This window comes from Triticum dicoccoides, chromosome 5A, assembly GCF_002162155.2.
Source record: "Triticum dicoccoides isolate Atlit2015 ecotype Zavitan chromosome 5A, WEW_v2.0, whole genome shotgun sequence".
Classification (NCBI taxonomy): Eukaryota; Viridiplantae; Streptophyta; class Magnoliopsida; order Poales; family Poaceae; genus Triticum; species Triticum dicoccoides.
In genome coordinates, this window is record NC_041388.1 from 249,775,668 (window position 1) to 249,847,756 (window position 72,089).

A 72,089-nucleotide genomic window follows, 5' to 3' on the forward strand; every position below is an offset into this window, starting at 1 on the left:
TAGGAGATCCAATCTCCTAGGGGGGTGCGGCCAAGGGAGGAATCCCTCCTCCCCAAGGCACCTAGGGGGTGCCTTCCCCCTTTAGGACTCTTCCCCCCTTGAACCCTAGGCACATGGGCCTCTTGGGGCTGGTGCCCTTGGCCCAGGGCAGGTGGCCCCACCCGGTGGACCCCCGGGACCCTTCCGGTGGTCCCGGTACAATACCGATGACCCCGAAACTTGTCCCGATGGCCGAAATAGCACTTCCTATATATAATTCTTTACCTCCGGACCATTCCGGAACTCCTCGTGACGTCCGAGATCTCATCCGGGACTCCGAACAACATTCGGGTTACTGCATATACATATCCCTACAACCCTAGCGTCACCGAACCTTAAGTGTGTAGACCCTACGGGTTCGGGAGACATGTAGACATGACCGAGACGACTCTCCGGCCAATAACCAACAGTGGGATATGGATACCCATGTTGGCTCCCACATGCTCCTCGATGATCTCATCGGATGAACCATGATGTCGAGGATTCAATCAATCCCGTATACAATTCCCTTTGTCAATCGGTATGCTACTTGCCCGAGATTCGATCGTCGGTATCCCAATACCTCGTTCAATCTCGTTACCGGCAAGTCACTTTACTCGTACCGTAATGCATGATCCCATGACCAGATACTTGGTCACTTTGAGCTCATTATGATGATGCATTACCGAGTGGGCCCAGTGATACCTCTCTGTCATACGGAGTGACAAATCCCAGTCTTGATCCGTGTCAACCCAACAGACACTTTCAGAGATACCCGTAGTATACCTTTATAGTCACCCAGTTACGTTGTGACGTTTGGTACACCCAAAGCACTCCTACGGTATCCGGGAGTTACACAATCTCATGGTCTAAGGAAAGGATACTTGACATTGGAAAACTCTAGCAAACGAACTATACGATCTTGTGCTATGTTTAGGATTGGGTCTTGTCCATCACATCATTCTCCTAATGATGTGATCTCGTTATCAATGACATCCAATGTCCATAGTCAGGAAACCATGACTATCTGTTGATCAACAAGCTAGTCAACTAGAGGCTTACTAGGGACATGTTGGTGTCTATTATTCACACATGTATTACGATTTCCGGATAACACAATTATAGCATGAATAAAAGACAATTATCATGAACAAGGAAATATAATAATAATGCTTATATTATTGCCTCTAGGGCATATTTCCAACAAATATGTCATTCACATATACTTATCAGAAAGGCTGTAGTGCTCCCACTCACTTTCTTGTAAATACAGGTTTCAGCAAAAGTCTGTATAAAACCATATGCTTTGATCACCTTATCAAAGCGTATATTCCAACTCCGAGATGCTTGCACCAGTCCATAGATGGATCGCTGGAGCTTGCACACTTTGTTAGCACCTTTAGGATTGACAAAACCTTCTAGTTGCATCATTTACAACTCTTCTTTAAGAAATCCATTAAGGAATGTAGTTTTGACGTCCATTTGCCAGATTTCATAAAATGTGGCAATTGCTAACATGATTCGGACAGACTTAAGCATCGCTATGAATGATAAAATCTTATCGTAGTCAACACCTTGAACTTGTCGAAAACATTTTGCGACAATTCGAGCTTTGTAGATAGTAACACTACTACCAGCGTCCATCTTCCTCTTGAACATCCATTTATTCTCATTGGCTCGCCGATCATCGGGCAAGTCAATCAAAGTCCATACTTTGTTCTCATGCATGGATCCCATCTCAGATTTCATGGCCTCAAGCCATTTTGTAGAATCTGGGCTCGTCATCGCTTCCTCATAGTTCGTAGATTCGTCATGGTTTACTAACATGACTTCCAGAACAGGATTACCATACCAATCTGGTGCGGACCGTACTCTGGTTGACCTATGAGGTTCGGTAGTAACTTGATCTGAATTTCATGATCATCATCATTAGCTCCATCACTAATTGGTGTAGGAATCATTGGAACTGATTTCTGTGATGAACTACTTTCCAATTCGAGAGAAGGTACAATTACCTCAGCAAGTTCTACATTCCTCCCACTCACTTCTTTAGAGAGAAACTTCTTCTCTAGAAAGGATCCATTCTTAGCAACGAATATCTTGCCTTCGGATCTGTATAGAAGGTGTACCCAACAGTTTCCTTTGGGTATCCTATGAAGACGCATTTCTCCGATTTGGGTTCGAGCTTATCATGTTGAAATTTTTTCACATAAGCATCACAACCCCGAACTTGAAGAAACGATAGCTTAGGTTTCTTGCTAAACCACAGTTCATAAGGTGTTGTCAACAGATTTCGATGGTGCCCTATTTAACGTGAATGCAGCCGTCTCTAAAGCATAACCCCAAAACGATAGTGGTAAATCAGTAAGAGACATCATAGATCGCACCATATCTAATAAAGTGTGGTTACGACTTTCAGACACACCACTACGCTGTGGTGTTCTAGGTGGAGTGAGTTGCGAAACTATTCTGCATTGTTTCAAATGAAGACCAAACTCGTAACTCAAATATTCTCCTCCACGATCATATCGTAGAAGCTTTATTTTCTTGTTATGATGATTTTTCACTTCACTCTAAAATTCTTTGAACTTTTCAAATGTTTAAGATTTATGTTTCATCAAGTAGATATACCCATATTTGCTCAAATCATCTATGAAGGTCAGAAAATAACGATACCCGCCACGAGCATCAACACTCATCGGTCCGCATACATCAGTATGTATTATTTCCAACAAGTCTGTTGCTCGTTCTGTTGTTCCATAGAACGGAGTCTTAGTCATCTTTCCCATGAAGCATAGTTCGCAAGCATCAAGTGATTCATAATCAAGTAATTCCAAAAGCCCATCAGCATGGAGTTTCTTCATGCGCTTTACACCAATATGACCTAAACGGCAGTGCCACAAATAAGTTGCACTATAATTATTAAACTTATATCTTTTGGCTTCAATACTATGAACATGTGTATCACTACTATCAAGATTTAGTAAAAATATACCACTCATCAAGGGTGCATGACCATAAAAGATATTATTCATATAAATAGAACAACCATTATTCTCTGATTTAAATGAATAACCGTCTCAAACAAGATCGATATATAATGTTCATGCTTAACGCTGGCACCAAATAACAATTATTCATGTCTAAACTAATCCCAAAGGTAGATGTAGAGGTAGCGTGCCGACGGCGATCACATCGACTTTGGAACCATTTCCCACGCGCATCGTCACCTTGTCCTGAGCCAATCTTCGCTTAATCCATAGCCCCTGTTTCGAGTTGCAAATATTAGCAACAGAACCAATATCAAATACCCAGGCGCTACTGCGAGCATTAGTAAGGTACACATCAATAACATGTATATCAAATATACCTTTCACTTTGCCACATTCTTATCCGCCAAGTATTTGGGGGCAGTTCTGCTTCCAGTTACCATTTCCTGCAGTAGAAGCACTCAGTTTCAGGCTTGGGTCTAGCTTTGGGCTTCTTCATGGGAGTAGCAACTTGCATGCCATTGTTCTTCAACTTCCCTTTCTTTCCCTTGCCCTTTTACATGAAACTAGTGGTCTTGTCAACCATCAACACTTGATGTTTTTCTTGATTTCTACCTTCATCGATTTCAGCATCACAAAGAGCTCGGGGAATCGTTCTCGTCATCCCTTGCATATTATAGTTCATCACGAAGTTCCAGTAACTTCATGATAGTGACTAGAGAACTCTGTCAATCACTATCTTATCTCGAAGATTAACTCCCACTTGATTCAAGCGATTGTAGTACTCAGACATTCTGAGCACATGCTCACTGGTTGAGCTATTCTCCTCCATCTTGTAGGCAAAATACTTGTCAGAGGTCTCATACCTCTCGACTCGGGCATGAGTCTGAAATACCAAATTTACCGCTTGGAACATCTTATATGCTGTGTGACTTTCAAAACGTTTTTGAAGTCCCGGTTCTAAGCCGTAAAGCATGGTGCACTAAACTATCAAGTAGTCATCATACTGAGCTTGCCAAACATTCATAACGTCTACATCTGCTCTTGCAATAGGTCCGTCACCTAGCGGTGCATCAAGGACATAATTCTTCTCTACAGCAATGAGGATAATCCTCAGATGACGGACCCACTCCGCATCATTGCTACTATAATCTTTCAACATAGTTTTCTCTAGGAACATATCATAAATAAAACGGGGAAGCTATATGTGAGCAATTGATCTACAACATAGATATGAAAATACTATCAGGACTAAGTTCATGATAAATTTAAGTTCAATTAATCATATTACTTAAGAACTCCCACTTAGACAGACATCCCTCTAATCATCTAAGTGATCACATATTCCATATCAACTAAACCATGTCCGATCATCACGTGAGATGGAGTATTTTTCAATGGTGAACATCACTATGTTGATCATATCTACTATATGATTCACACTCGACCTTTCGGTCTTAGTGTTTCGAGGTCATATCTGCATATGCTAGGCTCATCAAGTTTAACCCGAGTATTATGTGTGTGTAAAACTGGCTTACACCCATTGTATGTGAACGTAGAGCTTATCACACCCGATCATCACGTGGTGTATCGGCACGACGAACTGTAGCAACGGTGCATACTCAGGGAGAACACTTATACCTTGAAATTTAGTGAGAGATCATCTTATAATGCTACCTCCGTACTAAGCAAAATAAGATGCATAAAGGATAAACATCACATGCAATCAATATAAGTGATATGATATGGCCATCATCATCTTGTGCCTTTGATCTCCATCTCCAAAGCCCCATTATGATCACCATCATCACCGGCTTGACACCTTGATCTTCATCGTAGCATCATTGTCGTCTCGCCAACTATTGCTTCTACGACTATCGCTATCGCTTAGTGATAAAGTAAAGCAATTACATGGCGATTGCATTTCATACAATAAAGCAACAACCATATGGCTCCTGCAAGTTGCCGATAACTGTGTTACAGAACATGATCATCTAATACAACAATTTATATAATCATGTCTTGACCATATCACATCACAACATGCCCTGCAAAAACAAGTTAGACGTCCTCTACTTTGTTGTTGCAAGTTTTACGTGGCTGCTACGGGCTTAGCAAGAACCGTTCTTACCTACGCATCAAACACCACAATGCGGTATTGTGATTGCTTTTTGATCTTTAGACAGAACCCTATTCATTGAACCCGATTCAACTAAAGTTGGAGAAACAGACACCCAGTAGCCACCTGTGTGCGAAGCACGTCGGTAGAACCAGTCTCGTGTAAGCGTACGCGTAATGTCGGTCTGAGCCGCTTCATCCAACAATACCACTGAATCAAGAATCAACTAGTGACGACAAGCAATATGTATATACCCATGCCCACAACTCCTTTGTGTTCTACTCGTGCATATAACATCTACGCATAGACCTGGCTCAGATGCCACTACTGGGAAACGCAGCATTTCAAAAAAATTCCTAAGATCACGCAAGATCTATCTAGGAGATGCATAGCAACGAGAAGGAAAGAGTATGTCTACGTACCCTCGTAGACCAAAAGAGGAAGCATTATGAAACACAGTTGCTGTAGTCGAACGTCTTCGCAATCCAACCGATCAAGTACCGAACGCACGACACCTCCGTGATCTGCACACGTTCAGCTCGGTGACGTCCCTCATACTCTTGATCTAGCTAAGGCCAAGGGAGAGTTGCATTAGCACGATGGCGTGATGACGATGATGATGAAGTTACCGGACCAGGGCTTCGCCTAAGCACTACAACGATATGATCGAGGTGGAATTCTGTGGAGGGGGGCACCGCACACGGCTAAACAATCAACTTGTGTGTGTATGGGGTGCCCCTCCCCCGTATATAAAGGAGGGGAGGAGGGGAGGGCCGGCCCTCGCTATGGTGCGCCCAAGGGGGAGTCCTACTCCCAGTAGGAGTAGTTTTCCCCCCTTTCCCTAGTTGGAGTAGGAGAAGAAGGAAGAGGGAAAGAGAGGGAAGGAAAGGGGGGCCAGCCCCCATCCAATTTATATTGGGCTTGGGGGGTGCCCTCCACCTGGCCGCCTCCTCCTCTCTCCCACTAAGCCCCAATAAGGCCCATTGACTCCCCGGGGGGTTCCGGTAACCCCCCGGTACTCCGGTAAATGCCTGAACTCATCTGAAACCATTCCAATGTCCAACCATAGCCTTCCAATATACCGACTTTATGTCTCCACCATTTCGAGACTCCTCGTCATGTCCGTGATCAAATCCGGGACTCCGAACTACTTTCGGTACATGAAAACACATAAACTCATAATACCGATTGTCATTGAACGTTAAGCGTGCGGACCCTACGGGTTCGAGAACTATGTAGACATGACCGAGACTCACTTTAGGTCAATAACCCATAGCGGAACATGGATGCTCATATTGGTTCCTACATATTCTACGAAGATTTTTATCGGTCAAACCGCATAACAATATACGTTGTTCCCTTTGTCATCGCTATGTTACTTTCCCGAGATTCGATCGTTGGTATCTTAATACCTATTTCAATCTCGTTACCGGAAAGTATCTTTACTCGTTCCGTAATGCATCATCCCGCAACTAACTCATTATTCACATTGTTCGCAAGGCTTATAGTGACGTGCATTACCGAGAGGGCCCAGAGATACCTCTCCGACAATCGGAGTGACAAATCCTAATCTCGATCTATGCCAAATCAACAAACACCATCGGAGACACCTATAGAGCATCTTTACAATCACCCGGTTACGTTGTGACGTTTGATAGGACAATAAGTGTTCCTTCGGTATTCGGGAGTTGCATAATCTCATAGTTATATCAACATGTATAAGTTATGGAGAAAGCAATAGCAATGAACTAAATGATCATTATGCTAAGCTAACGGATGGGTCTTGTCCATCACATCATTCTATAATGATGTGATCCCGTTTATCAAATGACAACACATGTCTATGGTTAGGAAACTTAACCATCTTTGATTAATAATCTAGTCAAGTAGAGGCATACTAGGGCACTGTGTTTGTCTATGTATTCACACATGTACTAAGTTTCCGGTTAATACAATTCTAGCATGAATAATAAACATTTATCATGATAAGGAAATATACATAAAAACTTTATTATTGCCTCTAGGGCATATTTCCTTCAGAAATCCGGTCCTTCGGCTCACCCATCGACCTCGAAGGCTCTGCCGCCCGCGGCCTCCAATACTGCGGGGGGTGCGGAGACATGCGGGGACGCGGATGCAGCTGCGATGTGGTCGGAGCAGGCGGCACCATCACCACTTCCCCCGTGGCCGACGCAGGAGCCGGAGGCATCGAAGGAGAGCAGCATCAGCAACACCCCGACGGTCGTGCTCCATAAGGTACGGGCGAAGGGGTTACACCATCTGTGCCCCTTTCCCCCACTGACGGGCACAGCCGCAGCAACGGCGCACGGACAAGGGTGAATCACCGCCCTCCCGCCGCTCCCATGATGGGTGCGGTCGCAGCACGCGCACCTCCCCAGGGACGAGTCGACCAAGCCGCTGCGCCCGACTGAGCCGCTAGCCCTCTAGCGCCATTGCCACACCACATCTAGGTGGTCGCCCCATAGCAGCTGCGGGGGCGCAGTGTGATAACCCACAAGTATAGGGGATTGCAACAGTTTTAGAAGGTAGAGTATTCAACCCAAATTTATTGATTTGACACAAGGGGAACCAAAGAATATTCTCAAGTATTAGCAGCTGAGTTGTCAATTCAACCACACCTGGAAACTTAATATGTGCAGCAAAGTGTTTAGTAGCAAAGTAATATGATAGTAGTGGTAATGGTAGCAAAAGTAATATTTTTGGTTTTATAGTGATTGTAACAGTAGCAACGAAAAAATAAATAAGCGAAGAACAATATAAGAAAAGCTCGTAGTCATTGGATCGGTGATGGAGAATCATGTCTGATGCGATCGACCATGCAACAATTATAACATAGGGTGACACAGAACTAGCTCCAGTTCATCAATGTAATGTAGGCATGTATTCCGAATATAGTCATACATGCTTATGGAAAAGAACTTGCATGACATCTTTTGTCCTACCCTCCCGTGGCAGCGGGGTCCTATTGGAAACTAAGGGATATTAAGGCCTCCTTTTAATAGAGTACCGAACCAAAGCATTAACACATAGTGAATACATGAACTCCTCAAACTACGGTCATCACCGTTAATTATCCCGATTATTGTCACTTCAGGGTTAACGGATCATAACACATAATAGATGACTATATACTTGCAAGATAGGATCAAGAACTCACATATATAAATGAAAACATAATAGGTTCAGATCTGAAATCATGGTACTCGGGCCCTAGTGATAAGCATTAAGCATAGCAAAGTCATAGCAACACAAACCTCAGAACATAGTGGATACTAGGGATCAAGCCCTAACAAAACTAACTCGATTACATGATAAATCTCATCCAACCCATCACCGTCCAGCAAGCCTACGATGGAATTACTCACGCACGACGGTGAGCATCATGAAATTGGTGATGGAGGAAGGTTGATGATGACGATGGTGACAGATTCCCCTCTTCGGAGCCCCGAATGAACTCCAGATCAGCCCTCCCGAGAGACTTTAGGGCTTGGTGGCGGCTCCGTATCGTAAGACGCGATGAATCCTTCTCTCTGATTTTTTTCTCCCCAAACACGAATATATGGAGTTGGAGATGAGGTCGGTGGAGCGTCAGGGAGCCCACGAGGCCCTCGTGGACAGGGTGTGGGCCCCCTGACGTGGATTCTTCTTCCAGTATTTTTTATATATTCCAAAAATAATCTCCATTCATTTTTAGGTCATTCCAAGAACTTTTATTTCTGCACAAAAATAACACCATGGCAATTCTGCTGAAAACAGCGTCAGTCCAGGTTAGTTCCATTCAAATCATGCAAGTTAGAGTCCAAAACAAGGGCAAAAGTGTTTGGAAAAGTAGATACGACGGAGACGTATCAACTCCCCAAGCTTAAACCTTTGCTTGTCCTCAAGCAATTCAGTTGATAAACTGAAAGTGATAAAGAAAAACTTTTACAAACTCTGTTTGCTCTTGTTGTTGTAAATATGTAAAGCCAACATTCAGGTTTTCAGCAAAGATTATGAACTAACCATATTCACAGTAACACTTAGGTCTCATGTTTACTCATATCAATGGCATAATCAACTAGCGAGCAATAATAATAAATCTCGGATGAGAACACTTTCTCAAAACAATCATAATATGATATAACAAGATGGTATCTCGCTAGCCCTTTCTGAGACCGCAAAACATAAATGCAGAGCACCTTTAAAGATCAAGGACTGACTAGACATTGTAATTCATGGTAAAAGAGATCCAGTCAAGTCATACTCAATGTAAACTAATAGTAATGGATGCAAATGACAACGGTGCTTTCCAACTGGTGCTTTTTAATAAGAGGATGATGACTCAACATAAAAGTAAATTGATAGTCCCTTCATAGAGGGAAGCAGGGATTTGTAGAGGTGCCAGAGCTCGGTTTCGAAATAGAGATGAATAATATTTTGAGCGGTATACTTTCATTGTCAACATAACAACCGAGAGATCTCGATATCTTCCATGCTACACACATTATTGGCGGTTCCCAAGCAGAATGGTAAAGTTTATACTCCCCCACCACCAACAAGCATCAACCCATGGCTTGTCCGAAACAACGGGTGCCTCCAACTAACAACAATCCTGGGGGAGTTTTGTTTGCAATTATTTTGATTTGATTCGAGCATGGGACTGGGCATCCCGGTGACCAGCCATTTTCTCATGAATGAGGAGCGGAGTCCACTCCTCTTGAGAATAACCCTCCTAGCATGGAAGATACATACAACCCTAGTTGATACATGAGCTATTCGAGCATACAAAACAGAATGTTTATTTGAAGGTTTAGAGTTTGGCACATACAAATTTACTTGGAACGGCAGGTAGATACCGTATATAGGTAGGTATGGTGGACTCATATGGAATAACTTTGGGGTTCATGGAATTGGATGCACAAGCAGTATTCCCGCTTAGTACAAGTGAAGGCTAGAAAAAGACTGGGAAGCGACCAGCTAGAGAGCGACAACAGTCATGAACATGCATTAAAATTAATCAACACCGAATGCAAGCATGAGTGGGATATAATTCACCATGAACATAAATATCATAGAGGCTATGTTGATTTTATTTCAACTACATGCGTGAACATGTGCCAAGCCAAGCCACTCGAATCGTTCAAAGGAGGATACCATCCCATCATACCACATCACAACCATTTTAATAGCATGTTGGCACGCAAGGTAAAACATTGTATACTCCTAGCTAATTAAGCATGGAATAAGCAATTACAATCTCTAATTGTCATTGCAAACATGTTTCTTTCATATTAGGCTGAATCAGGAACAATGAATTAATCATATTTACAAAAACAAGAGAGGTCGAGTTCATACCAACTTTTCTCATCTCAATCAGTTCATCATATGTCGTCATTATTACCTTTCACTTGCACAACCAAATAGTGTGGAAAATAATAATAGTGCACGTGCATTGGACTAAGCTAGAATCTGCAAGCATTCAATTCAAGAGAGAAGACAAGGTAATATGGGCTCTTTGTTAGATCAACAATAATGCATATGAGAGCAACTCAACATTTTCATTATGGTCTTCTTCTCTCGACCCCCAAAGGAAAGAAAAGAAGTAAAACTGTTTACACGAGAAAGCTCCCAACAAGCAAAAGAAGAACGAGAAATATTTTTGGGTTTTCTTTTAATTACTACTACTACAGGCATGAAAAGTAAACTAACTAAAAGCTACAACTAATTTTTTTTGTTTTTCTTAAGGTTTTTCAAACACACAAGAAGAAAGCGAGAGAATGAAAATAAACTAGTTTGGATGCATGGTACAATGAAAAAGTATGAGCACCGACAACTTGCATGAGGGTGTGAACATGAATGTAATGTCGGCGTGAGATACATACTCCCCCAAGCTTAGGCTTTTGGCCTAAGTTGATCTATTCCCATGGATCAAAGTTGTAGCTGGGGTCGTACTGAGATGCAACGGCAATTGCCTGATGAGCTGCAGCTTGGAGGCGAGCTGCCTCCGCCCTCCTCTTGTACTCGGTCGCCTCCTCCCTGGTTATAACATATCTCCCTTTTTCCTGAAAGTCAAAGAAAGCAGGAGTAGGGAGAGCGACGTGATAGGTGCGTCGTCTGTCGAAGATTAGTTGGTACTGGAGGAACTGATTGTTCCTCTCAACAAACTGATGACGAACCATGGCATTATAATCTAAATAAGCAGGAGGCAACTCAACATCATCTCCATGTATGGGTATCTCAAGAAAATCAGCTAAACAGGTTGCATAAATTCCACGAAAGAAATCTCCATCAATACTATTATTATGCAACCTACGTGCAACAATGGCCCCCAAGTTATATTGTCTATCTCCTAATACAACACTCTTGAGAACACTAAGATCAGGAACACACATGTGACATGCCTCATCCTTACCATTTATGCATCCACCTATGAAGAGAGAAAAATAATGTATTGCAGGAAAATGCATGCTCCCTATGGTAGCTTGCGTGATTTCCCTAGATTCCCCCATAGTTATACTAGCAAGGAAGTCTTTATATTCAGATTTGCGAGATTCACTAACATTACCCCACTATGGGAGTTTACAAGAAGTATTAAAATCTTCTAAGTCCATGGTATAAGATTTATCATAAAGATCAAATAGGATAGTTTGAGAATTGCGTGATGATATAAATTTAAACCTTCTCACAAATGAATCTGTTAAATAGAGGTACCGGCGGCACTTATCTGCCACGAAGCTCTCAAGATCGGCGTTACGCACATATGCTTCAAATTCCTCCTTGATTCCTGCTCGAACCATGAAGTCCTCTAACGGCCATTCACAAGGACGCACTTGAGCATCCCTTGGTAGTTCATTGTCCGGCTCGCGTATTGCGAGCCTGGGTCATTGCTTCCTTGAGGAACCACCTTGGTACATTTTCCTAAACATATTTCTTCCTCTGAAAAATTTCTGAAATTTTTAGTAACTTAAAATAAAAGTGAACCAACTCAACAAAATTGATAGCAACTACTACTACAAGTGTCTAGATGCTATATCATGCAATTAAACTAGTTTTGACCATATAAATTTGACATGCAAGCTCAAGAACAAGGTCACCAAAGAAGCAAAATTTTGCAATGAATAAAGCACTAGAACAAAACTAATTGGACCATTGGAGGAGTCACATACCAAAGAACAATCCCCCAAAGCAGTTTTGTTAATGGAGCTTTGAGCAAGGAGATCGAAAATGGCAGCAAGATGAGCAAGAACTCGGGTTTGAGCTGGCTAGTGATTTTTTGGGGAGGAAAAAGGAGTGTGTGGGTGAAAGGATAAGTGGAGGGGACCCACGTGGGGTCCACGAGCCAGGGGACGTGCCCAAGGGGTGGGCGCGCTCTCCACCATCGTGGGCACATGGCTGCCCCCCCTGCTGTGTTCTCAGTGCCAGATATTCTCAAATATTCTAGAAAAAATCATATTTAAATTTCAGGGTATTTGGAGAAATTTTATTTTCGGCGTGTTTTTTATTCCATAGATAATTCAGAAAACAGACAGAAAATTCTATTTTTGCTTTATTTAATATAAATAACAGAAATTAAAAAGAGGGTACAGAGAGTTGTGTTTTCTAACTTCATCCATCTCATGCTCATCAAAAGGAATCCACTAAGAAGGTTGATCAGGTCTTGTTAACAAACTCATTTCGAATAACATGAAACCGGAAAATTTTGAATAACACTAGGTTACCTCTACTGAGATATGCACATCCCCAACAATAAGAATATCATACTTCTTCTTGACAGTAGGAAGAGGAAATTCAAAACCTCCAATAGTAATTGTTGAAAATTTTCCAATAGAATTGATACTGTGGACTTGAGGTTGTTTCCTCGGAAAGTGTATCGTATGCTCATTACCATTAACATGAAAAGTGACATTGCCTTTGTTGCAATCAATAACAGCCCCTACAGTATTCAAAAAGGGTCTTCCAAGAATAATAGACATACTATCGTCCTCGGGAGTATCAAGAATAACAAATTTCGTTAAAATAGTAACGTGTGCAACCACACCAGGCACATCCTCACAAATACCGACATGTATAGCAGTTGATTTATCAGCCATTTGCAAAGATATTTCAGTAGGTGTCAACTTATTCAAATCAAGTCTACGATATAAAGAGAGAGGCATAACACTAACACCGGCTCCAAGATCACATAAATCAGTTTTAACATAGTTTCTCTTAATGGAGCATGGTATAGTCGATACTCTGGGATCTCCTAGTTTCTTTGGTATTCCACCATTAAAAGTATAATTAGCAAGCATGGTGGAAATTTCAGCTTATGATATCTTTCTTTTATTAGTAACAATTTCCTTCATGTACTTAGCATAAGGGTTCATTTTAAGCATATCAGTCAAACGCATACACAAAAAGATAGCTAATCATTTCAGCAAAGCATTCAAAATCCTCATCATCCTTTTTCTTGGATGGTTTAGGACGAAAAGGCATGGGTTTCTGAACCCATGGTTCTCTTTCCTTACCGTGCTTCCTAGCAACAAAGTCTCTCTTATCATAACCTTGATTCTTATATTGTGGGTTATCAAGATCAACAGCAGGTTCAATCTCTACATCATTATCATTGCTAGGTTGAGCATCAACATGAACATCATCATTAACATTATCACTAGGTTCATGTTCATTACGAGATTGTGTTTCAGCATCATAAATAGAAATATCATTGGGATTCTCAAGTATGTCAACAATAGGTTCACTAGAAGCATGCAAAGTCCTATTATTTTTTGTTTTTCTTCCTCTTAGAAGGAATAGGTGCATCTACATTAGTTCTCTGAGAATCTTGCTCAATTCTCTTAGGATGGCCTTCAGGATACAAAGGTCCCTGAGTCATTTTACCACCTCTAGTCATAACTCTAACAACATTATCATTTTTCTTATTATTTAATTCATTGAGAAAATCATTCTGAGCTTTAAGTACTTTTTCTACTTGAGTGGTAACCATAGAAGCATGCTTACTAATAAGTTTAAGTTCACCTTTAACACTAGCCATATAATCACTCAAGTGTTCAAGCATATCAGCATTGTGTTTCAATTGTCTACCAACATAAGCACTGAAATTTTCTTGTTTAACCATAAAGTCATCAAACTCATCCAAGCATTGGCTAGCAAACTTAGTGAATGGAATTTCCCATTTATCAAATCTATAGAGAGAATTTACCTTTACTACCTATGTCGGGTTATCAAGACCATGTATTTCTTCAATCGGTGGAAAATTCTTAAATCTTAAGCTTTAATACCTTTTTCTTTCATAGATTTCTTTGCCTCTTACATATCTTCAGGACTGAGAAATAGAATACCCCTTTTCTTTGGAGTTGGCTTAGGAGTTGGTTCAGGAAGTGTCCAATTATTTTCATTAGTCAACATATTATTCAATAGAAATTCAGCTTGATCAACAGTTCTTTCCCTGAAAATACAAGCAGCACAACTATCCAGGTAATCTCTGGAAGCATCGGTTAGTCCATTATAGAAGATATCAAGTATTTCATTTTTCTTAAGAGGATGATCAGGCAAAGCATTAAGTAATCGGAGAAGCCTCCCCAAGCTTGTGGGAGACTCTCTTCTTCAATTTGCACAAAATTATATATTTCCCTTAAAGCATCTTGTTTCTTATGAGTGGGGAAATATTTAGCAGAGAAATAATAAATCATATCCTGGGGACTACGCACACAACCATGATCAAGAGAATTAAACCATGTCTTAGCATCACCCTTTAGTGAGAACGGAAAGAACTTAAGGATAAAGTAATAGCGAGTTTTCTCATCATGAGTGAAGAGGGTGGCTATATCATTTAATTTAGTAAGATGTGCCACAACAGTTTTAGATTCATAGCCATAGAAAGACCAGATTCAACCAAAGTAATTAACTCAGGATCGACAGAGAAATCGTAATCCTTATCAGTAATAAAGATAGGTGAAGTAGCAAAAGCAGGGTCATATTTCATTCTAGCATTCAAAGACTTTTCTTTAAGCTTAGCTAATAATTTCTTAAGATCAGATCTATCATTGCAAGCTAAGAAGTCTCTAGCAGTTTCTTCATCCATAACGTAACCTTCAGGCACAACAGGCAATTCATATCTAGGGGGAGAATCTTCATCATCACTTTCATCAATATTATCAGTTTCAATAATTTCATTCTCTCTAGCCCTAGCAAGTTGTTCATCAAGAAATTCACCTAGTGGCACAGTATTATCAAGCATAGAAGTAGTTTCAACATAAATATCACGCATATCAGAAGTGGCATCATCAATAACATGCGACCTATCAGAATCAATAGCAGCAGTAGGAGTTGCAAGTTTACTCAAAACTGAAGGTGAATCAAGTGCAGAGCTAGATGGCAGTTCCTTACCTCCCCTCATAGTTGAGGAAAAAATCTTGGTTCTTTGATCTTTCAAGTTCTTCATAGTGACAAGCAGATATGAATCCCAAGTGACTTAAAAATAGAGCTATGCTCCCCGGCAACGGTGCCAGAAAATAATCTTGATAACCCACAAGTATAGGGGATCGCAACAGTTTTCGAGGGTAGAGTATTCAACCCAAATTTATTGATTCGACACAAGGGGAGCCAAAGAATATTCTCAAGTATTAGCAGCTGAGTTGTCAATTCAACCACACCTGGAAACTTAATATCTGTAGCAAAGTGTTTAGTAGCAAAGTAATATGATAGTAGTGGTAACGGTAGCAAAAGTAATATTTTTGGTTTTATAGTGATTGTAACAGTAGCAACGGAAAAATAAATAAGCGGAGAAACAATATAAGAAAAGCTCGTAGGCATTGGATCGGTGATGGAGAATCATGTCGGATGCAATCGATCATGCAACAATTATAACATTGGGTGACACAGAACTAGCTCCAGTTCATCAATGTAATGTAGGCATGTATTCCGAATATAGTCATACGTGCTTATGGAAAAGAACTTGTATGACATATTTTGTCCTACCCTCCTGTGGCAGCGGGGTCCTATTGGAAACTAAGAGATATTAAGGCCTCCTTTTAATAGAGTACCAGACCAAAGCATTAACACATAGTGAATACATGAACTCCTCAAACTACGGTCATCACTGGTAATTATCCCGATTATTGTCACTTTGGGTTAACAGATCATAACACATAATAGATGACTATAGACTTGCAAGATAGGATCAAGAACTCACATATATTCATGAAAACATAATAGGTTCAGATCTGAAATCATGGCACTCGGGCCCTAGTACACGCATTAAGAATAGTAAAGTCATAGCAACATCAATCTCAGAACATAGTGGATACTAGGGATCAAACCCTAACAAAACTAACTCGATTACATGATAAATCTCATCCAACCCATCACCGTCTAGCAAGCCTACAATGGAATTACTCACGCACGGCGATGAGCATCATGAAATTGGTGATGGAGGAAGGTTGATGATGACGATGGCGATGGATTCCCCTCTCCGGAGCCCCGAACGGATTCTAGATCAGCCCTCTCGAGAGAGTTTAGGGCTTGGCGGCGGCTCCGTATGGTAAAATGCAATTAATTCTTCTCTCTGATTTTTTTCTCCCCGAACACGATTATATGGAGTTCGAGTTGAGGTCGGTGGAGCGTCAGGGGGCGCGCCTAGGAGGTAGGCGCGCCCCCACCCTCGTGGACAGGGTGTGGGCCCCTGACATGGTTTCTTCTTCCAATATTTTTTATATATTCCGAAAATAATCTCCGTTGATTTTCAGGTCATTCTGAGAACTTTTATTTTTGCACAAAAATAACACCATGGCAATTCTGCTGAAAACAGCGTCTGTCTGGGTTAGTTCCATTCAAATCATGCAAGTTAGAGTCCGAAACAAGGGCAAAAGTGTTTGGAAAAGTAGATACGACGGAGACGTATCACAGTGCCGCTGCCGCTGGCACCATCAGGAGCCGAGCGATGGTGCGATCGACTTCATCATCACCCATACCAAGTACGGCTTCGGAGGCTATGGCGTGGGCTCAGCTGCTGTTGAGGTTTCTGCCAGTGGTCGAACAAATGGATGAGTGGCGTGCCACCATCCAGAGTCTGCTCGGTTTCACCGAAGCAGGGGGTTCACGACGAGCTGGCCCACCACGACCTTCCCAAGCGACAACAATGGCTCGTGCTACTGACCGTACGGAAGGGGCCATCCTCACGGTGCAGTCCCCGCCACGGCAGCCCACGCAAATGCGACAAAATCAAGACACCGACAATGTCTTGATGGACTCTTCTGACCCTCGAGCACATCCACGCCAACGATGAGCCCCGGAGGATAGGCAGAGAGGAGTCACACGCCTCGTGGAGCAACGCCGGGACGATCTCTGCCGGACCAACGGGTGCGACGGCCCCAATGTCGATGAGCCCGCGCTCGGTATTGGTGGGTGTCTACCTTTCAAGGTTGGCTGCCCTGCCTTTACTCGTGAGTTGCGGCAAGTCCATTGGCCGTCCGTTCGAACGTTCAAGCCAGAGATACCTGAGAAGTACGATGGGAGGCTGAACCCGGCAGAGTTGATGAGCATCTACACCATCGCCGTTCAGGCTGCCGGGGGAAAGGATGAGAAAGTGTTTGCCAACTACTTCCCTTTGGCCCTTAAGTCCAATGTGAGGTCGTGGTTGATGCACCTACCAGAGAACTCCATTTCGCCATGGGAAAACCTGTGCCATGAGTTCATTGGTGCCTTCACTGGCGATCATCAGGAACCCGACAGGCCCAGCAACTTGCAGCTTCTCCAACAGAAGGAAGGAGAAACCCTCCGTAAGTATTTACAGAGATTCAACAAAGTTCATAGAAACATCCCGAGTATCCATCCAGCAACCGTGATAGCTGCCTTCCAGTCCAATGTGCACAACCGCCGGATTCATTCCAAGATGAGCGTGTGGTCGCCCAAGACTGTGAAGGAGATTTACACGTTGGTAGATAAGTGTGCTCGGATGGAGGAGGGAAGGAAGTTTCCCGGAGAGGAAGATTGCTTCAATGCTGATTCAGAGGATGAGAAGGAATCAACTAGTCAGAAGAAGAGCAAGAAACGTAGTAAGAAGTGGAGGGATAAGGCAGAGATGATTGTTGAAGGATCGGGTATGCCTAGTACCAGCAAGAAGGCCAAAGCTGAGGCCCCCGGCAAGGAAGCTGCCGTGTGCACTGACTGCCGAGAGGCCGCTGCTGCCCAGAAAGCCGGGAAAGGTGATGGGCCATACTCCAAGATTCATTGGACCAAAGGCCACAACCTTCAAGAGTGTTTTCAGGTTGAGCAGCTTGTCAAGAGACAGAGAGCAGAGTATGAGAAGCATGACAAGGAAAAAGGTCAGAATGTTGTTGGCGGTAAGGGTCGAGGTGGTGAAGTAAATCGCCCCGGCAAGCCCTTTCGGAACCAAGGAAAGCCTGCCAGAGGTAAAGAGAAGGAAGCTTGTGATGATGAGAGTGATGGAGGGGAAGAAGAGGAAACCAGTGAGCAAGAGTTTCAGAAGGCCACTGATGCTTGTGCATTCACGGGGGTGTGTCTCTGCACACCCCTCACCACCAACTCAAGTGGTGGGTTCGAGAGGTCAGTGTTGTGGAACCAGCGCCAGAGGCCCGGAAGCCGCTCAAATGGTCTCGCACGCCCATCATCTTTGATGAGGAGGACCATCCTAGTCATACCACTGCGGTAGGGTGTTTGCCGTTGTTGGTCTCCCCAATAATTGGCAACCTCCAGGTCACAAAGATGTTGGTGGATGGTGGGGTCGGGTTAAATCTGATCTCCCCAGCAGTTATGAGCAGACTTCAGATAGCAGAGGAAGAGCTAGAGGTCATCGGCGCATTTCAAGGAGTTAATCACGGCAGGAGCCATCCTAAAGGAAAGATAACGTTGCCGATGACGTTTGGGGGAGAACTAAACTACTGGACTGAGAATATTGTATTTGATGTGGTCAATCTATCCCTACCATACAATGGGATTCTTGGACGCCCGGCCTGGGCTAAATTCATGGCGACATCCCACTATGCCTACAACACCTTGAAGATGCCTGGGCCACTGGGAGTCCTCACCATCCCATCAGATGAGAAGGATGCAATCATTTGTGTGAACAAGATGTACCGGGACGCGGTTGCGGCGGATACAGTGGCAGCAGTAGTTCCCGCCAAGGAAAGCAAATGAAGAAAGAGGGATTGTACGAGCTTCGACAAAGAGTCCGGGAAGCGTGCCCCCACCGAGTGCACGACACCCGTTGACGAAGTGCCAAAGTGTTCCAGCAGCAAGAGATCCAAAGTTGCTGCACCCCAAGTGAAGAAGGTCCCGGCAGGGTTGGCTGGCATTGATGGTACTTTCACTATCTGCGCCGCCCTCGAGGACAAAAAGGAAAGGGCGCTTGTTGCCTTCCTGCAGGCGAATGTTGATGTGTTTGCCTGGAAACCATCTGATATCCCCGGTGTTCCTAGGGAGGTAATCGAGCACCACCTTGATGTCTGCCCACATGCTCGGCCAGTCAAGCAGAAAGTCTGAAAGCAGGCCTTGGAGAGGCAGCAGTTCATTGCAGAAGAGATCAAGAAGCTTGAGGCAGCTGGTTTGGTCAGAGGAGTGTTGCATCTGACGTGGTTGGCAAATCTAGTGGTAGTCCGGAAAGCTAATGGGAAGTGTCGGAGTAATCGACCACGGGTACCCCGAGGACGGCAAGACGATATTTCAAGACATCGGGGCTAGCAAAGCCCCTCAGTCCGACTGTCCGGCCACTCTGCCGGCTCCCCGTCCGACTGCTCTGCCCGGCCGGCTGCCGACTGCCGGCTGCCGACTACGCCAACCAGCCGGCTGCCGACTGCACCAACCAGCCGGCTGCCGACTGCAGCCCGACCTGACACCGACAAAGACATCGACGAGACGGTCATACCGCGACGTCATCTACAGTGTATCTGTCCCTGGGCACTATTTTATAAAGTGCCCCAGGGACAAGGAGGCATGCACGTCACATACACATCTCTCATGGGCATGGTGTCCCATGCCCACTTGTCCCCCACGCCACTACCTAGCTTAGGTAGTAAGCTAGCTCCCACTATATATATAGCTAGCCATCCATCCATCCACTCCCCCATTCTCACACACACTCACGGCCACAAGCCATGGCCATACATGGCCGGCCACTAGCATGCCTCATATAGGCATATACCAGATCATATGCACTTGGCACTGATCCCAGATACAGCTCCAGGATCACTTTGTACTGTCCGATGCACACCCCAGATAGATACACTCAGACATGCAGTAGTAGGAGTATTATCTCTCCGGAGAGCTCCGAAGCTGGGTAAACCACCGCGTGCTACTCGCATACCCGCTCCCGGGCCTATCAACAGCAGTCTTACCCTCACACTAAGCCCTTGTGGCATCTGTCGACTCGCAAGCCCCCCGTGAGAAATACCACGACAGGAAGTGGAGGCTTTGCATAGATTTTACATATCTCAACAAAGCTTGCCCGAAGGACCCATTTCCCTTGTCGCGTATCGATCAGATTGTGGATTCCGCTTCAGGTTGTGATCTTCTCTCCTTTTTTGGTAACACCAAATCGTCATGTCCAAGGAAGATGATGAGAAGACGTTGGTCATTACTCCATGTGGTACGTACTGCTTTGTTTGCATGCCATTCGGATTAAAGAGTGTCGGGTCCACTTTTGCAAGGGCAATCCAGATTGGTTTTGAGCCACAGCTGCACAGAAACATAGAAGCTTATATGGATGGCATTGTGGTCAATACCATAGATAGAGCCACCCTTATTCAAGATTTGGAGGAGACGTTTGCTAATCTATGAAAGCTCAATTCGAAGCTCAACCCGGAGAAGTGTGTATTTGGAGTTCCCTCCGGCAAGCTGCTTGGGTTCTTTGTATCCCATCATGGGATCGAAGCCAACCCCCACAAGATCAGGGTTATCGAGTAGATCCAAGCGCCAAGAACAATTAAGGACGTGAGGCGTCTAACTGGATGCATTGCCATGCTAAGAAGATTCATCTCCAAGTCTGCCGAGCGCGCCCTGTCGTTCTTCAAAATTTTGAAGAAGGCAAGGCCTATGAAGTGGATCCCAGAAGAATATGTAGCTTTGCAAGGATTGAAGGCTTACTTGTCCTCTGTGCCTACCTTTGTTGCCCCAAAACCCCAGGAGCCATTGGTGATGTACTTAGCGGCAACCAACCGAGTGGTCGGTGCAGCTTTGGTAGCACAGCGAGAAGTGGATGCGGCAGAGAGTGAGCAGAGACCGGAGGAGTAATAGAAGGATCATGACAGCAATGAGCATGGCAATGAGAGAAACCCCAAGGACGCGACAAGGAAGAAACTGGTGTAGAGCCGAGTGTACTTCGTCAGCTCCCTGTTACAGGGGGCTAGATCGAGGTACTCTGGTGTGAAAAAATTGATCTTTGGTCTCATCATGGCCTCAAGGAAACTGGGCCACTACTTCCAAGCCCATGAGATCACGGTTGTCACTCGTTTCCTGTTGCAAAGGATACTCCAAAACCCATAGGCTACCGGCAGAATAGTGGAGTGGGCTTTGGAGTTATCCAGTTTTGGTTTGAAGTTTGAGAGTACATCAACTATTCAGAGCAGGGCGTTGGCAGAGTTTATTGCTGAATGGACGCAAACCCCTGACGAGGAAGTGTCAGAGACAGTTATTCCCGGCAAGGAATCGCCCCAAGAATGGATTATGGATTATGATGGTGCTTTTTCACTACAAGGTGCTGGAGCTGGAATGCTTCTTGTTGCCCCCTCCACGGAGCACTTGAAGTACATTGTCCAAATGCATTTTGCCCGGGAAGAAGCAACGAACAATACAGCAGAGTATGAAGGTCTCCTTGTCGGACTCAGGATCGTAGTTGAATTGGGAGTTAAGTAGCTGATCGTTCGAGGAGATTCACAACTTGTAGTGAGACAAGACAAAAAGGATTATCAAAGTCCGTTGATGGAGGCATACGTCGAGGAAGTGAGGAGATTGGAGGATCACTTTAACGGATTGCAAACAGAGCACGTACCCCACGCGGAAAACAGCATAGTTGATCATTTGTCAAAGTGTGCTGCGCAGAAGCTTCCTATGGAACCAGGGACTTTTGTTCTGCATCTCACTCAGCCCTCTGTATCCCCAGCAACAATGGCCTGGAAAAGGAGAAAGTTGGACTATGGTAAGCCTCTCCCGGTAGAGCCGTCCGCTCCCGGCAGAGACCCTGCCGGAAACAACTCATCAGAGCCTGCTGGACCACCCCTTCCATCCGGTCAATTAACCCCGCAAACGAGGCTTGTGCTCCTGCAGCAGAGGAGGTGCCGCTAGTCCTTGTTGCTGAGCCCCAGGCTCCAACTTGGGCAAGGCACATTGTCCACTTCCTCCAGACCGGAGAGCTTCCCGGTGACCAAGATGAAGCTAAAAAAGTAGCCTGGAGGGCCAGTATGTATCAGTTTGTCGATGACACTCTGTATAGAAGGAGAAGCAATGGTTTGAAATTGAAATGCATCTACCAGGAAGAAGGAAAGGAACTGCTTGCTGAGATTCACAAAGGAATATGCAGCTCCCACATTGGATCAAGGGCATTAGTTGGGAAAGGATTCCGGCAAGAATTCTATTGGCCCACAGCCCTCCAAGATGCGGTCGAGCTAGTCACGAAATGTGAAGACTGCCAGTTTCATTCCAAGAAAACACACCTGCCTACCCAAACTCTTCAAACAATCCCTCTATCATGGCCATTTTCGGTCTGGGGGCTCGATATCCTCGGCCCCTTCCCCCGAGCAATCGGGGCTTTGAATTCTTGTTTGTTGCTGTCGACGAGTTTACAAAGTGGCCGGAAGTGACTGTCGTGGGAAAGGTAACTGCTCAGTCAGCTATCAAATTCTTGAAAGATCTGGTGTGTCGTTTTGGAGTTCTGGCAAGGATCATTACCGACAAAGGCACCCAGTTCACAAGTCATGCCTTCATGCAATATGTTCATGCCCTCGGATGCAAGATCTCATTTGCCTCTGTGGCACACCCTCAGAGCAATGGACAAGCTGAGAGAGCGAACGCTGAAGTGCTACGCGGACTCAAGACAAGAAATTTTGATACACTGCAGAAGCACGACAGGCGGTGGATCAAGGAGCTGCCGGTAGTTCTCTGGTCCCTCAAAACGACACAAACGAGCTAACGGGCAGAATCCCTTCTCCCTGGTCAATGGGGGAGAAGCAGTTATCCCCACGAAACTCATTTATGGGTCTGAAAGTGCAACTATCCCTGGGTGGTTTTGGTAATTCCTAACAACATATAACTCATTGAGCTAATGCTACTTAAAGATAAACTTTTCAGGAAAACTTAGTGATTGGCATGGCATGGATGAGGAAAGTGGATCCCTCAAAATTCTACGGACAAAGGATTGGCTCAAGCTCAAAGCTCAGGACTCTATTTTTTCATTTTAAGTGGTCCAAGATCACATTGAGTCCATAGGAAAAGCCAATACTATTAAGAGGGGATGAGGTGTTGCCTAATGGCTTACTTGCTCAAAGTGCTTAGTGATATGCTCCAAAACCCTCAACTACTTTCTCACATCCACATATGTCCCAAACCAAAAGTCAAACTCGGCCCCATCGAAACTTTCTATCCGACGCCATCGAGTTCAGTTGACATAGCCACTGCCAGAAACCCTAGTATTTTCGGTCTAACCGACAGGGATCTCGGTCTCACTGAGATGGGATTGTAATCTCTCTGTTTCCCTTCATAACATTTCGGTCCAACCGAGATGAGCGATCGGTCCCACCGAGATTGCAATGCAAACTCTCTGTTTCCCTTTCGTAACACTTCGGTCCAACCGAGATGAGAGAATCAGTCCCACCGAGTTTGCCTGGCCAACTCTCTGTTAGTCCATTCCCAAAATTGGTCTCACCGAGATTACGTTGTGCCCTAACCCTAACAAAATCGGTCCCACCGAGTTGACATGTCGGTCCCACCGAGAATCCTAACATTCACATTTTGAACTAAATCGTTCTGACCGAGTTTGCTGATTTGTGTGTAGCAGTTAGATTTTTTTGTGGAGGCTATTTATACCCCTCCACCCACTCTTCATTCATGGAGAGAGCCATCAGAACATGCCTACACTTCCAACATATATTTTCTGAGAGAGAACCACCTACACTTGTGTTGAGGTCAAGATATTCCATTCCAACCTCATAAATCTTGATCTCTAGCCTTCCCCAAGTTGCTTTCCACTCAAATCATCTTTCCACCAAATCCAAATCCTATGAGAGAGAGTTGATTGTTGGGGATACTATCATTTGAAGCACAAGAGCAAGGAGTTCATCATCAACACACCATTTATTACCTCTTGGAGAGTGGTGTCTCCTAGATTGGTTAGGTGTCACCTGGGAGCCTCCGTCAAGATTGTGGAGTTGAACCAAGGAGTTTGTAAGGGCAAGGAGATCGCCTACTTTGTGAAGATCTACCCGAGTGAGGCAAGTCCTTCGTGGGCGACAACCATGATGGGATAGACAAGGTTGCTTCTTCGTGGACCCTTCGTGGGTTGAAGTCTCCATCAACGTGGATGTATGATAGCACCACCTATCGGAACCACACCAAAACTATCCATGTCTCCAATTGTGTTTGCACACTCCAAACTCCCCCCTTTACCCTCATATGCAATTGTTTTACTTTTCGCTGCTATACTCTTAGAATTGCATGTGTAGGATGATTGCTTGACTTGTGCTAAGTTGCTAAAATCTGCCTAGAACTAAAATTGGGAAAAGGCTAGATTTTATTTGGTCAAGTAGTCTAATCACCCCCCTCTAGACATACTTTTGATCCTATAAGTGGTATCAGAGCCAGGTTTCCATTTGCTTTGATTTCCATAGCGGTGGTCATAGCCTTGGTTTCACAACCTAGGAGAATATGGCGTCTAGCGAGGGAAATTACCACCATAGAGGTCCTTACTTTGATGGTACAAATTTTGCTAGTTGGAAGCATAAGATGAAAATGCATATTCTTGGACATAACCCCGCTGTTTGGGCTATTGTGTGTATTGGCTTGCAAGGTGAATTCTTTGATGGGAGAGAACCAAACCGTGAAGCTACCGCGAAAGAGTTGAAGATGCTACAATACAATGCTCAAGCTTGTGACATTCTCTTCAACGGATTATGCCCCGAAGAATTCAACAAAATCAGTCGTCTTGAGAATGCAAAGGAAATTTGGGACACTTTGATTGATATGCATGAAGGTACTGAACCTGTCAAGGAATCCAAATTGGATGTGCTTCAAAGTCAGCTTGACAAGTTCAAAATGAAGGATGGTGAAGGCGTCGCTGAAATGTACTCTAGGCTTGCTCTCATCACAAATGAGATTGCCGGCTTAGGAAGTGAAGAGATGACCGATAGATTCATCATCAAGAAGATTCTAAGAGCCTTGGATGGAAAATATGATACCATGTGCACATTGATCCAAGTGATGCCCAATTACAAAGATCTCAAGCCAACGGAAGTTATTGGAAGAATTGTTGCTCATGACATGTCACTCAAGGATAAGGAAGAGCTTCACAACAAGTCAAATGGTGCTTACAAAGCCTCGTGTGATGCTCCCACATCATCAAGTGAGAAGCAAACCTTCAATGAAGAATTGAGTCTAATGGTGAAGAACTTCAACAAGTTATACAAGAGTAGAAGCAAGGAAAGAAGTTCCAAGTCAAGGTCCTAAAATGACAAAAGATCTTCTAGTCGTGAGCGCAATTGCTACAATTGTGGAAGACCTGGACACTATTCCAATGAGTGTATGGCTCCCTAAAAAAGAAGAGAATATTCTCCCTACAAAAGAAGAAGTAGAAGAGAAGAATCACCATCAAGAGAGAGAAGGAGTAGAGATGATCGTTATGAACAAAGACCCTCTCGGAGAAGCAAGGACTCCGAAAGGAAGGACAAGTCATCAAGGAGCTACACAAAAAGAAGACATCAAGCTCATGTTGGTGAATGGGTATCCGGTTCCAACTCCGACAATCACTCCGAAAGAAGTTATCACTCTGACTTCGAATATACTCAAGATGAAGGTGTTGCCGGACTAGCACTTGTGACAACCAACTCCTTCGACATATTTGACTCTCCAAATGAAGGAATTGGGACATGCTTCATGGCTAAAGGTCCAAAGTAACACACCCCGAGTATGTTGATTTCAATAGTGATGAAGATGATTTGCTAGGAGATGATGATTTACTTGTTGACAAATCTAGTTATGAAAACTATGACGAGCTTGCTGTTAATCAAGATAATCAAGATAAAACGAATTACGATGATAAGAAGGAGATTGAGCGCCTAACTAAACAAGTAAACACTCTTAACTTAGCTCATGAAACTACCTTGGAAGATCATCGAGAGCTTTTAAGGACTCATGATAAGCTACGCTTTGAAAAGCTCAACCTTGAGCAAGAACATGAGTTTTTAAAGGCAATCAATGATGATCTTCGCAAGAAAAGTTCTTCTTACATTGCCAAGCGTTTACTCTTGTCTACTTACATGCCACAAGTTAAATCTAGTAACAAGAACAAGAAAGATTCTTCATCTAGTAGTAACAACAATCATGCTAAATACAATGTTGTTGCTTCTAGTAGCTCTCTTGATTCCACTAATGATTCTCTTAGCCAAGTTACACTTGAGCGAGAAAATAGCTTATTGAAGGGAATTATAGAGAAATGTGTTTACAAGAGCCTTGCCGAAAGCAAGCAATTTGAGGAAATTGTACGCAAGCAAGGAAGACACCGGAAGAATCAAGGTGTTGGTTTTGAACGAAAGTTTAATGCCAATGGAGTTGAGTGGGAAGAAGATCAATACCCCAAGACAAAGTTTGTTCCTCAACAAGAGAAGTATGATCCTACTTATTTCCAAGGAACGCAAGGCCAAGATGATCTACCACCACAAGACCACAAGCTAAAAGGAAAGGACAAGCTTCAAGAGGAGACTGATGCATTCGAGGAAGCACCTAAGGCCTTGATCAAGTGTGTTCCCAAGACTACATCAACTTCTACTTCAAGTACGACTACAACTCCAAGAACTCCCATCAAGATGGTGTGGATCCCGAAGAAGAAGAACTAGAGAGTTCTTGAGGATGAATCCGCCAGCCTACTTCACTCATATCATTTAGGCGAGGACAAGTGCAAACAACTTTCATATCTTGCACTAGTTCAAGGAGTCACAAACCCTCTTGTTGGTAAGACAAGGGACAAGGTAACCTAATGCTTCCATGGACATCATCTTGTATACACATCACTCTATGTCTATGGATATCCTTGTTTGTTCCTTGTGGGACTAACCCGTGTAGGTATTGGAAGTGCAACTCACTCCAAAGGATTGTTCCAAATGATCTACATCAACATTGAGCATCCACATCTTCAATGACTACATGAATTCATCATCAACAAAACCCAAGGTTAGTTGATCCCTCTTAGGGGGGATATCACATCTAGGGGGAGCCTTACTCTAATGAACTGAGCTAAAGCAACTCTAATAGTGTGAACACAACAATGCTTTATGTAAAAGTGGTAACCCCACTTGTGCTTAAACGATGAGTATGACCTATGACCAAATGTTCTCATTTGACTCCTAAGTCAATATACTCATATATAGATGACCTAGTCATCGCCAATTGCTTGATAGATGCTAGAGTGTTTGTGCATGCATCGTCACATATTTCTTTTGCCATCTCATTGTGTGAGCATGTTGGTTGCATATTTTACTCATTCGAGGACATCCATTTGTTGCTTTGATTGTTTGGATTTTTCTCTTTTGCCAAATGGATGGACAAGAATGCCTAAGAACTCCCTCTAGCTATCTATGCTTCTCTCGTCTCAAACTCTATTCATTCTACATCACAAAGTTTGAAAAAGTCAGATTCGAACCACTCAGTGTGAGGAGCACTCGGAGATCCCGATTTGTCATAGAGTTAAACTTCCAAAACCTCTTTGTGTATTTTGGTCTGACTGATTCATCCTTTTCGGTCCTACCGAGATCACTTAGTTGATCTAGGTTTTCAATCTCGGTGCAACCGATTAGAACCCTTCGGTCACACCGAGTTGTAGTTGTCGGTGTTCTGGGAACGGGGGTCCCCAGACTTGCCTGCCTGCGGCCTGCGGCGTGGCTCGAGGAGGGGCCCAGCACGCCCATCTTCATCAACACAGACCCAAGACCCTCGCGAGGGGCCAAGCCTCGCGGGGCGGACAACACGGAGCTTCCTCAGGCACGGCCTCATCAGGCTGGCTCGCGAGGAGGCAGAGATATCAAGGCGGGGTACCTCACGAGGTGCCCGTGACGCAAGCCATGACGACCAAGGGCGCCAGGCGGGCGCCAGCCCGCGCAGTGTCCTCCTTTCCTCTTTGGTGCAAAGGGAGCAAGCGCAGGCGAGAGCATCAAGTAAAGGCACCCGTTTCGGTGCAACGAGACCAAGACCAGTCCAACGGCAGGTAGGAAGTCATTGTGGAGCCCAAGCCAACGTCACCACCAGAGCCTTTGGCAGGCAAGGACCAACTTTAGTCAGGATAAGTGTACCAGATGTTCCCCTTCAAAATGGCCAATTGTTGGCGCCCTTCCCGCTCAATATTTGGGCCTTTGCCTATAAATAGGACTAGCCACCCCCAGGGTAGGGGGGCAATCAAGAAGGGAGAACCTAGAACCCAAGAGAGAAACTAGCTAGGATCGGATCGAGTAGCATCACAGAGAGAGAGAGATAGAGATCGAGGATCAAAGATCGGATCGAAATCAGAGAGAGAGAAGGGTGACCGGACTCCTCCTAGCAGTTCGTCCCCCCCCCCCAGCAAAGAACAGACCCTCACGAGGTTGTTCTTCCTTGTATTGTTCATCATCATCAGCCCAAGAGGCAATCCACCACACCACACACTGGAGTAGGGTATTACACCACAACGGTGGCCCGAACCAGTATAAACCCTGTGTCTCTTGTGTTGTTCTTTCCATATCTTAGATCTTAGCTAGGCGGAGGGGTGCAGGTAGGTAGAAGGCGAAATCTCCGCGCGCACCCCAGTGTTCGAACCTCAAGGGTCTGCCGGAACCCGAAATCCGACATTTGGCGCGCCAGGTAGGGGTTCGCCGGAATTCGTCTTCCACCACCCCGTTCTCCTCCGACCATCGCGCCCATGTCTGACCTCGTCGGGCCCGCGCCGAGCGCCGGGCTGCTCTCGCTTCCCACGTCGCCCAGACGGCTCCTGTCGGCGGGTGTCCTCGCCGTTCCCCGTCACCTGCCATCAACGCCGCCACCGGCCCGGCGGGGGACAAGCAGCAAGCATCGTCTCAGCATCCGTCAGTGCGGCAAGACGGCCACATCGCTACTCCCTCGCTCACCCCAGCTGGTTCTTCGTCCCGCGCACTCCGCGCACCCATGGAGGCTCGAGCTGCGCTCATCGCGGCAAACGAGCTCCTGCACTACCGTCCCGTCGACGACGTCTACGAAGAATGGCTTGACCGCATCGCCGAGCTCGTCCGCGCCGTATGGGGGTTCTCCTGCGTCGTCCGTTCCGCTGCACCGCACCCCGCCCCGCACGGGCGACGAGGCTCCGGCGGCGCCCCGGCCACCTCCTTCTCAACAAGGCGCCATGGCTCCAAGGCGCGTGGCCCCTGGGCGGAACCCGCTCCGTCAGGTGCCAGCGCGGCAAGAGCAGAGCTGCCAAGAAGTCCCTCGCCCGCAAGAAGCTGCCCGGGCGCTCTCTGCTCCAGCACGTCGCGACCATGCTCCTTCTCCCGCACGCCAAGACCCCGCGTTGCTCCCAGCTGCAGCGCGTGGGGACATGCAAGACCATGCTCCTGCTCCCTCACCACCGAGCTACGCAGCGTCGCGTGGCCCGGCAAGTTCAAGCCAGACCTGCCTCCTCGTTACGACGGCACGGCCGACCCTGCGGAGTTCCTCCAGCTCTGTGAGCTGGGCATCGAAGCTGCCAACGGAGACGAGAAGGTCATGGCGAACTGGTTTCCCATGGCTCTCAAGGACGGGGCCCGCACTTGGCTCCTGAACCTGGCCCCAGGCACGATCTCCTCTTGGGACGAGATGCGCACCCGCTTCATCGCCAACTTCCAAGGTACTCGCGACCGGCCACCCGCCGTGAGCGACATGCGCCGCATCAAGCAACAACCCGGGGAGACCCTGTAGAAGTACATCCAGCGCTTCAACAACGCACGCCTCAAGATTCCCAAGGTGACTGAGGAGGCCATCATCTCAGCCTTCTCCGACGGCGTGCGCGATGTCAAGATGAAGGAGGAGTTAGCGATGCATGAAGACCTGTGCACTTCCTTGGAGCTGTTCAACTTGGCAACCAAGTGCGCCAGGGCTGAGGAAGGGTGTCTCTCCCTCCTCGAGCTGCCTGCCGCAGACCCAGAAGAGAACAAGCCCAAGGCCAAGGATGTGAAGTGCAAGGGGGCTGCCGTGCTCGCGGCAGAACTAGACACCAAGCGGGGCAGAGATGAGCCCGAACCTTCCAAGGGCAGTCGATACTATGTGTACCACGACCTCCACACCCACAACACCAACGAATGTCAAGAGCTCCGAGCCATGCGAGAAGGAAGGATCGGCCGTCACCCCGACCGCGGTGACCGGGGCTATGGTCGAGGAGGAGGAAGGAACGCATGACGCTAGGAAGACCGTGGCCCGCGCCAAGGGTGGCGCGATCAACCTCGCGAGGATCACTGGCAAGATCCGCCTCGCGAGGGAGACTGGAGGGATCAGCCTCGCGAGGATCGCCCGCAAGGCAATGTAGGCCTCCCTCCGTTGCCGCCACAGCCAAGGAGAAACGAGGACCGCCACCAGGACGAGGGGGCTGGGGGCTTCCAGGAGCCGCGCGCGATCGCCTGCATCCTGGGCGGGGCTCAAGCCCCAGCCTCTCAACGCATCTTCAAGAAGTTCGCCCGCGAAGTGAATGCATTCCTCCCCAAGCTCGAAGCCACGCGCCCTCTCTGGTGGTCGGCGTGCGCCATCATGTTCAGCTCAGCAAATCAGCTCAAGTGTGCGGCTATAGTCGGAGTCCTCCTGATGCTTTGTTCCCCAATCATAAGCAACATGGTGGTCACCAGGATCCTCATCGATGGCGGGTCAGGGCTCAACGTCCTGTCCGTGGAAACATTCAACAATCTCCAAGTGCCCTATAGCCAGCTTCAGCCAACCAGGCCTTTCTCCAGAGTCACCGACGGCTCCACGGTCCCGATTGGGCAGGTCCGCCTCCCTGTCACCTTCGGGGCACGCGACAACTACCGCACCGAGCTCATCAACTTCGACGTCGCTCACATTCGCCTGCCGTACAATGCCATCCTTGGGTACCCAGCGCTGGCCAAGTTCATGGCCATAACTCACCACGACTACAACGTCCTCAAGATGCCAGGAAGTGGCGGAGTCATCACGGTGCCCTGTGAAGAGAAGGACGCGGTGTGTTCCCTGGAGCGAGCCTTTCAGGCCGCATCACTGGAAGACCCGGATCGCGGAAGCAGGAGGCTTCCCGAGACCGCCCCCAAGAAGAAGAAGACATCGTCCGGCCAGGCCCCTCAGGAGGCAGGCCCCTCTGGGCCCGCGCCAGCCCAGGGGGAACCTCCTTCCATCGCATAGGGAAGTGCACCTGGCGCCCTCCTCAGGCAGGGCTCGGGGGCTCTCCCCTGGAGGGCCACCGACCTGGCTAGGGTCACGAGGGAGGCGCTTGGGCACCACATGGAGGCGTGTTTTGAAGCACGTTTCCCTCAAGAAGGAGTAAGGCAAGGAGAGCCAGACCCTCAGGAGTTCGTCAGCAAGGCCATTCAGGAGCTACAGGAGTCAAGAGTCATGGAAGGCAGCCGCCGCCTACAAGCTGTGGCTCCCCATCCAGGCGAGGATGGTGGGCTGCGCGTCTGCATCGACATACCAGGGCTCAATCGAGTCGCCTCTCTGGAGCGCCTCTGGCCCTCGCGAGTGGGGCGCTACGAAGGTCCACCCCACAGCTACGTTCGCATGCCTTACGGCTTGCCGAACGCGGTTGCCACGTACCAGCGCCTCATAAGAGGCATCATGGAGGCTCAAGAGGCCAGGCGTTCCGCAGCCCTGGCGGAGATGGAGATGGTCCGCGAGGAGCCACCAGCGCCTCCGGAGCCTCCCGAGGCCCCTGGGCTTGGGGGCTCGTGAGGATCGGCTTCCGCAGCCCACCGAATCTGCTACACCAACACTCCTTCGTCCTCAACATCATCAGGGGCATCGTGAGCCGGTTCGGGGTGCTGAACTGCATTATCACAGACAACGGTTCGCAGTTCACCAGTAACCTCTTCAAAACATACTGTGCTAACCTTGGAACGCAGATATGCTACGCTTCGGTGGCGCACCCCCAAAGCAACGGCCAGGCCGAGCGAGCCAACGCAGAGGTCCTGAGGGGCCTCAAGACCAGGACGTTTAAGAAGAAGCTGGAGGCCTGCGACAGAGGTTGGTACGACGAGCTTCAGTCCGTGTTGTGGTCCATCCGCACAACCGCGACCAAGCCGACTGGAGAGACCCCGTTCTTCCTGGTCTACGGAGCCGAAGCGGTCCTCCCTCACGAGGTCAGATGTCGCTCCGCACGGGTCCTGGCGTTCGACGAGGCGCGGCAGGACACCATGCGGGGGATGGACCTCGTGCTGGGGGAGGAACGTCGCTGAGAGGCCGCGCTACGAGCGGCGAGGTACCAACAAGCACTGCGACGATATCACTACCGCACCATCCGCCCCAGAACTCTCGAGGTAGGCGACCTCGTGCTCAGGCGGGTTCTCCACAGGGAGGGACTGCACAAGCTCTCTCCCATGTGGGAGGGCCCGTTCAAGGTTGTTCATGTTCCCAGGCCTGGCTCCGCGCGCTTGGAGACTCAGGAGGGCGTGCCGGTCCAGAACGCATGGAACATCCAGCACCTCCGGAGGTTCTACCCCTAAAAAGGCCCAGAGCCTGTGAAGAAGGCGAATGCCCGTGAAGATTATCCTTTTTGGAAAAGGCCCAGAGCCTGTGAAGAAGGCGAATGCCTGTGAAGATTATCCTTTTTGAAAAAGGCCCAGAGCCTGTGAAGAAGGCGAATGCCTGTGAAGATTATCCTTTTTGGAAAAGGCCTAGAGCCTGTGAAGATTATCCTTTTTGGAAAAGGCCCAGAGCCTGTGAAGAAGGCGAATGCCTGTGAAGCTGTCGCGTTTGGGAAAAGGCCTGGAGCCTGTGAAGAGGGCAAATGCCTGTGAATCCTGACCCCCCAAGAAAGGCCCGGAGCCTGTGAAGAAGGCCAACGCCTGTGAAGCTCGCCGCCCGTGACACTCTCACGTAATAATGAGTTGGGGCTGTACACGCCCCGGAGTCTCAGGAGCGCCAGCCTCAGGCCCTGGGGCTCCCTCCCACGCCCAGTGGCAGCACTTAGCTCTGCGCTGGTGCGAAGACGTCGAAGACTAGATTAGGTGCCGGACGCGGCTTTTTCATTTGCTTTCCGCAGTTGGCTTGTTCATTCTCATTCGAAGTTTTATTGAAGCTGTTGCCGTCTTTGACTTGTGGTTCTTCGATTTTTCACTCTCCTGCCTCGATTTCTCTTATGCAAGGCCTCGCGAGGGGGGCAGCCGAGCGCCCTCGTGAGTGTTTCCGTCCTAGTCGTTCAAAGGTTTCGTGACCTTTGTCCATTACAGGAGCACCCCTCCAGTCCGTGCCCCACGGGCACCGCGACACGAACACAGGGCCTGGGTCGGTCGCCCCCCCCCCCCACGGCTGGGGCCGGGAACTATCCACGCGCGGGCACGTAGCCGGAAGGCAAGATAACGGAAGCAAAGCGATGATTAACAACAATAACCCAAACACACCCCCGCGGGGCTCCACGCTACTGTCTTTTTACGCAGGAAAAAGGAAAAGAAAGAACAAATCAGGCGCAGCTCGCCTCACACCGGCCTGTAGTGAAGACTCGAGCTGCCTCCAGGGCTCAGGCAGACTCCCTCTCGCGCTTCACCGAGGCGCGACGGTGGGCAGACGTGCTACCACCTCCCAAGTAGGTACGACGGCGTGGAGGCTGACCGCGGCCACCGCTAGAAGAGTCGCCGCCTGAAGAAGAACCGGTGAAGCTTGGGGAATCACGCGAGCACTGTCCTCTCCATCATCGTCGGGGCTGGGTCCCCGGCCGCGGTCGTCGTCCTCAGGGCAGCACCCTGCGCGGCGACCATCTTCCCCAAACACCCTCACGTAGAGGGTGGCATCACCGTCAAACTTGAAGTGCAGGGTGCACCGACGGCTCAGGCCACACGCACGGGCAAACGTCTGCCAACCGCGGGTCAAGGCCAGGCTCCCGGCCGTGGAGACCTCCAGTGAAGCCCATGAGGCCCGGCTGCAGCAGCCATCTGCCTAAAGCCAGAGGCCGCCCGGGGCGCCGGCCGGGAGCTCGCCGAGGAGGAAGCGAGGAAGTTGAAGTCGGGTGCTAGTCGGCTCAGCCGACCACACAACGAACTCCGGCAGCACCTCTGCGGCGCGAAAGCACGGCCTAGGGGAACGCGCGACCGAAGCGCGCCCCCCGGCCGCAGCAGTCCGCCCATCACCGTGCTGGAAATCATCTCCACAGCCGCGGGGAGCTGCCGTGGAGGCCACGGGATGTTTGCGAGGCGCCCTCGGCCGCGCTTGGGCGGGGGAGAGGCAGGCTCAACCTGGCGAGCCTTCCCCTTCTCTGCGGCCGAGAACCTCCTCGACGGAGCCATGAATAAGAAGGAGAAGCAAGGGGGAATGAACTGGAAGGGCGCGCGCCGCTCCATACTTATAGCCGGCGAGGGCCAACCGTCGGCCCCCACGATCGCAGGTAATCATGACCTGCTTTGCATGCAGGGACTTGTCCAATCCGTGCAGTTGCCGAGGCGCCGTGGGGAAGTGGAGACGCCCACGTCCAATCAACCACCACGCGGCGCCCAAGGCCTCAGGCTGTTAGGGCCCGCGGCGCTTCGCTCTTGACCTTTTGCCTCCCTGCATGGCCAAGTCCAGGCGCGCCTTGGGCCCGGGGGCTACTGTCGGCGTTCTGGGAACGGGGGTCCCCAGACTTGCCTGCCTGCGGCCTGCGGTGTGGCTCGAGGAGGGGCCCAGCACGAGCCATCTTCATCAACACAGACCCAAGACCCTCGCGAGGGGCCAAGCCTCATGGGGCGGACGACACGGAGCTTCCTCAGGCACGACCTCCTCAGGCTGGCTCGCGAGGAGGCAGAGAGATCAAGGCGGGGTACCTCACGAGGTGCCCGTGACGCAAGCCATGACGACCAAGGGCGCCAGGCGGGCGCCAACCCGCGCAGTGTCCTCCTTTCCTCTTTGGTGCAAAGGGAGCAAGAGCAGGCGAGAGCATCAAGTAAAGGCACCCGTTTTGGTGCAACGAGACCAAGACCAGTCCAACGGCAGGGAGGAAGTCATTGTGGAGCCCAAGCCAGCGTCACCACCAGAGCCTTTGGCAGGCGAGGACCAACTTTAGTCAGGATAAGTGTACCAGTTGTTCCCCTTCAAAATGGCCAATTGTTGGCGCCCTTCCCGCTCAATATTTGGGAAGAGGCCCAGGGCCTTTGCCTATAAATAGGACTAGCCACCCCCAGGGTAGCGGGGCAATCAAGAAGGGAGAATCTAGAAGCCAAGAGAGAAACTAGCTAGGATCGGATCGAGTAGCATCACACACAGAGAGAGAGAGACAGAGATCGAGGATCAAAGATCGGATCGAAATCAGAGAGAGAGAAGGGTGACCGAACTACTCCTAGCAGTTCGTCCCCCCCAGCAAAGAACAGACCCTCGCGAGGCTGTTCTTCCTTGTATTGTTCAAGAGGCAATCCACCACACCACACACTGGAGTAGGGTATTACACCACAATGGTGGCCCAAACCAGTATAAACCCTGTGTCTCTTGTGTTGTTCTTTCCATAGCTTAGATCTTAGCGAGGCGGAGGGGTGCAGGTAGGTAGAAGGCGAAATCTCCGCGCGCACCCCAGAGTTCGAACCTCAAGGGTTTGCCGGAACCCGAAATCCGACAGCAGTAAATGCCTGCAGTTTTGCATCTCGGTGCCACCGAGTTGTTCCACTCGGTCACACCGACAGGGTCAGGTTAGATATACCGACCGGTCAAATTTTGGAAAATTTTCCAAAACCTCTTTGCCCGCGCATAACCTACTCTGACTCTTCGGGTCTCCGGATCATCCTCTCGTCGCTAGTGACCTCCCGCCGCTGGTCTCCGCTGCCGTCAACGACAATCTGCACCGTCGTTGCCGCCGTTGCAAGTTCGCCGCCGAACTAGGGTACGAACTTGATCTTTGTGCTAATCCATAACTCTGATTCTTAGCACATTGCTTTGCCATGATTCCTGCCACGAATGAAATCATCCTGTCCAGCGAAAACGTCGCATAGATTAGTTTTGATTTGAAAATATAGGGTTAGGTCTCCGCCGAATTCATCTCAGACCGACCGAGTTGTAGAAATCGGTCTCACCAATTTGGCTTAGTCCATTGCACATGCGTTTTCGGTCTGACCGAAAATTGCAAATCGGTGTGACTGAGTTCAATTCTCTGTGAAACCCTAGCAGTCTCGGTGCCACCGAAATGTGACTCGGTCTGACCGAGTTCACTAGTTTAGGTTCCAAAAGTTGCTTCGATATCACCGAGTTTACAAATCGGTAGATCCGAAATGCTTTCTGTGAAGAACTAAAACTAAGTTTTTGGGTCAATTGTTTTGCAAAACTCCTGTACTTTGTGATGCTCGTCTACTCTACCTCATCTATAATCTATTCACAGGGTCTGCTGACAGTTTGCTTGCAAGATGTCTGACCAAAGTGACAGCCAGAACAAATCTGAGGAGCAGGTTCAACTGAGTGAGGGCACTAGTCCCTCCAGCTCTTTTGATGATGGAAGCAGGAGCACACCAAGCAACTTGCCCAAAGCAGCCACCAGAACAAGGAAGAAGAGTACTTCTGATTCAGTGGATGAAGATTCTGTGGCTGCTGAGGATGAGGCCACTTCAAAGAAAAAGGTGCTGAAAAAGGAGTATGGCTCAGCTGCTATAGTCAAGCCAGGGATGCATAAGAAGGCACCAGCAAAGAGAGTCCCCATGTCTAAGGCTAGAGCATCCACTGCTGAAACCTCCAAGCCATCTGAAGAGGCAGTTGGAGAAGGCAAGAAAAGGAAGGAAAGGGTCAAGAAGACCACTGCCAGAGTGCTTGGCAGATTATCCATTATGAGAGATGATGATGAAGAGGAAGAGGATGCTGCACCAGCACCCAAAGCTCAAAAGCTCATGGGAGATGCAATCAGATCAGGGGCTGCTCCATCCAAGCCCAAAGCTGCTCCCAAGGCTACTACTCCAGCTCAGAAGCCTAAACCCAAGAGAAGCACTAGAAACATTCGTGCTGAGGAAAAGAACAAGGCCCCAGTGCCTGAAGCTGCTGAAGAAGATGAAACTCAAGTGTTGAGGAAGGTGAAACCCAAGATCCCTGACCATAATGGTGCTCACCCAGTTGCAGAAAACATGAAAATCAGGAAGGATGCAGGACTGAGACTATGGAGACAGTCCGATCCATATGCTGTCAGGAGAAGGACTGCTATGGACTACAGGTTTCACACCAAGGAACAACAACATTTTTATGAGACAGTGTTGCTTGACAAGAAGCCCATCTTGTGTGACATGAAATGGGTTGACTAGGAATACATCCAAGAGAATGAAGATCACTATCCAGGTGTCTATGACAGCTTCAAGGCATGTGGAGTTGACACATTTGTTGCCCAGAAGCTCACCAAATGGAACGGTGAGTTGATCATGCAGTTCTACTCCACTGCCCATTTCTACCCAGATGGAAAGATCATTTGGATGTCCGAAGGTACAAGGTACCAGTCCTCTGTTGAAGAATGGGCTCAGTTGATCAATGCCCCAAAAGAAAGTGAGGATGACTTGGATATTTATGCTGAGAAGAAGAAAGACCACAACACAATGGCCAACATGTACAAAGAGATCCCAGATGCTGCTTTGGATACACATAAGTTTGGATTTGTCCACTACTTGTTGTCTAGTCTGCCTACCATAAACTGGATTCTAAGGCACACGCTGCTACCCAAGTCAGGTGATCACAAGATGATCAGAGGACATGCTATAAACTTGCTGCACATATTTGATGTCCCACAGAAGTTCAAGGTCATGAGTTTGATTGTTGAGACAATCAAGAGGAATGCTGCTGACCAGGAGAGAAGTTGTGGGTATGCCCCACAAATTCAGGAGCTCATCAACTCAAAGATGGGCACAGGCACTTATCTTTTGGATAAGGAGCACCTACCCATATATCCTGAATTTGAAGACAACACTGTGGTGATGGATGAAAATGAACCATCTTCAGCTCAAGCACATGAGAAGAGAGAGAAGGCAAGGGCAGAGAAAGCTACAAAGATGCCAACTATTGAAGAGGCATCTCAAGTGTTCTTGAAATCCAAACAAGATCAACTTGGATATCTGATCCAATCTACCTTGAGGATTGAGAAGGGCTTGGCCACCCTGACTAAGAACTAGGAAAGTTTGGAGAGGATCGTTGAGCAGAAATTCTATGATCCGGATGTCAAGGTAACTGATATCCAAACTGCAGTTGACCAGCTACAGGAGGAAGCAGAGGAGAAGAAGGGCAAGTCTATCACTGATGCTTTCAAGCGAGTGCCATGAAGCCCAAGGTCTGTTGCAGTGCCCGTGACAGATACTAGAGCTTCAGTGTCAGCACCAGCAGCCACAGCTCCAGTGCCACCTCCAGCACCCACTCCATCAGCTCCATCTACTTCATCGGAAGCTTTCGTCCTTGGAGTCCTATCAACACCACCTCCCGAAGATCAAGCCAGAGAGTCGTTTAGCACTATGCATTTTTGAACTTTTTGGTAACTTGTTGCCAAAGGGGGAGAAAAATGTATAGATCATAGGCTTCGAGAGAGAGTGTTGTTCTTTTTATCTCTCTTGCTATTTTGGTTGAACCTTTTTTATTGAGTGCTTGTGTGAGACACTTTATGTCCTTGTGAGATACTTGTTGATCATGTGTTTGATCATATGCTACCCTTAATGTTTGGTTGAATGATGCTATCCTTTATATTCCTTATATGATCATTCACTTGCTTGGTGATGAGTGCATGCTTTTAATCTTCATCATTTTGAGTGCTCCACCAAGATGTAGGTGACATGGAAGAGTAACCCATGATCCTAATCGATTGTGCATTTGCATTCAAAAGCAAATTTTAAATAATGCAAAATTTAGGGGGAGCTCTTGCTTATCACATACTTCTCAAAGCGATGATGTTTTTTCAATCTTACTTATCATTTGTCGAAGCTTTGATCTATATGTTGTCATCAATTACCAAAAAGGGGGAGATTGAAAGTGCAACTATCCCTGGGTGGTTTTGGTAATTCCTAACAACATATAACTCACTGAGCTAATGCTACTTAAAGATAAACTTTTCAGGAAAGCTCAGTGATTGGCATGGCATGGATGAGGAAAGTGGATCCCTCAAAATTCTAAGGACAAAGGATTGGCTCAAGCTCAAAGCTCAGGACTCTACTTTTCTCATTTTAAGTGGTCCAAGATCACATTGAGTCCATAGGAATAGCCAATACTATTAAGAGGGGATGAGGTGTTGCCTAACGGCTTACTTGCTCAAAGTGCTTAGTGATATGCTCCAAAACCCTCAACTACTTTCTCACATCCACATATGTCCCAAACCAAAAGTCAAACTCGACCCCACCAAAACTTTCTATCCGGCGCCACCAAGTTCAGTTGACATAGCCACTGCCAGAAACCCTAGTCTTTTCGGTCTCACCGATAGGGATCTCGGTCTCACCGAGATGGGATTGTAATCTCTCTGTTTCCCTTCGTAACGTTTCGGTCCAACCGAGATGAGCGATCGGTCCCACGGAGATTGCAATGCAAACTCTCTGTTTCCCTTTCATAACACGTCGGTCCAACTGAGATGAGCGAATCGGTCCCACCAAGTTTGCCTGGCCAACTCTCTGTTAGTCCATTACCAAAATCAGTCTCACCGAGTTTGTGTAACCGGTCTCACCGCGATTACGTTATGCCCTAACCCTAACAAAATCGGTCCCACCAAGTTGACATGTCGGTCCCACCGAGAATTCTAACGTTCACATTTTGAACTAAATTGGTCTGACCGAGTTTCATGATTCGGTCCCACCGAGTTTGGTGATTTGTGTGTAACGGTTAGATTTTGTGTGGAGGCTATTTATACCCCTCCACCCACTCTTCATTCATGGAGAGAGCCATCAGAACATGCCTACACTTCCAACATATATTTTCTGAGAGAGAACCACCTACACTTGTGTTGAGGTCAACATATTGCATTCCAACCACATAAATCTTGATCTCTAGCCTTCCCCAAGTTGCTTTCCACTCAAATCATCTTTCCACCAAATCCAAATCCTGTGAGAGAGAGTTGACTGTTGGGGAGACTATCATTTGAAGCACAAGAGCAAGGAGTTCATCATCAACACACCATTTATTACCTCTTGGAGAGTGGTGTCTCCTAGATTGGTTAGGTGTCACTTGGGAGCCTCCGTCAAGATTGTGGAGTTGAACCAAGGAGTTTTTAAGGGCAAGGAGATCGCCTCCTTCGTGAAGATCTACCCGAGTGAGGCAAGTCCTTCGTGGGCGACGGCCATGGTGGGATAGACAAGGTTGCTTCTCCGTGGACCCTTCATGGGTGGAGCCCTCCGTGGAGTCGCGCAACCGTTACCCTTCGTGGGTTGAAGTCTCCATCAACGTGGATGTATGATAGCACCACCTATCGGAACCACGCCAAATATCTCCGTGTCTCCAATTGCGTTTGCACACTCCAAACTCCTCCCTTTACCCTCATATGCAATTGTTTTACTTTCCGCCACTATACTCTTAGAATTGCATGTGTAGGTTGATTGCTTGACTTGTGCTAAGTTGCTAAAATCTGCCTAGAACTAAAATTGGGAAAAGGCTAGATTTTTATTTGGCCAAGTAGTCTAATCATCCCCCCTCTAGACATAATTTCGATCCTACAGGGTCGCCTCGAGTGCTTGCCTATGATGAAGTAGCGCAAGATCAGCACCGGCGTGACGACGCTGTGCTACTCGAGGAGAACCATCTCCGGGCTGGTACACGTGATGCACGCTAGCAGCAAGCCCTGCGTCGCTATCATAGCCGCAGGGTTCACGCCCGGTGTTTTGAGGAAGGTGACCTTGTCCTTAGGCGTGTTCAGTCCGCCAAGGGTACAAACAAGTTGTCACCGAAGTGGGAAGGCCCTTACCAGGTAGTACGAGTCACCAGACCTGGCATAGTCCATCTGGAGACCAGAGATGGCACTCAGTTGAAAATATGGAATATTGAGCATCTCCACAAGTTCTACCCGTAAGGCGTGGCTGTCGGGCCCTACCCGCCAGCCACCCTTTTGTACAGGCCTTGCCTCAGCTACATGTAACCCCTTATACAAAGCCAGGGCGATGACCCAGTGCAAGAGAAAATAAAGAAGCACTATGGGGGGCCCCCGACCAAGATTGCATGCATGCATGAGCATTCCAAGACCACTGCATAAGCATTTCCTGAGCATCTTCATATGCATATAGATAGGATCGCATCCTGCATTCATTCTCATTTGCATGATGCTGCAGGTTCCTGTCGTGAATTTGGCTTCAGCGAGGAGATGAGGAGATTAGCCGGCACGGTGATCCCTGGCAAGCCAGCCAGATAAGTTCTACCTCTTGTTTGTTAATGTTCTGTAAGCTATAATTTGTGCATGAGGAAGCCTCGCCACTCTTTTGAGACTTAGGTGCTCCCATCCCTGACTCAAACGTTGCTTCGGTCAGGATGGTCGCAGTGGCCTTTGGTAGAAACAAGTTGGCGGGGGGCTGGCCCCTTTGTCTGTTGCCCGATAGACACAACTCTCCGTCAGACAAAAGGGGTGCCGGCAGGATAGCCTGCCAGAGAAAACTTGTTTATTTACATTAAAGAGGCATCTCACCTCTGCATGGACATACACATGCACGGGTTCCCGGCAAGGTCCATCTTTTTCGTTAATATACTGATACGAGTACAGGCATTACAGAACACAAATACGGACTCGAGAGATTACATTATTTGAATTAAACTTTGGCAAATGCCGGCAGATTTAAGACTGAAAAAAGATAAGTGCCCCGTAATGCATTTGCCCCTATCCATCTCCTACAGGAAGAGGTCGAAGAGCCCGGAGGTGGGCACAACTGGGATTCGACGCCTCCCCAGGATCAGGACGGCGTCACTCCCCAGCAAGGAGGAAGAAACCGGATGGCATGCGTGGATGGTGACACTGCCGGAGGACCATATGGGGGGCATGGAGTCACTGGCAAACACGACTCATCGGAACAGTCGTCCCTGTTCTTGACGCGTCGTGGGTTGCTGTCGGATTTCGGGTTCCGTCAGACCCTTGAGGTTCGAACACTGGGGTGCGCGTGGAGATTTCGCCTCCTACCTACCTGCACCCCTCCGCCTCGCTAAGATCTAAGCTATGGAAAGAACAACACGAGAGACACATGGTTTATACTGGTTCGGGCCACCGTTGTGGTGTAATACCCTACTCCAGTGTGTGGCGTGGTGGATTGCCTCTTGGGCTGATGATGATGAACAATACAAGGAAGAACAGCCTCGCGAGGGTCTGTTCTTGGCTGGGGCGACGAACTGTTGGGAGGAGTTCAGCACCCTTCTCTCTCTCTCTCTCTCCGATTGTAGATGCCCCTCTCCCCTGGGGGTGGCTAGTCCTATTTATAGAGGCCCTGGTCCTCTTCCCAAATATCGAGCGGGAAGGGAGCCAACAATGGCGGGCTAATTTGAAAGGGGACAGCTCGTACCAGCTATCTTGACAAAAGCAGTCTTCGCCTGCACAAAGCTCTGGTGGTGACGCCATCTTGGGCTCCACAATGACCTCCGTCTTGCAGTCCTCCTGGTCCTGGTCTTGTTGCACCGAAATGGCAACGTTTGCCTGATGCCTCGGTACTCCGCGGCTGCGCTTGCCCCCTTTGCACCAAAGAGGAAAGGAGGACACTGCGCGGGCTGGCACCCGCCTGGCGCCCTTGGTCGCCATGGCTTGCGTCACGGGCACCTCGTGAGGTACCCCGCCTTGATCTCTCCGCCTCCTCGCGAGCCAGCCTGATGAGGCCGTGCCTGAGGAAGCTCCGCGTCGTCTGCCCCGCGAGGCTTGGCCCCTCGCGACGGTCTTGGGTCTGTGTTGGTGAAGATGGGCCATGCTGGGGCCCCCTTTGAGCCACGCCGCAGGCCGCACGCAGGCAAGTCTGGGGACCCCCGTTCCCAGAACGCCGACAGTAGCCCACGGGCCCAAGGCGCGCCCGGGCTTGGTCGTGCAGGGAGGCGAAAGGGCAAGAGCGAAGCGCCACGGTCCCTAACAGCCTGCGGTCTTGGGCGCCGCGTGGAGATTGATTGGACGTGGGCGTCTCCACTTCCCCATGGCGCCTCGGCAACTGCACGGATTGGAAAAGTCCCTGCATGCAAAGCGGGTCATAATTACCTGCGATCGTGGGGGCCGTCGGTTGGCCCTCGCAAGCTATAAGTACGGATCGGCGCGCGCCCTTCCAGTTCATCCCCCTTGCTTCTCCTTCTTCTTCATGGCCCCGTCGAGGAGGTTCTCGGTCGCAGAGAAGGGGAAGGCTCGCCAGGTTGAGCCTGCCTCTCCCCCGCCCAAGCGCGGCCGATGGCGCCCTTGCAAACACCCTATGGCCACCACGGCAGCTCCCCCGCGGCCGTGGAGGCGATTTTCAGCACGGCGACGGGCGGATTGCTGCGGCCGGGGGGCGCGCTCCAGTCGCGCGTCCCCCTAGGCTGCGCTTTCGTGCTGCAGAGGTGCTGCCGGAGTTCGTCGTGTGGTCAGCGGAGCCGACTAGCACCCGGCTTCCGCTTCCTCGCTTCCTCCTCGGCGAGCTCCCGGCCGGCGCCCCGGGCGGCCTCTGGCTTTAGGCCGACGGCTGCTTTATCCGGGCCTCATGGGCTTCACTGGAGGTCTCCGCAGCCGGGGGCCTGGCCCTGGCCCGCGGTTGGCAGACGTTTGCCCGTGCGCGTGGCCTGAGCCGCCGTTGCACCCTGCACTTCAAGTTTGACGGTGATGCCACCCTCTTCGTGAGGGTGTTTGGGGAAGATGGTCGCCGCGCAGGGTGCTGCCCCGAGGACGACGACAGCGGCCGGGAACCCAGCTCCAACGACGATGGAGAAAACAGCGCTCGCGTGACTGGCGGCGCTCGGGGTTCCCCAAGCTTCTCCGGTTCTTCTTCAGGCGGCGACTCTTCTAGCGGTGGCCGCGGTCAGCCTCCACGCCGTCGCATCTGCTTGGGAGGTGGTAGCGTGTCCGCCCGCCGTGGCGCCCCGGTGAAGCGCGAGAGGGAGCCTGAGCCCCGGAGGTAGCTCGAGTCTTCCCTGCAGGCCGGTGTGAGGCGTGCTGCGCCTGATCTGTTCTTTCTTTTCCTTTTTCCTGCGCAAAAAAGACAGTAGTGTGGAGCCCCGCGGGCGGCGTGTTTGGGTTATTGCTGTTAATCATCGTTTTGCTTCCATTATCGTGCCTTCTAGCTACGTGCCCTCATGTGGATAGTTCCCGGCCCCAGCCGTGGGGGGGGGGCGACCGACCCAGGCCCTGTGTTCGTGTCACGATGCATGTGGGGCACGGACTGGAGGGGTGCTCCTGTAATGGACCCAGGTCGTGAACCCTTTGAACGACTAGGACAGGAACACTCGCGAGGGTGCTAGGCTGTCCCCCCCCCTTGCGAGGCCTTGCATAAGAGAAATCGAGGCAGGAGAGTGAAAATTCGAAGAACCACAAGCCAAAGACGGCAACAACTTCAATAAAACTTCGAATGAGAAGGAACAAGCCAACTGTGGAAAGCAAATGAAAAGCCGCGTCCGGCACCTAATCTAGTCTTCGACGTCTTCTCACCAGCGCGGAGCTAAGTGCTGCCACTGGGCGTGGGAGGGAGCCCCAGGGCCTGAGGCCAGTGCTCCTGAGACTCCGGGGCGTGTACAGCCCCAACTCATTATTACGTGAGAGTGTCACGGGCGGCGAGCTTCACAGGCTCCGGGCCTTTTCCAAAACGCGACAGCTTCACAGGCATTCGCCTTCTTCACAGGCTCTAGGCCTTTTCCAAAACGCGACAGCTTCACAGGCATTCGCCTTTTTCACAGGCTCTGGGCCTTTTCCAAAATGCGACAGCTTCACAGGCATTCGCCTTCTTCATAGGCTCTGGGCCTTTTCCAAAACGCGACAGCTTCACAGGCATTCGCCTTCTTCACAGGCTCTGGGCCTTTTCCAAAACGCGACAGCTTCACAGGCATTCGCCTTCTTCACAGGCTCTGGGCCTTTTCGAAAACGCGACAGCTTCACAAGCAATCGCCTTCTTCACAGGCTCTGGGCCTTTTTAGGGGTAGAACCTCCAGAGGTGCTGGATGTTCCATGCGTTCTGGACCGGCACCCCCTCCTGAGTCTCCAAGCGCGCGGAGCCGGGCCTGGAAACATGAACAACTTTGAACGGGCCCTCCCACATGGGAGAGAGCTTGTGCAGCCCCTCCCTGGAGAGAACCCGCCTAAGCACGAGGTCTCCTACCTCGAGAGCTCTGGGGCGGATGTTGCGGCAGTGATATCGCCGCAGTGCTTGTTGGTACCTCGCCGCTCGCAGCGCGGCTTCTCGGCGACGTTCCTCCCCCAGCACGAGATCCATCCCCCGCATGGCGTCCTGCTGCGCCTCGTCGAACGCCAGGACCCGCGCGGAGCGACGTCTGACCTCGTGAGGGAGGACTGCTTCGGCTTCGTAGACCAGGAAGAACGGGGTCTCTCCAGTCGGCTTGGTCGCGGTTGTGTGGATGGACCACAACACGGACTGAAGCTAATCGTACCAACCTCTGCCATAGGCCTCCAGCTTCTTCTTGAACGTCCTGGTCTTGAGGCCCCTCAGGACCTCTGCGTTGGCTCGCTCGGCCTGGCCGTTGCTTCGGGGGTGCGCCACCGAAGCGTAGCATATCTGCGTTCCAAGGATAGCACAGTATGTTTTGAAGAGGTTACTGGTGAACTGCGAACCGTTGTCCGTGATGATGCAGTTCGGCACCCCAAACTGGCTCACGATGCCCTTGATGACCTTGACTGCGGAACCCGCGGGAATGGTGCGGACAGCTTCTACTTCAGCCCACTTGGTGAACTTGTCCATGACGACGTAGAGGTAGCAGTAGCCCCCTGGCGCCCGAGGAAACGGGCCCAAGTTGTCCAGCCCCCAGACTGCGAATGGCCACGAAAGGGGTATAGTCTGCAGGCCTCCTGCTGGCTGATGGATCTACTTGGCGTGGAACTAGTAGGCCTCACAAGCTTTCACTAGTTCGACGGCGTCATTGAGCGCGGTGGGCCAATAAAACCCACTGCGGAACGCCTTGCCGACGAGGTTCCATGATGATGAATGATGTCCACAGTCTCCGCCGTGTATATCTTCCAGCAGTTCCTTCCCTTGCTCCCTGGGGATGTAGCGCAGGGATACATCGTTTGGTCGCTTCCAGTAGAGCTCTCCATCCTTGATGCAGTATGCCGTGGCCTGGCGTGCTACTCGCTCTGCTTCCTCCTCCTTCTCCGGCAGGGTCCCTTGTGTTAAGTAACTCCGGAGCTCCGTGATCCAGCATCCCTCCTGAGGTTCCATCGTCAGGAGCAGGCGTGCTCCTGAGGCCGGGCCATAGGCCGGAGCTCCTGAGGCAGGTGGCTGGGGGAGCTTCTCCCGAGGCTGAGCCGTGTTTGACAATGACGGCAGGGCTGAGGGCTTGAAGAGCCGCTCCTCGAAAACGCCAGGCTCCTGAGGTAACCGCTTGGACGCCCGTTTGGCGATGTCGTCGACCTCCTGATTGGTGCCTCGGGGCACATGCTGCAACTCCAACCCCCAGAACTGCTTCTCCATCCTGCGGACCTCCGCAAGGTAGGCTTCCATGTGCTCATCTTTCGGCTCGTACACCTTGTTGGAGAAATTGACAAGGAGCTGCGAATCGCCCTTGATGGTGAGGTGTTTCACCCCCAGGGCAGCTGCGGCCTTCAAGCCCGCTATTAAACCTTCATACTCCGCTATGTTGTTGGAGACCTTTTCACCTTGCTGGAAACAGAGTTACACGGCGTAGTAGAGCTTGTCTTGAGTGGGCGATATAAGCACCGCCCCAGCCCTAGCGCCATGCCTGGAGAACGCCCCATTGAAGTACATGACCCAGCCTTCTGGCGCCTTGCTTCTCGGGGAGAGGGACCGATCCTCGTCGGCCTTGAGGCCTGGTGCCTCCGTCCATTCTGCCACAAAATCCGCCAATGTTGCTCCCTTGATGAGTCTGGTCGTGCTGAATTCGAGCTGAAACGCTTGTAGTTCTAAGTTCCACTCAGCGACCCTTCCAGCTGAGTTAGGTCTCGTGAGCACTCTCTCCAGGGGGTATGACGAGATGACCTTGATGGGGTGACCCTGAAAATAGTGCCACAACTTGCGCGAGGCCACCAGTAGCGCGAAGAGGATTTTTTGAGGCATGGGGTACCGTGCCCTCGCATCCCGCAACACCGTGCTGGTGAAATACACCGGGTGCTCGACAAGGTTGGGTGCATCAGTGCTGGTGGCTCCCTTCGGAGACCAGGGCACCTCTTGAGGCGATGAGGCCTCCTGAGGCTGGCCATCTGGGGGAGGGGCCTCTTCCGCCTCCGGTGCACTCCTCTGCGGCGGCTGATCCTCCTTAGCCGCGGTGGCGGTTTCTGTGGGCCTTCCTTGTTCCTGTTTTGCCTTGTCCCGGGGCTGCTGCTGCGGTTTTGATTCGATGCTCCTCTCTAACCACCACCAGGGCCGCGCTGGCGGAGTACGGAGTGGCGGCAAGGTAAAGCACCAGGGGCTCTTGAGGGCGCGGAGCCACCATGACCGGTGGGCTGGTTAGGTATCTCTTGAGATCCTGGAACGCCTTGTCGGCCTCTTCAGTCCACTCAAAGGGCCCCTTTTTCTTCATTAGCTGGAAGAAGGGCAGCGCTCGTTCCCCCAACTTGGAGATGAAGCGCCCTAGCGCGGTCACGCGCCCAGTGAGCTTCTGCGTTTCTCTGAGGGTCTTTGGCGGGCTCATGTCTTCCACCGCCTTGACCTTTTCTGGGTTAGCCTCGATGCCTCGGTGGGACACGAGGAAACCCAAGAGCTTGCCCGAGGGGACTCCGAACACACAGTTCTCTGGGTTGAGCCGTAGGTTCACTGCGTTGAGGCTCGCGAAGGTTTCCTCCAGGTCTTGTATCAGGGTCCTGGCCTCCCGAGACTTTACCACAATGTCATCGACGTAAGCTTCAACATTCTTCCCAAGCTGCGGGCCCAAGGTGATGTGCATCAGCCGCTGAAAGGTCGCCCCTGTGTTACGCAGCCCGAATGGCATGCATGTGTAGCAGTACACCCCGCACGGCGTTAGGAAGGCTGTCTTTTCGACGTCTTCTACCGCCATCTTGATCTGGTGATACCCAGAGAAGGCATCCAAGAAGCATAGCAGGTCGCATTCCGCGGTGGAATCGACGATCTGGTCGATGTGTGGGAGCGGGAACGGATCTTGCGGGCATGCTTTGTTGAGGTTGGTGAAGTCGACACACATGCGCTCCTTCCCTCCCATCTTTGGCACAACGACAGGGTTGGCCAACCAATCCGGGTATTGGACCTCGCGAATGACCCCAGCGGCTTCTAATTTGCAGGTCTCTTGGACGATGAAGGCCTGCTTTTCTGTGGACTGCCGCCTGGCCTTCTGCTTCACAGGGCGCACGTTGGGGCACACGTTGAGGTGATGTTCGATTACTCTCCTAGGGATCCCTGCCAACTGGTCAGGCTCCCAAGCGAATACCTTCTTGTTTGTGCGCAGGAACCTGACCAGGGCCTCCTCCTGCTCGGGTTCGAGGTTGGCACCTATGGTGAAAGTGGCGTTGGTGGACCCGTCCTCATCGACGGGTATCTTCTTGGTTTCTGCCTTGTCTTGGGTGAACAACTATTTCTTCTTGGCGGGTGCAGCCCCCTTGGGCTCGGGGGTCTCCAAGTCGGCGGGCTGTGCTGACGCCGCCGTCTTGAAGGCGAGCTTGAGCACCCGCAGCGCGTCTCCGGTGTCCCCATGCACGATGAGGACACCGCTGTTCCTGGGCATCTTCATGAGGTTGTACGCCGGGTGCGTCGCGGCCATGAACTGGGCTAGCGCTGGGTAGCTGAGGATGGCGTTGTAGGGGAGGCCGATGGGGGCGATGTCGAAGTCGACCAGCTCCGTGCGGAAGTTGTTGTAGGTGCCGAAGGTTACTGGGAGCCGGATCTGTCCCAAGGAGCTGGATGATCCGCCCCCAACGCCTGAGAAGGGCCGGCTGGGTTGCAGCCGTTCCAGGGGTATACAGAGGAGGTTGAAGGCCTCGACCGAGAGCATGCTGAGGCCCGCACCGCCATCGATGAGGGTTCTGGTGACGGCCACTTGGCAGATGGTGGGGGTGCACAGCATGGGGAGCGCACCCGAGCAGGCCGAGTTGGAGGGGTGGTCCTCCGAGCTGAAGGTCAGGCCGGCCTTGGGAGCCGCCCAGTCCGGGAGAGCCCCCTACCACGTGGAAGCGGCCCTGACCCGGCGGATGAACGGCTTGACGTGGTGACTTGTAGGCGGTGCCTGCGAGCCGCCCAGGAGGGCCGCGATGACCAGGGGTGTTGGTGTAGCGCGATGGGCGGGGAAGAGGCTACGGGGCTCTTCCCAAGAGGCCACGGAGGCTGCCGGTAGGTGGAGCAGCCATGTGTGCGGAGCGCCGGTGAGGGCCATGGGGAGCCAGTTGGCCATGACCCTATCGTCACCTCCAACTTCGAGGAGGGCCTCCTCGCTCGCCAGCAAGAAGGCCAGCGGATTTGTCGCGCCGCCGTAGCGCGGCGGCGTCGTTGGCTTGAACTTGTCCGACCATCGTACCCGTTGCAGGGCTGGGGCCAGGGCTCGGAGCCCCCTGGCCCCCGTGCTGGCGCCGGCAGCCAGAGCGGGCGACGCGCTACTCATCGCGAGGCAGGCCATGGCGGTGGCGGAAGAGAAAACTCCGGTGCACCCCCTACCTGGCGTGCCAAATGTCGGATTTCGGGTTCCAGCAGACCCTTGAGGTTCGAACACTGGGGTGCGCGCGGAGATTTCACCTCCTACCTACCTGCACCCCTCTGCCTCGCTAAGATCTAAGCTATGGAAAGAACAACATGAGAGACACAGGGTTTATACTGGTTTGGGCCACCGTTGTGGTGTAATACCCTACTCCAGTGTGTGGCGTGGTGGATTGCCTCTTGGGCTGATGATGATGAACAATACAAGGAAGAACAACCTCGCGAGGGTCTGTTCTTGGTTGGGGCGACGAACTGCTGGGAGGAGTTCAGTCACCCTTCTCTCTCCCTCTCTCTTTCCGATTGTTGATGCCCCTCTCCCCTGGGGGTGGCTAGTCCTATTTATAGAGGCCCTGGTCCTCTTCCCAAATATCGAGCGGGAAGGGAGCCAACAATCGCGGGCTAATTTGAAGGGGGACAGCTAGTACCAGCTATCCTGACAAAAGCAGTCTTCGCCTGCAAAAAGCTCTGGTGGTGACGCCGTCTTGGGCTCCACAATGACCTCCGTATTGCAGTCCTCCTGGTCCTGGTCTTGTTGCACCGAAATGGCAACCTTTGCCTGATGCCTCGGTACTCCGTGGCTGCGCTTGCCCCCTTTGCACCAAAGAGGAAAGGAGGACACTGCGCGGGCTGGCACCCGCCTGGCGCCCTTGGTCGTCATGGCTTACGTCATGGGCACCTCGTGAGGTACCCCGCCTTGATCTCTCCACCTCCTCGTGAGCCATCCTGATGAGGCCGTGCCTGAGGAAGCTCCGCGTCGTCCGCCCCGTGAGGCTTGGCCCCTCACGAGGGTCTTGGCTCTGTGTTGGTGAAGATGGGCCGTGCTGGGCCCCCCTTTGAGCCACGCCGCAGGCCGCAGGTAGGCAAGTCTGGGGACCCCCGTTCCCAGAACGCCGACAGTTGCCGCTGTCATCCGCATCACTACCACCCGAAGACTTCAGCATGGCCATCACGCCGGACGCCATGCTCTCTAGGTTTCCCCACAAAGAGCATGGTCATTCCCAGGAGCTCTAACATTAGAAGTCAACTCGGGCAGCCAGATGAAGGTGTGTGCGATATACAACATACGGTTCACTCGGATGAACTGTTTGTGATTAGGCAACACAAAAGAAACGGTCAGCCAGATCAAGGTGTGTGAGATATACGGCATGCGGTTCACTCGACCTTGTCGTTAGTGTGTAACCTCTGTGGCAACCGTTCGCTCCCCACTAGCCTCTTCTTGTACCATGGCAACCGTCCACCGCCTCTTCGCCTTTCCCTTTCGATTTGGAACTCCTATCGCACGCTCTTCCCTCCCTCCATTTGCCTTCACCCTTTCCTTCTGCCATTGTTCCCACCCCATTATTCTTGCCCCGATCTGAAAGATGATGTGGTGGAGGAACTCATTGATCGGTGCAACGTCATCACCTCGGCTGGCATGGCAGGTTCATTCAAGACCATTCTTGACTCAACTAATAACATCATTACAAGCAACCCAAGGGTCCAGGAGCGGTTTGATCTCCCCTATCTTCTTCGTCGTGATCCTGATCACTGGCGCGGGGGCGACGAAAGCCTCGCCTTGTGCAAGTTGATGTCGCTTGATAATGATACGTGTGATGTTAAGATGCCATCGCTTGAGCGTAAGGCTTGGGCAGGCACAAATGGAGATTGGGTTGTTTATATTGGGTACAACTGCAAGTGGGAACTTGTGAATATGTACACTCATCACCGAGTTCCACTTCCAAAAACCTCAGACTGCCCTGAAGTTGAGCACACCGGTATTGTACATACATTCAAATACGATCAGGGTGACTGTCGTCTACGGAAGATAGCAATTTGTTGAGTTCCCAACCACTCTTGGGATTACACGAACTATGAAGTTGTTGCTATCTTCGACAAGCTTGTTGCTGTCCTTGCTTCCATGACTCGATGGATATAGCTCAAAAATCAATTTTTGTACACGGATGAGTACTGCGATGCAATTCACTACAAGGGTCTTGTGTTTGCTGCCAACACTCGTGGCACGGTTTTTGCATGGAATCCTTATGGTTTCGGTACATTCATCTTCCAACGTAATTATAATTGTTTCATCCACATGCATGCTGGTAAGCTAGCTAGTTTCCCTTTACTAATTAACCTTCTTGTGTTTTCAAGGTCCTGTGAACATTCCACCACCTATATTGAAAAAATTTATAACCAAGGGGGAGATGATGATGGTGATGATCACGAGCATGAGGACGAGCAGGGCCCATATACTCAATGGCGCCTAGCAACTTATTCCGATGGAAATATTCAAAAAAACTTATTCCGATGGATCACCTCTTCTTGTCTGTATATAGGGCACTGCTGATGTTACTAAGGAAGCAGGTGTTGTCTCGCATGGTCGCACTCTATGGACCTATTCTAACATCCGTTGCAGGGTATTCGGGATGGAGACTAGTGTGCTAGCACCAACACCTTCTTCCTGGTTCAGTATTGATAGTCTTGGAGAAAACTCGCTCTTCCTTGGACAAAACTATCCAATGATGGTGAAAGGCAATACAACTGCTGTTGACACAACGTTACTACTATTAATGAGAAGCAACTGTATCTATACCTCGGACATTGCTATGCTTCCCTACCGTGGCTATCACAATATGGGTATGGAAATAGGCCGCTTCAGCCAGGATGATCAGTCCTGCGTTGGTCTTGAGATTGACAGTAGCTGGCCCTTCCCAGAGAATCACTTCTGGTTCAAAGCAAGCGTTTCCAACGCCGACGAGTGGTTGAGCTGAAGTACATTTCATCTCTTTCTTATTTGTTGTGTGAGGAAAACTTCACTTTACTAGAATGTTTTGTTGGAAATGATCTATAATCCGACATGTATCCTCGTTGTTGTTGTGGGTTGATGACTTGTTGTATGTAATCAATGGTACATTTGCATATGCGTCCATCAACTCACGCCTGCTAGTGGTGTCCATATGAACATTGCGAGTGATTTTATTTGCAAAACTTAGATAGTGCTAGTGATTTTTAGCTACATATTTTGACAAATCGCAGTGTTACAAGGTTTACAAATGGCAATGTTACTAGATAAACAAATGTCAATCTTTCCAGTTTGACAAATGGCAACATACCCAATATGACAGATGCAAATCTTACCCAATTGTTTCTACGTGGTTGCACATGGGTCATCCAAAACAACCGTTTGCATTGAAGGGATGCACAAATTCGGCACTGCGAAGTTTCCCTTGACTTAAGGGGGAAGACCATAGCTCTCACTTTGCATACGGGTGGTCTATCTAAAATGTTTGAGATCTAGAGCTGCACAAATCCTGCTCGGCACATTTTCCCTTGGCTTCCTGGGGAAGCTGTCGGTTTGCATATGGGTGTTCTAACTAAAACGTTTGCGATGAGTGTTTTATATTTAAAAACCATTGACGTTATTTTCAAAAGAAAATCATTTGATAAGTCTATACATTAAGAGACAAAAATGCAAGCTCATTCAAACCATATCTTTCATTCAGTCACACTATGAATTTATATTCATATGATCGAGAATTTGAGATACAGTATTGAACCCCCAAAAAACTATTTTTGGCGGCGGAGGCAGCGTGCCGCGCCGTTGTTGTCGTTGTCGTCCTCCGGAACGCTGTTGTTGAAATCTTCAAGGCAACACAAAATGTTCTTCACTTGTAAATCAAACATCATGTCATCACGCGATCGATGGGCGGGGCGCGGGAGGACGGCTACTGGTGCCGCTGAGAGTTAGCGGTCAAATGCAGCGTCCCATGCCGCTGAGGGGGGGGGCACACGGGCACGGGCATGGCGGGTGCAGCCAAACTCACGGGGACCGGTGCCGTGGTGGGTGGAGGGGCGCGCACGGGCAGGGGCACGGGCGGGGCGGGTGCCGCCAAACGCATAGGGGTCGGCGCCACAGTGGGTGGAGGGGAACGCACATGCACGGGCGTTGGCGCTGGCGCTGGCAAGTACACGAGCTCGCGCGGGTGCACGGAGACCTCGCTGACACCCGCGGCTTCCAACTCTGTGATAGTGCTCGGCGACCAGCCCGTCAATGCTATGGGGATGGTTGCTGGCACGAGCGCGGGGATGGGAGCTGGGACGGGAGCGGGGGCAGCAACCGCCGCGGCCAGCTCGTTCAAGGCCAAGTCCATGAGGCCCCATTGCTCCTTATTTTCTCTCTCCTCTGGCTCGAAGTCGACTTCATCAAACTTGAAGACTAGTGGCAGATGATCATTCTGCACCATGGCGTTGGTGGAGGTCTGCGGGAGGGAGGGGAATGGGAGGCAAACAGTAAGGCCACCCATATTAAACAGTGGCTTGGACGCCATTAATGGAGAGGAAGCCAGAAGGCCATGGAAGTCAAAGGGCTCGCTTCCCAGCGAGCCTGTGCAGCGGACTAGTCGCACGCTTCCCAATGAGCCTACACATTGGTGGATAGCTTGCATGCCTCTCGGTCATCCTGCACACCAGACTCCGCTCACACGCCTCCCGTTCAGTCAAGCAGTTGTCCGCACGGCACCACCTATAGCCATTAAAACGAAGACATGTGGCATCACGTGAATGGTTAACAGAACGCACACGATTTGAATTATACAAACATTTGAGATATTAAAGTGGCAGCTATTTTTTCAAAATGCCTTTGTTGGCTGTTATTCGAGTGCGCCTTCTCTCAAAATGCACACGAAAAATACCACAGCATGACGGGTGCCAATCCAGGATAGTATGACAAGTTTCATGAATTTCAGACAAGTTTTGGATTTACAAGAATTTAAAAACAAAGTATCTCAACGTTTTGCCGGCAATCAATGGTGCCCTGGTGTTTGAAATTCATTCCCATTTATTGCATGGGACCTAAGCATGCACTCAAGGACACATATTTGATTTTCCAACCAATTTATATGCACTGGAGCATGTGCATGAAGTTCAAATTTGAATTATGCACATAAAATGCCTAGAAAACCTAGTTAATGTATAAAAATGCCCAAACGAACCCTGAAAAATTACAAATTTTAACACAACACTCCTGTTGATCTATGTTGACACTAGGAAATTTTTGAAAGCAATAAGAGGAAGCGGATATCATTTCGTCCCCAAAGGTGGGACGTTCCCTACCGAAACCACCAGTTTGTTGTGAGAAGCTCTGGTTTGTGAGAAACTTATACCCAAACCGGCTCCAAATGGGACAAAAAAATTACCACGGCATGTTGATGCCGCTCCATGATAGCATAGCAAGTTTCATGAATTTTAGACAAATTTTGGATTCAGTAGAATTTAAAAACCAGGTATCTCAATATTTGTGGCCGAGTGACAGTGACAGGTTGTTTGACATTCATTCCCATTTCTTGCGTGGGACCTAAGCATCCAACCAAGGACACAAATTTGAATTTTCAACCAATTTATATGCATTTATGTAGTTCAAGTTTGAATTATGCACATAAATGCATTAAAAACTCAATTAATGCATAAAAATGTCCAAACGAACCCTGAAATATCCCAAAAATTGACACAACACTCATGTTGTTCTATGTTGACAAGAGAAAAAATTTGAAATCAATAAGAGGCAATGGATATCGTTTTATCCCCAAAGGAGGGGCGTTCTCCCTACAGAAACCATCAGGCTTGTTGTGAGTAGCTCTCGTTTGTGAGAAGCATATCCCAAACCTGTCCCAGTTGGGACAAAAAAATTACCATGGCATGTTGATTCCGCTCCATGATAGCATGCCTAGTTTCATGAATTTTAGATGAGCTTTGGATTTACTAGAATTTAAAAACCAGGTATATCAATGTTTGCGGTCGAGTGACGGTGGCAGGGTGTTTGATATTCATTCCCATTTCTTGCATGGGACCTAAGCATGCAACCAAGGGCACAAATTTGAATTTTCAACCAATTTATATGTATTAGAGCATGTGCATGTAGTTCAAATTTGAATTATGCACGTAAATGCATTGAAAACTGAATTAATGCATAAAAATGTCCAAACGAACCCTGAAAAATCCCAAAAATTGACACAACACTCCTGTTGCTCTATGTTGACACGAGAATTTTTTTGAAAGCAATAAGAGGCAATGGATATCGTTTCGTCCCCAAAGGTGGGACGTTCCCTACTGAAATCATCAGGTTTGTTGTGAGAAGCTCTGGTTTCTAAGAAGCATATCCCCAAACTTGCCCCAAATGGGACAAAAACTTTACCATGGCATGTTGATGCCGCTCCATGATAGCATGCCAAGTTTTATGAATTTCAGACGAGCTTTGGATTTACTAGAATTTAAAAACCAGGTATCTCAATGTTTGCGGCCGAGTGAGGGTGGCTGGGTGTTTGACATTCATTCCCATTTCTTGCATGGGACCTAAGCATGCAACCAAGGGCACAAATTTGAATTTTCAACTAATTTATATGCATTAGAGCATGTGCTTGTAGTTCAAATTTGAATTATCCACATGAATGCATAGAAAACTCAGTTAATGCATAAAAATGTCCAAGCAAACCCCGAAAAATCCCAAAAATTGACACAACACTCGTGTTGTTCTATGTTGACACGAGAAACATTTTGAAAGTAAGAAGGGGAAACATATATCGTTTCATCCCCCAAGGTGGCACGTACCTGTCGGCGTTCTAGGAACGGGGGTCCCCAGACTTGCCTGCCTGCGGCCTGTGGCATGGCTCAAAGGGGGGCCCAGCACGGCCCATCTTCATCAACAAAGACCCAAGACCCTCGCGAGGGGCCAAGCCTCGCGGGGCGAACGACACGGAGCTTCCTCAGGCACGGCCTCACCAGGCTGGCTCGCGAGGAGGCGGACAGATCAAGGCGGGGTACCTCACGAGGTGCCCGTGACGCAAGCCATGACGACCAAGGGCGCTAGGCGGGCGCCAGCCCGCGCAGTTTCCTCCTTTCCCCTTTGGTGCAAACGGGGCAAGCGCAGCCGCAGAGTACCGAGGCATCAGGCAAACGTTGCCATTTCGGTGCAACAAGACCAAGACCAGGAGGACTGCAGGACGGAGGTCATCGTGGAGCCCAAGACGGCGTCACCACCAGAGCTTTGTGCAGGCGAGGACCAACTTTAGTCAGGATAAGTGTACTAGATGTTCCCCTTCAAAATGGCCAATTGTTGGCGCCCTTCCCGCTCAATATTTGGGAAGAGGCCTAGGGCCTTTGCATATAAATAGAATCAGCCAACCCAGAAACTAGCTGGGGTCGCAATCGAGAAGAGAGAGAGAGAAGGGTGACTAAACTCCTCCTAGCAGTTCATCCCCACAGCCAAGAACAGACCCTCGCGAGGCTGTTCTTCCTTGTATTGCTCGTCATCATCAGCCCAAGAGGCAATCCACCACACTACACACTGGAGTAGGGTATTACACCACAACGGTGACCCGAACCAGTATAAACCATGTGTCTCTTTTGTTGTTCTTTCCATAGCTTAGATCTTAGCGAGGCGGAGGGGTGCAGGTAGGTAGGAGGCGAAATCTCCGTGCGCACCCCAGTGTTTGAACCTCAAGGGTCTGCCGGAACCCGAAATCCGACATTTGGCGCGCCAGGTAGGGGTGCGCCAGAATTCGTCTTCCACCACCCCGTTCTCCTTCGACCATCGCGCCCATGTCTGACGCTCGTCGGGCCCGCGCCGAGCGCCGGGCCACTCTCGCTTCCCACGTCGCCCAGACGGCTCCTGTCGGCGGGCGTCCTCGCCGTTCCCCGTCACCTGCCGTCAACGCCACCACCGGCCCGGCAGGGGACGAGCAGCAAGCATCGTCTCAGTATCCGTCAGTGCGGCAAGACGGCCACGCTGCTACTCCCTCGCTCACCCCAGCTGGTTCTTCGTCCCGCGCGCTCCGCACACCCATGGATGCTCAAGCTGCGCTCATCGTGGCAAACGAGCTCCTGCGCTACCGTCCCGTCGACGACGTCTACGAAGAATGGCTTGACCGCGTCGCTGAGCTCGTCTGCGCCGTAGGGGGCTCTCCTGCACCGTCCGTTCCGCTCCACCGCACCCCGCCCCGTGCGGGCGACGAGGCTCCGGCGGCGCCCCGGCCGGCTCCTCCTCAAGAAGGCGCCATGTCTCCAAGGCGCGTGACCCCTGGGCGGAACCGCTCCATCAGGTGCCAGCGCGGCAAGAGCAGAGCTTCCAAGAAGTCCCTCGCCCACAAGCAGCTGCCCAGGCGCTCCCTGCTCCAGCACGTCGCGACCATGCTCCTGCTCCCGCACATCAAGACCCCGCACTGCTCCCAGCTGCAGCGCGTGGGGACATCCAAGACCAAGCTCTCCATCACCCAAGGCCTCCCGTGGCCACAGCAGGCTGTCGTGCCTTCACCACCGAGCTATGCAGCGTCGCGTGGCCCGGCAAGTTCAAACCAGACCTGCCTCCTCGTTACGACGGCACGGCCGACCCTGCGGAGTTCCTCCAGCTCTATGAGCTGGGCATCGAAGCTGCCAACGGAGACGAGAAGGTCATGGTGAACTGGTTTCCCATGGCGCTCAAGGACGGGGCCCGCACCTGGCTCCTGAACCTGGCCCCAGGCACGATCTCCTCCTGGGACGAGATGCGCACCCGCTTCATCGCCAACTTCCAAGGTACTCGCGACCGGCCACCCGCCGTGAGCGACATGCGCCGCATCAAGCAACAACCCGGGGAGACCCTGCAGAAGTACATCCAGCGCTTCAACAACGCATGCCTCAAGATTCCCAAGGTGACTGAGGAGGCCATCATCTCAGCCTTCTCCGACGGCGTGCGCGATGTGAAGATGAAGGAGGAGCTGGCGATGCATGAAGACCTGTGCACTTCCTTGGAGCTGTTCAACTTGGCAACCAAGTGCGCCAGGGCTGAGGAAGGGCGTCTCTCCCTCCTCGAGCTGCCTGCCGCAGACCCAGAAGAGAAGAAGCCCAAGGCCAAGGATGTGAAGCGCAAGGGGGCTGCCATGCTCGCGGCAGAACCAGACACCAAGCGGGGCAGAGATCTGCCCGAACCTCCCAAGGGCAGTCGATACGGTGTGTACCACGACCTCCACACCCACAACACCAACGAATGTCAAGAGCTCCGAGCCGTGTGAGAAGGAAGGATCGGCCGTCGCCCCGACCACGGTGACCGGGGCTACGGTCGAGGAGGAGGAAGGAACGCAGGAGCTGGGAAGACCGTGGCCCGCACCAAGGGTGGCACGATCAACCTCGCGAGGATCGCTGGCAAGATCCGCCTCGCGAGGGAGACTGGAGGGATCAGCCTCGCGAGGATCGCCCTCAAGGCAACGCAGGCCTCCCTCCGCTGCCGCCGCAGCCAAGGAGAAACGAGGACCGCCACCAGGACGAGGGGGCTGGGGGCTTCCAGGAGCCGCGCGCGATCGCCTGCATCCTGGGCGGGGCTCAAGCCCCAGCCTCTCAACACATCTTCAAGCAGTTCGCCCGCGAAGTGAATGCATTCCTCCCCAAGCTCGAAGCCACGCGCCCTCTCAGGTGGTCGGTGTGTGCCATCACATTCAGCCCAGCAGACCAGCTCAAGTGTGCGGCTACAGCCGGAGTCCTCCCGATGCTTTGTTCCCAATCATCAGCAACGTGGTGGTCACCAGGACCCTCATCGATGGCGGGGCAGGGCTCAACGTCCTGTCCGTGGAAACATTCAACAATCTCCAAGTGCCCTACAGCCAGCTTCAGCCAACCAAGCCTTTCTCCGGAGTCACCGACGGCTCCACGGTCCCGATTGGGCAGGCCCGCCTCCCTGTCACCTTCGGGGCACGTGACAACTACCGCACAGAGCTCATCGACTTCGACGTCGCTCACATTCGCCTGCCGTACAACGCCATCCTTGGGTACCCAGCGCTGGCCAAGTTCATGGCCGTAACTCACCACGGCTACAACGTCCTCAAGATGCCAGGAAGTGGCGGAGTCATCACGGTGCCCTATGAAGAGAAGGACACAGTGTGTTCCCTGGAGCGAGCCTTTCAGGCCGCGTCACTAGAAGAACCGGATCGCGGAAGCAGGAGGCTTCCCGAGACCGCCCCCAAGAAGAAGAAGACATCGTCCAGCCCGGCCCCTCATGAGGCAGGCCCCTCTGGGCCCGCGCCTGCCCAGGGGGAACCTCCTTCCATCGCATAGGAAAGCGCGCACGGCGCCCTCCTCAGGCAGGGCTCGGGGGCTCTCCCCTAGAGGGCCACCGACCTAGCTAGGGTCCCGAGGGAGGCGCTTGGGCACCACATGGAGGCGTGTTTTTCAAAGCACGTTTCCCTCAAGAAGGAGTAAGGCAAGGAGAGTCAGACCCTCAGGAGTTCGTCAGCAAGGCCATTCAGGAGCTACAGGAGTCAAGAGTCATGAAAGGCGGCCGCCGCCTACCCAGTAGTGGCTCCCCATCCAGGCGAGGATGGTGGGCTGCGCGTCTGCATCGACATACCAGGGCTCAATCGAGTCGCCTCTCTGGAGCACCTCTGGCCCTCGCGAGTGGGGCGCTGCGGAGGTCCACCCCACAGCTACGCTCGCATGCCTTACGGCTTACCGAACGCGGCTGCCACGTACCAGCGCCTCATGAGGGGCATCATGGAGGCACAAGAGGCCAGGCGTTCCGCAGCCCTGGCGGAGATGGAGAAGGTCCGCGAGGAGCCACCAGCGCCTCCGGAGCCTCCCGAGGCCCCTGGGCCTGGGGGCTCGTGAGGATCGGCTTCTGCAGCCCACCGAGTCTGCTACACCAACAGTCCTTCGTCCTCAACATCATCAGGTGACATCTTACAAGTTTCATTTCCAGCTGGGAGCGCCCCCCCTAGGGCTGCATTATTCCCAGGCCGCGTGGGTCCATCCCTGCGGCATGTATCCCTTTTATTTCATGTTGTTAGCTTACTTTGTTGGGGGCGCCCCTCGGGCTGCATCATCCCCAAGTCGCTCGGGCCAGACCCAGCGGCATGTATCCCTTTTGCGTTTATTTCCGGTTATGTGTTCGACCCGCCATGCTTGATTATTTGATGCCGGTCCACGGCACCTCTTCTTCTCCATGCCGACCACTTGCACGTTAAAGGGGGGGTACCTGAGCATCGCGACTCAGGGCTCTTACTGGCTCTCCAGCCCTCACCCTCCGGCCTTGTCCACGGCATCGCGACCTGGCATACCGGCGATGGCTGAGACCAGCTCGAGGGCCCGGACCCGAGGACGTAGAGTGCCGGCATCTAACCAAATTTGCAGGGACACATCACAAGATAAGGCCCAGTGCCAGGCACAACCCGCCTAGAGGTAGGGCCCCGTGAGTCCCGCGCTGGCTCACGGGTGCCCAGATACACCTCGCCAGGCCCTACCGTTCCAGCCACGTGTCAGGGCGGGGCTGTACACGCCCCGGGGGCTCCTCCCGGAGGGGGCCCCCTCCCACGTACCAGTGGAAGCACCATGCTCCGCGCTGGCTGACGACACTGCCGAGGAGCGGCTATGCCCGTACACATACGGAAGCGCTATGCTCCGTGCTGGTGATAAACAACTGAGGGTGGCCCACGGGCTACATCAACCTCAGGGAGCCCAGAGCTCAGTGTCTAGCCTCATCGTAACACCTCCCCTCGGGAGTGCCGCGCGAGGGGGCTGGGCACGGGGGCTGCGTCTGGGTCACGCCCAGACGCACGCCGCCCAGCCAGGCCCCCTCGGGCCTGGTTCATCGCGCGTCTCTCCCCGAGCGGAGCCAAGGTACGAAGGCCGTTTGAGCGTCAAGGGGGACTCCTGAGCATCGCGACTCAGGAGCCTAACTGTTCACGTAGCCCCTCACTCCTTAGTTCCGAAAGGCTAACGGCGGTTGAGGTATGCGCGCGGCCGGGCTCTGCAGACGTAGAATGGTAGATCCACCCACATCATACCTCCCTACTTGGTGTTCGTGCGCCAAGGGGGGCTCCTGAGCATCGCGACTCAGGAGCCTAACTTGTCACGTAGCCCCTCACTCCTTGGTCCCGTCCTGGTTTCCGGTCAGGGCTAACGGCGGCTGAGGTATGCGCGGGGCCGGGCTCTTCCGGCATAGAACATAAGCAAGTAGGAAGGAAAAGCGTAAGTCTCAAGGAATTCAAAAGCAAATATTACAGTCCACACTGTTATCTCAATGCCAAATGCAAGTTTAAACGCCTCCCCGAGGCATGATACATGTGCAGGAATTAAAGGCAGGACAGGAGCCACAACGGAGTCACTTGTCGGCGGTGGAGCAGCGCGGAGTGGGTTCGCCTCATGGAGCAGTGGGGTTGGCAGCGCCTTGCTTCGACTTGGTGCTGAAGGCCCGGAACTTCCCCAGTAGAGCCTCCACGCGACCCTTCACGGCCTCGGCAGCGGCAGCGGCATGCTCGCCGCTTACTGGCTCCAGCAGGCTGTCGAGGTCGACGCCGGGATCGCGAAGGTAGATGTGGGTGAGGACCCGCGTCAGCGCTGCAGAAGACAGGACACGCGCCTCAGCCTCGGCCGTGGGGCCAAGGCCAAGGGCGACATCTTCAAGGGCACGAACCAGGAAGGGAAGTAGCTTGGCGGGGCCGTCCTTGGCGCCAGCCAGCGGGCTCTCCAGGCCGCTGTCGTAAAGCATCCTCAGCGAGGAGCGAGCCTTCGCCTCCATCTCCGTGAAGGCCACGCGGTCCTCGGCAAGAACCAGGGCCTTGTCGTCCAGCTCGGCCTTCCTCGCCCCCAACTCCTGCTCCAGCGCACCTAGGCGGTCGCGGCGCTTCCTGAGCTTGACCTCCCTCTCCTTGACGACCGCCTCGCGAGCCTTTCACGCCTTCTTCCTGCTCTTGGCGAAGGCGGACCTCTTTCGCGAGCTGGTCCCGCAGGCCTTGCAGCTCGTCCTCCAGCGCCTTGTAGCGACCACGGACGTCGACCACCTCCCCCAGGGCTGCGTCACGAGCAGCCTTTGCCTCAAGGACGGCCTGCTTCTCCTCATCGCAAGCCGTCGAGGCCTGGACCAGCGCCGCCCGAATCGAAGCGTCGGAGCAAATCCATCCTGAAGCCAGCTCCAAGCGCCCGGCCACCAAGCGAGGGTCGGCGCCAAGAAGATCATGTCGCAGCCGGTCCAGCTCAGCAGCAGCACGATCCAGAACGGCGGGAGGAGTCGGAAAGACAGCAGTCGGTGGAGTAGAAGGAGAAGGCGGCAGCGCGGCCACAACATTCTGAGGCGGAGTCTGCTGCGCCCCAACGGCTATAGTGGCAGCAGCAGGCAAAGACACCTCGGGAGTCACTTGGGCCATGGGGGCTGAGCTCGCCCCCACCGGCTCAGCCAGGCCTCGCGAGGGCGGCCGGGCAGGAGAAGCCCGTGCTTTGCGGTCACCCTCCTTCGCGGGCAGAGGCGCTGCCACGAATGGAACCTCAGGAGCTCCCTTCGGCTTCTTTGTTGCGGGCGCCAGCCTATCCAAGAGATGCGGACATCAAGCCTCAGAAGCAGAACAAGAAATAAAGACAAGAATCAAGCGCTTATGGGTCGTCGCCAGTGAGCTCAAGCGGCCTCCGGCCAAATTTGAAGCCCGAAAGCCGGCTAGAAGGGTCAACCTCGGGAAGCTTGGAAGCGGAAGGTGCGTCTGTGGTCCGCCTCAGGGCCGGGGCAGAACCGCGGGAGATCAACCCGGTCCTGTCCTTCTTCGGGATCGGGGGCAAGCTCCCGCCGTCCTGCTCGTCATCATCCTCGTCGTCATCGCTCGGAGAGAGGCGGAGAACGCAGGACCTACACCGGGGGAGAGGAGCCCTCGACTCTCCGTCAGTCGCCTCGGAGTCAGGCCCTTTTCCCCGCTCCCCTCCTTCCTCCTCTTTGCTGGAGTCGTCGGAGGGCACGTCCACCGGTTTCTCAGGAGTTTCCATGGGCACCGGCCCATCCCCGTTGAAGACGGGCATGGACTCCACTACCTGCTCCCAGTCGTCGCGGAGGAACAAGGGCGTAGGAGCGCCCTCCAACCTCGCCACATCGCCCCCGACCAGAGATTGGAGGACCGCAGCCAGATCTCCGTCGACCAAGGCCGCGGGGCTCGGATGGGGCCTCCACATCGGAAGTGAGTACTGCCGAAGCGGAGCCAGCTGGTGCTCCAGGAATTCCCTCAGCAGCGACGCGCCGGTCAGCTTCGCCGCCGCCATGTTGGCCGGCCTCAGATCCGCGTCCATCTTCTCCAACACCAGCTTTGCGCGAGGGACCGCGAGCTCCGCGCGACCCCAATCGCTGGAGCTCGTGGGTTGCTCCATGGGCAAGATCAGCCGAGGGTGGATGCGCCCAGCATCCGCCAAGACCCACTTGCTCCTGAAGCCCTCAATCCTTTTCTCGGGGTTCGAAATGGCAATGGAGCCACCGTACGCGATGAAGCTCGCGCACGCGGAAGCAGGACCGCGGGAGGTCCGGAGGTAGAAGTAGTGTCGTAGCAAGGCCACTGAGGGCTGCACCCCTACATGAGCCTCGCAGTAATAGGCGAAGATCGCCAGGAGAAGGATGGAGTTGGGGTAGAGATGCAGAGCATGTAGCTTATAATGGCGGAGGACAGAGAAGAAGAACTCAGAGAAGGGAGGCACCAGGCCAGCAGCAATGGCGCTTACGAAGAACGGATAGAAGGTGCTCCCTTGACCCTCAGGGGTGGCGGAGCCGGCCTTGAACACCTTCGCCCCGTCAATGCCCCGCGCTGCCGCCATCCGGCGCAACCGGGCGAGGCTCGCCTCCGACACGTTCGGCGAGTCCAGGGCAGACGAGTACCAAGCTACGGCCGGGGACTGATGAAGCGCCATGACTTCCTAGGTCACGCGGTCGGAGTGGATCTGGAAATTTTGGAGGAAGGAAGGAGAGGCGCAAGAAAGGGGATCTGAGTAGCAACCGGAGAAAGCAAAAAGCAAAGCCTAGGCAGATGCCGCTCCTTTATCAACTCGCGCGGTTGCTAAGGCGCTCACGTCCAATCAACCGCCATGCGGCACCCAAGACCGCAGGCTGTTAGGGCCCACGGCGCTTCGCGCTTACCCTTCCGCCTCCCTGCACGGCCAAGTCCGGGCGCGCCTTGGGCCCGGGGGCTACTGTCGGCGTTCTGGGAACGGGGGTCCCCAGACTTGCCTGCCTGCGGCCTGTGGCGTGGCTCAAAGGGGGGCCCAGCACGGCCCATCTTCATCAACACAGACCCAAGACCCTCGCGAGGGGCCAAGCCTCACGGGGCGGACGACACGGAGCTTCCTCAGGCACGGCCTCACCAGGCTGGCTCGCGAGGAGGCAGAGAGATCAAGGCGGGGTACCTCACGAGGTGCCCATGATGCAAGCCATGACGACCAAGGGCGCCAGGCGGGTGCTAGCCCGCGCAGAGTACCGAGGCATCAGGCAAAGGTTGCCATTTCAGTGCAACAAGACCAAGACCAGGAGGACTGCAGGACGGAGGTCATCGTGGAGCCCAAGACGGCGTCACCACCAGAGCTTTGTGCAGGCGAGGACCAACTTTAGTCAAGATAAGTGTACTAGATTTTCCCCTTCAAAATGGCCAATTGTTGGCGCCCTTCCCGCTCAATATTTGGGAAGAGGCCCAGGGCCTTTGGATATAAATAGAATCGGCCAACCCAAAAACTAGCTGGGGTCGCAATCGAGAAGAGAGAGAGAGAGAAGGGTGACTGAACTCCTCCTAGCAGTTCATCCCCACAGCCAAGAACAGACCCTCGTGAGGCTGTTCTTCCTTGTATTGCTGCCATCATCAGCCCAAGAGGCAATCCACCACACCACACACTGGAGTAGGGTATTACACCACAACGGTGGCCCGAACCAATATAAACCCTGTGTCTCTTGTGTTGTTCTTTCCATAGCTTAGATCTTAGCGAGGCGGAGGGGTGCAGGTAGGTAGGAGGCGAAATCTCCATGCGCACCCCAGTGTTCGAACCTCAAGGGTCTGCCGGAACCCGAAATCTGATAGTACCCTACCGAAACCATCAGGCTTGTTGTGAGATAAGCTCTAGTTTGCGAGAAGCTTATACCCACACCTGCCCCAAATGGGATGATATTTTTACCACGGCATGTCACTTCCGTTCGATCATATCATGTCAAGTTTCATGAATTCCAGGTGAGTTTTCGATTTACTAGAATTTCAAAACCATGTATCTCAATGTTAGCTACCGAGCACAGTGTGAATGTGTTTGACATTGTAAGTGCATCTAGTGCCCCTTAGTGATTTTGGTGTATTGAAGACTTATAGGTTAAGGGACTAATGTGTTTATGAGTGTACACAGGTCTATAAGTCTATGAGGAGTTTGATATTTACAGAGAAAGTCGACCCCTAAAAATGAAGTTCTTCATCTAAAGACTTTGGTATTCTGAAGACTTCCTGAAGACTTTGAAAGTGAAGAAATTGGTGTGACCTTCAAGACTTGGTATTCATTCGAGGAACATGAAGCGTGAAGACTTTTGTTTTTGTAGTTTCATTTTCTCTTTCTTGAGTCATAGGAAACACCGTACTGTTAAAGGGGGTCGAGGAAATACTAAGGAAAATTTACATGTGATGCTCAACTCAAAATCCTTCACCTACCAATCCCTTCGAGTGAAGCCATTGGAAATCTCATACAGTCCAGTCATATTCTTCAGTGACAGAGACGAAGTTCTTCTGGTCTCTGAGGAATTTGTTCTGACTGAGGAGTTAGGAATTCGCTAGTGTGGATTTCCTACACAGAGAGGAACATGATAGCCCTGAGGATTTTGCTACTCAAAATTCCGACCGTTGCTGTGCTATGCGCCAGCTGTCCCAAAATATCTATCCACCTAACGGTCATATCATTGAAGGGCATTTATGTCTTATCATGTCGGGCTGCTCCCTAGGCTATAAATAGCCGCCCCCTACAACCACTAGCTGGTTGGCTGCTCCGAGAGAAACTGACACTTGTCATTTGAGAGCAACCCATCCTCCGAGGACATTGAGCGAAAATCATCGAGTGAGGGAAAACCCAAAACCCAAACACCTACAAACCCCAAGTGATTGAGCATCACTGAAGAGATTGATCCTGTGTGGATCCAACGCTTGTTACCTTTGAAGACTGTGCTTCTTCCAGACGGTTAGGCGTCATGGTCTAGAGCATCCAAGAGGAATTGTGGATCGCCGAGTGACCAAGTTTGTGAAGGTTTGGAAGTCGCTTGAAGACTTACCACGAGTGATTGGGCGAGGTTTGTGTGACCTTAGCTCAAGGAGAATACGGTGAGTACTGGGTGTCCTGAGCTGCGTGTTTAGGACTGGGTGTCCGGGACTGTGTGTCCTCGAGTTAAAATACGCAGCCGCTCCAACCAGACGTATAACTGAGACAGCAGTTGGAACTGGTCTACCAAATCATTGTCTTCACCAAGCTTACTGGTTCTATTTCCTCAACTCCTTCATTTCCTCATAACTGTGTTGTGAGTTTGTTCATATCAGTGCTTAAAGAATTTGACTGAAGACTTTCTCAATTTCCTCAGTTCAATTTCTTCAGTCAGTTTGTCTTCATCCTGTGTTATCATGTGCTCACGCTACCTGTACTCTGTGCCTGCCTTCATTTCATCATGATGACCATGCTTGTATTCTGTTATGTTTGCTTTTGATTACTTATTCCGCTGCTAGTAGTTCTTCGCTAAGGAATTTACTCATCGGCAAATTCCTCAGTGAGGAATTTCATAAAAAATCACCTATTCACCCCCCCTCTAGTCAATATAACGCACTTTCAATTGGTATCAGAGCAAGGTACTCCCTTGTTCTATGTGATTTTGGTTTAACCGCCTAGAGTTTTAGTTATGTCGACCGCAGGTATGACGAAAGTGACATGCCCCATCTTTGACGGTCATGAGTATCCCAAGTGGAAGGCCATGATGAAGAAACGCCTCATGGCGATGAACAGCGAGCTGTGGACCGTCACTGAGATTGGTCTGACCGATCTGTGCAAGATGGCGGAAGCTGATGACATTTGCAAGTACACTCTTCTCAACCTCACGGCAAAGGATGTCATCTGCTCCAGTCTGTCACAAAATCAGTTCAGGAATATCATGCATCTCGATCATGCGAAGCTCATCTAAGACCGTCTCTCTGAGGTCTATGAAGGTCATCGAACCTGTCATGATCCTTAGTTTGAGGACTTCAAGGAATCTCTCAAAGCGATGACATTCGAACCAGAATCATCATCTTCTGCATCATGCCTTATGGCAAAAGATGCTGAGGTAACTGAATGCTACCTATCCGAGTCTAGTGATGATGAATCTGGTGATGAATTTGGACCCAGCTATGTCAAACTTGCTTCCCTTGCCACTAAACAACAAAGAGCTTTGGAAAAAGTTCACTATATGCTAAACAAGAGCGATGATATGTTGGGTGAAGAAATGGATTAGTCAAAATCTTTGGCTGAAAGTCTTCAGAGACTTCATACTAAGTATGACACCCTTCACGATCAACATAACACTCTCTTATCTGATCATGAGAAGCTTTCTTATGAATTTCTTCAAAGAAAGCAAGACCTTGAGAAGCTAAGAGTGAGTTATGAAGATCTTCAGAAGGAGCGCAATTCATTACTTGCTCAACAAATCAGCGCTTCTCAGGAAGAATTTGTTCCTCCATGTTTGAAGTGCATTGAACGTGAATCTGCTAATTCTTCACCTGAATGTTCAAATGCTGCTAATGTTTCAAATTCTTCACATGCCTCTGCTATCACTAATTCCTCATCTGAGGACATTGCTAGTATTAATGACGATGCAGGGCTGAAGGAATTGTAAATGACAGGCATGTACAAAAGCCTCAAAGGGCATCAGACTCTTTGTGATGTGCTTAAAAAGAAGAAACTCAACGCTGATGGTACATATTGGAAGCCTGAGCAGTACCCCAAAACTACAAGGGTTGCTGCAAAGGGACCTCCTGTTGATCCATCTAACCTATCTGGATATGCATGTGAATCTCCTCATTCTGATGATGAGTCATTTGACTCCAACTACAAACTATTCAAAAATCAGAATGGTGAAGTATTTGCTAGATATGTTGGCACTAACTACAGGAACGGTCCCCATATGAAGAAAATCTGGGTTCCCAAAAGATGCCTTGAAAATCTTCAGGTGAATGTCATCATGATGCCACCTGTGAAGATTAAGAACCCCAGATCAAATTCTTCATATGGATCCAAGTCCTCATACGGACCAAACTCCTCACATCGATCAAATTCCTCAAAAGGATCAAAGTCCTCATATGAACATCATCGTGCTAACCCGTCTGTTTCGCAGGGAAGATCTAAGGATTATGGATATGTGCATTACTCTTCAAATTATTATGTCCATAAGTCCTCGAAGAATTTCTCTGCTTACTCTTATGCTTATTCTAACCCCTCTTATGTGAAACAAAATGGACTGGCTTCTATGCCATCCTTCTCGTATGGAGCTCGCAGAATGATGAACTCTTTGCCACCCCTTCAGATGTGGGTGGTGAAGAAAAAGAACTAATCTCTTCTGTAGGGTCAGGTCTCCAAACGTACGTAATCGTCTGAAGAATTTGCTGGAGACCTGAGTATGCCTAATAGGACGCATGCTAATCATGAAGAAATGAACTTTCATTTCTCACGTCCTCACACTGCTTTATCTGTTCTGTTGCTTGATGAAATTGATCTGATGAATTGATGTCATATTCTGCACTGATGAAGTATATGAGTTTGTAAGCTGCTCTAATTCATCTGCAGGATGATCAACCCAAAGCCACTGAGTTGGTCCTCGATAGTGGATGTACAAATCACATGACTGGAGACAAGAATCTATTGATGGATCCTCCATTATCTCCGTCGCATCTGAAGCATATCATCTTTGCTGACAAAGGCAAAAGTCAGGTATTGGGTCTAGGCAAGGTTATGATCACAAAGGATCAACACATGGACAAATTGATGCTTTTTGAGTCCTTAGGATACAACCTTATGTCTGTCTCAATGCTTTGTGATCTTGATATGGTTGTTGTCTTTGGCAAGTACCATTGTGTTGTGGTTATGGAAGCTGACAATTCCAAAGTCTTCGAAGGCTTTAGGAGAGGATACTTGTATATTGTTGATTTCTCTACAGGACCACAACCAGCCGTGTGTCTACTTGCAAAAGCTTCAGAAGGCTGGCTCTGGCATCGACGACTTGGTCATGCAGGCATAAGGAATTTGCACATGCTTGCGAAGAAGAAGCCTATCATAGGCATCGAGAATGTCAAATTCCTCAAGGATCACCAATGCGGAGCCTGTGAAGCTGGGAAGATGACAAAGGCCAAGCATCCAGCGAAGACTATCATGACCACCACTCGCCCATTTGAATTGCTTCACATGGATCTCTTTGGTCCTAATCATTATTCTGCTATTTCAAATGAAGCATATCAATATGGCTTTGTTATTGTTGATGATTACTCTCATTACACATGGGTACACCTTGTTACTTACAAACATGAAGTGCCGGAAGTCTTCAAACGATTTTCCTCGAGGGCTTCAACCAACTTTGGTGTGAAGATCAAGCACATCAGAAGTGACAATGGCACTAAGTTCAAGAATTCTGGTCTCGATGACTATCTTGATGAACTTGGTATTACTCATGAGTTATCTGCTCCTTATACTCCTTAGCAGAACGGCGTCGTGGAGTGCAAGAACAGGACTCTTGTTGAGATGGCTCGCACTATGCTTGATGAATACAAAACGCCTCGTCGTTTCTGGACTGAGGCAATTGATACTGCATGCCACATCATCAACAGAGTGTATCTTCACAAATTCTTCAAGAATACTGCCTATGAACTCCTCACTGATAAGAAACCCAATGTAAGTTATTTCAAAGTCTTCGGTGCTAAATGTTGGATTAGAGATCCTCATCACAACTCAAAATTTGCACCGAAAGCACATGAAGGTTTTATGCTTGGTTACGGAAAGGACTCACACACCTACAGAGTCTTCAACAACGTTCTTCACAAGGTTGTTGAAACTGTAGATGTGTGGTTCGATGAAACTAATGGCTCGCAAAGAGAGCACCTACCTACTGTGATAGATGAACCAGCACCTGAGGAAACTATCAAGTTCAAGGCTACTAAGGATGTCATTCCCACTGAAGAATCTGCTGAAGAATTCATTCCAGAACATGAAGAACATCGAGCTAATGCACCTGAAGAAAATGGTGCTGAAGAAAATGTTAATCAAATTCTTCAACGACAACCAGCTCATCCTCGCATTGCAAAAGAAGTGCAAGTTGAAAAGATCATCAATGACATTAAAGCGCCAGGTCCTCTCACACGCTCAAAAGCTTCACATTTATCTAACTTTTGTGGGCACTATGCTTTTGTCTCTATTACAGAGCCCACTAAGGTAGATGAAGCATTTCTGGAGCCTGAGTGGATTTAGGCAAGGCAAGAAGAATTACATCAGTTCGAGCTCAACAATGTCTGGGAACTGGTCAAACATCCAGATCCTCGCAAGCACAATATAATTGGCACAAAGTGGATCTACCGCAACGAGCAAGATGAAAACGGCCTTGTGGTAAGGAATAAGGAACGGCTTGTAGCTCAAGGCTACACACAGGTTGAAGGAATTGATTTCGATGAAACTTTTGCACCTGTTGCTAGACTTGTGACTATTCGCATATTACTTGCTTATGCTAAGCATCATGATATCACTTTATATCAAATGGATGTGAAAAGTGCATTCCTCAATGGTAAGCTTGAGGAAGGAGTATATGTTGCTCAACCCCCAGGTTTTGGAGATCCAAAGAATTCTGACAAAGTCTTCAGACTCAACAAGGCCCTCTATGGTCTCAAGCAGGCCCCACAGGCGTGGTATGATACCTTGAAGGAATTCCTCATGACAAAAGGCTTCAAACCCGGTTCACTCGACCCTACTCTTTTCACTAAATCTTATGATGGTGAATTGTTTGTGTGCCAAATATATGTTGATGATATTATCTTTGGCTGTACTGACCAACGTTATAGTGATGAATTTGCCTGTATGATGAGTGAAGAATATCAAATGTCTATGATGGGAGAGTTGAAATTCTTCTTAGGTCTTCAAATTCGTCAACAACGCAATGGCATATTCATA